This window comes from Malus domestica, chromosome 16 (genome assembly GCF_042453785.1).
Source record: "Malus domestica chromosome 16, GDT2T_hap1".
Lineage (NCBI taxonomy): Eukaryota > Viridiplantae > Streptophyta > Magnoliopsida > Rosales > Rosaceae > Malus > Malus domestica.
The window spans coordinates 22048220-22118902 of NC_091676.1; the positions used below are offsets into that span (position 1 = coordinate 22048220).

The window sequence follows — 70683 nt, forward strand, 5'->3', positions numbered from 1 at the left end:
AAGAAGAAAAAAAGAAGAAGAAGAAGCAAGATTGGAAATACTCTAAAGCGATATAAAATGTATGTCTGTAAGAAATGTTCTCTCATTAGTAGCCCAATATTGCTAAATTGTCAATTAGAATTATAGATTTAATTAAGAGTAAACAAGAATTTACATGATTAATAATCCAAATTCATAGATTTAGTAAATGTGTACGATAATAGTGTGCATCTTCATAAAAGCAATATTCTCGTTTCTTGGTTATGCTATCATGTTGCTGAATTGTTACTATGATATATACATAGTAAATAATAGTAAGAATGCTCTTGACATTTTATTAATAACAATAGATAGCATGTTGCTAAATTGTCAACCCAAAACAAGAATTCAAATAGTTAAAGATTCAAATTGGCAGTCTAGCAATATTATAAGACAAGTCTTTCATAACCGAGTGCACCTAGATACGAGTAATGTTAAATAAACTGTTATTTGTCGTATGAGCAATTCCACATGTTGGAGGAGGGCCAGGCAAAAGCAAGGGCAATGACATGTAATTGCCACTTTGAAAAGTAATTGTTTTTTTTACAACTCCATTCATTGGGCAATGACGATTATTGTTCACAAATATTATTTTTTAATTTTTTTTAACCTTGTAAGTGTGTTTAAGTGTGAACATTGTAAGTTTGTTATTTGAAAATAAAACTCTATGTTTTACTCCAATAATTTAATTTCAAATATAAAGCAAAGCATAGCATTACAACAAGCATAATTAACTAAAAATAAAAGGCAAATGAAGAAGATGATTGGGTATTTATAGAATAAAAAAATTCCTATTATTTTTTTTCTTCCATTTTTAACAATTGGACTTTCCTTATTATTGAATCCGACACACCATAACGTGCCACAATAATGCCTTTTTAATTTTTTTTACCACTGGAAATCCGCCGGTCTAGATCCTTAGGCTCTTGGAAATCCAACAGCTATAATTACGCCACATCATAAAGTCATTGGGCTATTCTGTTAAGAGTTTTTGCAGTGAGCCCTGCAACAGCAGAAGTTGTCGGCCTACTCTCATTCCTTGCACGTGTAATACACACAACAGACCCAAAAAATGTGACTGATGTCCCCGTGGTTGTTAGCGCAAGGCTGGACTTAAATTGCATAGGCAGTTGGGCGAGCATGGTTTGGCCTACCACTTGTCTTCTTGGATTTGGACCACTGGAGCCCGATTTTGAAGTTGAAGGGCAAAAAAGAAGCCGTTGCCTCTGCCCAAAGGCAACTCATGGAGTTCGCCAAAAAAAAAAAAGGCAACTCATGGAAGTGCTCTAACATGTTGCTAAATGTCAACATGTTCGATACATGCACATAAGAATCCATTTGATAAAGGATTTAAATTCACAGTGTGGATCATAGAATTCTAAATTGTCTTGTATATATACAATAATAATATGATGTGTTATGTCGTTGGATTAACAATTAAGGGTAAACATTATGAGATTACTTGCTAGTTAGAGCTATCATTTTCTCTTTCTTTCTTCTCTCTTGTTTTTCTTCTTTACATCAGACTTTATCACTTTGTTAATTGGAGAAATGATGAAAAGATTTCCCAAGTTGTGAGTGTGCAGTGGGTTCTGATTGGGTTGAAGCTATTGGTTTCATTTATTGTCAAGGAACCTGCCTCAGCCCCGAGAATGAAGTTATGGACCATGGGGCTATTTATTTAAACCAATCCCTGGCCGCTCCTCTGAGTGTGGTTGGGAATAACTTGCATTTGGTAGCGTCATTATTCCCTCGGCCCTCAAAAGCGTAGATAAATCCTTCTAGGTGGTCGTATGGATCCGTGAGCCTTTTGTAGCTTTGCATCTTGAGTACTTGGGTATCTCCACTTGTCGGCTTGTCGAACAATTCCTTGGAGAATGGCAAGGGAACTTCCTCATCGGAATAGTCAGGGTTCTTGGGCTTGGACGCCCACTGTATGTCTCTCATCTCCTCGCCCATGACTTCCCTCAGGGTGTTTTTTAAGTCGGTGCGGTTAGGTAGATTCTCGACTGAAGCCTTGGTTGCCGGTGGCCAGTGCTCTTTTTCCCCAAGCGCCCTCCTCTGCTCGAATTCTACTCTTGATGAGTTTGCGGGCGTCCTCACCTCTACTTCCTTCGTCCACCATGGAGGAGAAAGAGGAAGATTAACCCCCATCTAGGATGTGTTTTTAATATTATCGTTGGTTTGGTTGATTTGTTCCAGAAGGTCATCATGTTCTTCTTAGAGCAAAGGTGATGTAGAGCGTAGCGGGTAGAAACGAAATAAAATGAAATAGACCGACAAATAGGATTAAAAAGAAAAGGATAAGTAAGGTCTACCATATCCAAGTGCAAGGAGAGACTTTAAAACCGTATAAACTTTAGTTCTAGTACCAACCTATGACATAGACACTAGAAAAAACAAACTTACATACTTTTAAACAAAAGAAAGGCACAAATATGAGATAGAAATCTCTTGAATATTTCATTTAGCAACAAAAAAGGTCCAAGTCCTCCATATTACAGAAGAAGTGGTATTTAAAGCTTTTTGTAACTACATTTAGAAATTGAAAGGCAATAGTATTAAATTGACATAAAACTGAAAACTACCTAACTAAAGTAATGAAATCTGCCATAAAACATCTTGGAAGTATAATTGATCAGCCAATTTGTATTAGAACACCCGCTTTATTCCAGCACATAAATTCATCTTCAAATAATTTATTGTGTTGCAACCATTGTGCCTAGCCATGCCTTGTTTTATTCTTCAAACTTACAAACGGATTCTTTGCATAGAATATACAGAGGTGGACCATCTCTTCTACTCGAACAATAGCATTAGGGTATGGACATAATGCACCAATATTTAAGACTTTTACCAAATCAATCATTTCACTCAACGCTTGTTGATGAAATCATTTATAAAATCTCGCCAAATTGGATCATAGAATTGAAACTTAGCAAAAGTTTCTACCACATCTGTCAAAACGCTTCAACAACAACAACAACAACAAAGCCTTTTCCCACTAAGTGGGGTCGGCTATATAAATCCTAGAACGCCATTGCGCTCGGTTTTATGTCATGTCCTCCGTTAGATCTAAGTACTCTAAGTCTTTTCTTAGGGTCTCTTTCAAAGTTTTCCTAGGTCTTCCTCTACCCCTTCAGCCCTGAACCTCTATTCCGTAGTCACATCTTCGAACCGGAGCGTCAGTAGGCCTTCTTTGCACATGTCCAAACCATTTTGTGTACGTGTTGATGCTTCACTGCCCAACATTCTGTGCCATACAGCATCGCCGGCCTTATTGCCGTCTTATAAAATTTTCCCTTGAGCTTTAGTGGCCTACGACGGTCACACAACACGCCGGATGCACGCTTCCACTTCATCCATCCAACTTGTATTCTATGGTTGAGATCTCCATCTAATTCTCCGTTCTTTTGTAAGATAGATCCTAGGTAGCAAAAACGGTCGCTCTTTGGTATTTCCTGATCTCCGATCCTCACCCCTAACTCATTTTGGCTTCCATTTGCACTGAACTTGCACTCCATATATTCTGTCTTTGATCGGCTTAGGCGAATACCTTTAGATTCCAACACTTCTCTCCAAAGGTTAAGCTTCGCATTTACCCCTCCTAAGTTTCATCTATCAACACTATATCGTTTGCGAAAAGCATACACCAAGGAATATCATCTTGAATATGTCATGTTAACTCATCCATTACCAACGCAAAAAGGTAAGGACTTAAGGATTGTTGATGCACAAAATCAGTGAGGACTTTGGTACAACAGAAAGTATTAAGTTTGTGATCTTCGCTAGATTGCTCTGGTCATTAGTGTGGATAAGTATGTAAATGGATAGAGACAGGAAAGCAAACACAAGATGTACGTGGTTCACCCAGATTGGCTACGTCCACGGAGTAGAGGAGTTCTCATTAATTGTGAAGGGTTTACACAAGTACATAGGTTCAAGCTCTCCTTTAGTAAGTACAAGTGAATGATTTAGTACAAATGACATAGGTTCGAGCTCTCGTCTTCACTTGCCTTATCTGTCTTATAGGTAGATGTGGCATCTTCTCTGGAAGTACTCTTCCTCCATCCATGGGTGGTATCTTTAACTGGTGGAGATGCACAAGGTAATGTATCAATTTCACTTGAAGCTTACTTGTAGTTTCAGGCTTGGTTAAGCGCGATACAAACCATGTAGTAGGAGTCCCCCAAGTCGCCGAGCTAGGGGATCTGCTGAAAGAGGCGACATACAAGGTAAGCAATCAGAGCTCCAAGCAATCAGTCCCAGATCAGAAGTTTGATTTCGAGTTCCGGCTGATTGTTCTCATTCTTCCTATCTTGCAGGCAGCATGAAGGATAAAGAGAAGAAAATGAGAATAGATGATATGAGATACTTTTGCTTTTGAAGAAGTAACTTTCCATAGGCTTATTCTTGAACTGGGCTGGAGGATTTTCTGGTTTCCTCCAGAGTATAAGGCCGACTGAAGAATTTGAGGGTCAAAACAAGTTCATCAAATCTAGAGTACATTCGACCCTGCTGATATGGGATACTTTTGCTGTTGACAAAGTAGTGGATGTATCGGCACGTGTTCTATTACGCTTGTCTCCACATGTTTTCTTGTATCCTTCTCACTTTCCCTATCTGTTCCTCAGGCAGATGTGGTATCTTCTCTGGAAGCATAAGATGTTGAAGATGAGTACTCGAGAGCAATGTCAGGTAAGTAATCAGGTAAGGGGTTCCAGGCAGTCAGTTCCTGACTAGAAGCTTGATTCCAAGTGCTGACTGATTGCTCTCTTTCTCCTTGTCTTGCAGGTAAGAACAAGGCCAAAGGAAAAGACAAGGAAAAAGCATGATATGGGATACTCTTGCTTTTAACCCTGATGATATGAGATATTCTTGCTCTGGTGTAGCTTGTTTACAAAGAGATTATCGGGGGGAAAGAAAGCTGAGTATTTCGAGAGGCTTCGGTGGGAGTGCCCTCTCAGATATGAGGAAGGGTTGAGCATTTTTGCAGGTCTGCCTGTCCGTTGAGGATAAAGGTCGACATATATAGAAGTTTCCCTAACAACAAGTAGTAATGCTATTCCTTTACCCTACTTGGTCATAGCACGGTAGTGGCAGCTGCCAGCTTCACGTGTGTCAGAGCACTTTGAAAAAGTGGTATGTGGTATCTGGAAAGCTGATGTTGCGTGTGAAGATTACAGACAAGCTTTATCTAAGGAGATCTGGCTCTCGAAGTTGAGAAAGCAGTGCCTCTTCGATTTTCGAACAAGCAATCCTGTCGGGGATCTGGCTCTCGAGATTCGGATAATAGTGCCTCTTCGATTTTTGAGAGAGCAATCCTGCTGGGAGTCTGGCTCTTGAGATTCGGAGAGCGGTGTCTCTTCGATTTTTAAGAAAGTAATCATGTTGGGAGTCTGGCTCTCGAGATTCGGAGGCCTTTTCGATTTTGGAGCAAGCAATCTTGTTGGGAGTGTTTTCTTGAATGTGAGTAAAGGTTGGGCATGTTTTCTAGTCTACCTTGCCACGAAGCACAGAGGTTAACACATAGGGACTTTCTAATTATCCAGCAGTGGTGCTGTTCCTTTACCCTTGTGGGTAATAATATGGTAGCTAGACCTTCAAAATTTATGTGTCTAAACTTTGTTAGTGCTGTTTCTTTGCTATTCTTTTACCCTTCTTGGTCATAGCAATGTAGTGGGAGCTGCAAGCTTCACGTGTCTAAACTTTGTCAGAGATCTTTAGCAAAGTTATCTGTGGTACCCATGAGCTGATGGTGCATGTGGAAAGTGGATGATTGAACAGTAAGATTCACGTGCTTTCTACTTCACCAGAAATCTTCAACAGAATGCCCGTAATTTCATCAAAACTAAGTGTGCATGTGACAGGTACTGACAAGGCTGAGAAAAGCAGGTGCCTCTTCGATTTCTGAAATCGGCCCTCGTGGTCTCTGAGTAGCCTAGCTTTTGAGAAAGCAAGCACCTCTTCGATTTCTGAGATCGGCCTTCGTGGTCTTTAAGCAGCCCAGCTTTTGAGAAAGCAAACGCCTCTTCGATTTCTGAGATCAGCCCTCGTGGTCTCTGAGCAGCCCAGCTTTTGAGAAAGCAAACGCCTCTTCGATTTCTGGGCAGGCGCCTCTTCGATTTCTGAAGCTCCGTCGAGTACAGATTTTTATAAAGGCTGGCATTAAGTTCCAAAGCACACTTGAATCTTCACCAATAGAAGCTCCCTTCTTGCACTTCTAAGATCTTGATTTGTCCAACCTTTTCTCTCTTCAACACCTTTGAAAATGTCTGGCCCCTCCGACCGTCGTTTTGACTTGAACCTTGTTGAAGAGGTAGCCACGCCTTCTCCAGACAACATATGGTGCCCATCCTTCTTATCCCCTACTGGTCCTCTTACCGTTGGGGATTCCATGATGAAGAATGATATGACTGCTGCGGTGGTGGCCAGGAACCTTTTCACTCCCAAAGATAACAGACTACTTTCCAAACGGTCTGATGAGTTGGATGTTAAGGATTCTCTGGCTCTAAGTGTTCAGTGTGCAGGTTCTGTGTCTAATATGGCCCAACGCCTATTTGCTCGAACCCGCCAAGTTGAATTATTGGCGGCTGAAGTGATGAGTCTCAAACAGGAGATTAGAGGGCTCAAGCATGAGAATAAACAGTTACACCGGCTCGCACATGACTATGCTACAAACATGAAGAGGAAGCTTGACCAGATGAAGGAATCTGATAGTCAGGTTTTACTTGATCATCAGCGGTTTGTGGGTTTGTTCCAAAGGCATTTATTGCCTTTGTCTTCTGGGGCTGTATCGCGTAATGAAGCTCCAAATGATCAACCTCCGATGCCTCATCCTTCTAGGGTTCTGTCCAGTACTGAGGCTTCGAATGATCCCCCTTCGGTGCCTTCTCTTTCTGGGGCTCTACCGACTGTTGAGACTTCTCCTAAGCAACCTTTGTGAAGGCTCCCTCTTGTTTGTTTATTTTGACTCATGTATATGTACATATTTGTAACTTATCGGAGATATCAATAAATAAGCTTTGCTTCATTTCAACGCATTGTGTTAAATACACCAAAATCTTCTTCACTGAGTGGGGTCGGCTATATGAATCTTAGAACGCCATTGTGCACGGTCATGTGTCATGTCCTCCGTTAGATCCAAATACTCTAAGTCTTTTCTTAGACTCTCTTCCAAAGTTTTCCTAGGTCTTCTTCTACCCCTTCGGCCCTGAACCTCTGTCCCGTAGTCGCATCTTCTAACCGAAGCGTCAGTAGGCCTTCTTTGCACATGTCCAATCCACCGTAACCGATTTTCTCTCAATTTTCCTACAATTTTGGTTACTCCTACTTTACCTCAGATATCCTCATTCCTAATCTTATCCTTTCTCGTGTGCCCACACATCCAACGAAGCATCCTCATCTCCGCTACACCCAATTTGTGTATGTGTTGATGCTTCACCGCCTACCATTCTGTGCCATACAACATCCCTGGCCTTATTGCCGTCCTATAAAATTTTCTCTTGAGCTTCAGTGGCATACGGTGGTCACACAACACGTCGGATGCACTCTTCCACTTCATCCATCCAGCTTGTATTCTATGGTTAAGATCTCCATCTAATTCTCCGTTCTTTTCCAAGATAGATCCTAAGTAGCGAAAACGATCGCTCTTTGGTATTTCCTGATCTCCGATCCTCACCTCTAACTCATTTTGGCCTCCATTTGCACTGAACTTGCACTCCATATATTCTGTCTTTGATCGGCTTAGGCGAAGACCTTTAGATTCCAACACTTCTCTCCAAAGGTTAAGCTTCGCATTTACCCCTTCCTGAGTTTCATCTATCAACACTATATCGTCTGCGAAAAGCATACACCAAGGAATATCATCTTGAATATGTCATGTTAACTCATCCATTACCAACGCAAAAAGGTAAGGACTTAAGGATGAGCCTTGATGTAATCCTACAGTTATGGGGAAGCTTTCGGTTTGTCCTTCATGAGTTCTTACGGCAGTCTTTGCTTCTTCATACATATCCTTTATAGCTTGGATATATGCTACTCGTACTCCTTTCTTCTCTAAAATCCTCCAAAGAATGTCTCTTGGGACCCTATCATACGCTTTTTCCAAATCTATAAAGATCATGTGTAAATCTTTTTTCCCATCTCTATATCTTTCCATCAATCTTCGTAAGAGATAGATTGCCTCCATGGTTGAGCGCCCTGGCATGAACCCGAATTGGTTGTCCGAAATCCGTGTCTCTTGCCTCAATCTATGCTCAATGACTCTCTCCTAGAGCTTCATTGTATGACTCATTAGCTTAATACCCCTATAGTTCATGCAATTTTGTATGTCGCCCTTATTCTTGTAGATAGGCACCAAAGTGCTCTTTCGCCACTCATTTGGCATCTTCTTCGTTTTCAAAATCCTATTGAAAAGGTCAGTGAGCCATGTTATACCTGTCTCTCCCAAGACTTTCCACACTTCGATCGGTATATCGTCTGGGCCCACTGCTTTTCTATGCTTCATCTTCTTCAAAGCTACAACCATTTCTTCCTTCCTGATTCGAAAATTAAAATGAGTAGTTTCTACACTCTTCTGAGTTACTCAACTCCCCTAAAGAAGTACTCATTTCATGTCCTTCATTGAAAAGATTATGAAAATAACCTCTCCATCTGTCTTTGACCGCATTCTCTGTAGCAAGAACCTTTCCATCCTCATCCTTGATGCACCTCACTTGGTTTATGTATCTTCTCTTCTTTTCCCTTGCTCTAGCTAGTTTATAGATATCCAACTCTCCTTCTTTGGTATCTAGTCGCTTATACATGTCGTCATAAGCCGCTAACTTAGCTTCTCTCACAGCTTTCTTCGCCTATAAATAACTTCTCCGTCTGGGCAATTCCTTGCACCAAGTCTCCAAGGTCTTCCCAAAATTTCTCCTTCAAACTCGTATCCAACCCTACTTGAGGTGCGTACACACTAATCACATTGATGAGTTCTTGTCCTATTACAATCTTGATTGCCATGATTCTATCTCCTACCCTCTTGACATCTACAACATCTTGTGTCAAGGTCTTGTCCACGATGATGCCAACACCGTTTCTCGTTTTATTTGTGCCAGAATACCAAAGTTTAAACCCTGAGTTTTCTAGATCCTTTGCCTTAAGACCAACCCACTTAGTTTCTTGTAGGCACATAATATTTATCCTTCTCCTCACCATAACTTCCACTACTTCCATAGATTTTCCCGTTAAGGTTCCTATATTCCACGTTCCTAAACGCATTCTACTCTGTTGAACTCTACCCTTTTGTCCTAGCTTATTCACCCTCCCTCGTCCAATAAGATCAAAGTATTTCTTTTGTGTGTCCTGTGTAAAGTTGATAGGAGCATATGCTCCCAAACAACTTTGAGTTGAGTCGTTCGAAAAGAAGTTTCTATGGCCCCCTTGCTCATTTAACACTGCATCCGGGTGCCGATGGAGATACAGCGACCCTTGCTCACTTATCACTGTGCTCGGGCCACACAACGCGCCACTTACGGGTGACGCCCTAGCTTTAGCGCAATTTCGTTCTGGATTCATTTTCATAAGGATTCGACGTAACTGAGGAGTGGCGGCTGTCGACTACCTGACGCCCCCTCCTCCTTTACCCGGGCTTGGGACCGGCAATGTAAGATAAACTTACACAGGCGGAGTTATCTGTCAAAACGCTTGTGTTCATCTATTTTCTTTTGTGTCCAATTTTGAATTCAAATACCAGATTGTTATCATCATGAATATCCTTGATAGAATTCAAATACATCTCTTGATTAACCACTCTAGCCTACCGAGAAAACTCTTGATCATCAGTACCCTCGTCAATTGTAGGATCATTAATAACATCACAAAATACATAAAATTATAATAACATATACCACGACAAATTCACATGAACTATGTAAACAATGAACAAATATTGCAAGAAGATCTAGATTTAGATCTTCAGGTACTGGCATCTATGACATGTTAGTGTTGTTACCTTTGATATAGCGTCACCCTTGGATCGAACTACGCTCTGATACTAACTAATGCAGGGCGCAGTGGATAGAAACAAAATAAGATGAAATGGACTGATAAATATTAAAAAGGAAACTATAGGTAGGGTTCACTATCTCCAAGTGTAAGGAGAGACTTGAAAACCCTATAAACTTTGGTTCTAGTACCAGCCTACGACATAGACACTAGAAAGAACAAACTTACATACTCTTAAACAAGAGAAAGGCACAAATACGAGATAAAAATCTCTCTAAATATTTCATTCATCAACAAAAAACGTCCAAGTCCTCTATCTTACAGAAGAAGTGGTATTTAAAAAGTTTTTGTAACCTACATTCAGAAATTGAAAGTCAAAAGTATTAAATTGACATAAAACTAAATTAAAATGACATAAAACTAAAAATTACATAACTAAAGTAAAGAAAGTTGCCATAAAACGTCTTGGAAGTAAAACTGATAAGCCAATTTGTATAAAACACCCATTTTATTCTAGCACATAAATTCATCTTCGAATAATTTATTGTGCTCCATGCCAAATGCATCTTTTATTTCTCGTCCTGCATCAGAAGGCTTTGGGCATGGAGGAGGTTTCTTACCTCATTCATCTCTCCAACATTGGAAGTATATTGTTCATTTTTTCCTTCAAGTTGGCGAGCCTGGCCTTCCCTTCTCGTCTTCTCCTGCGGAAAGGCTTCTCAAGCTTGCCAGAAAGGGCCTGTCTCTCATCCTCCTGCTGGTCATTCTGCTCAGCTGAGTGAGATCACTGAAAATGCCTAAGACAACTAGTTATAAAACACAGGAAATCATATGCGTTTCCCACAGTCAGCGCCAAATTGTTAACGCTCAAAACTTGCATGTTAACAAATTAAAACAATAAGCCTTTGTTGGGCTTAGGATAAAAATTAAAATGAACCGGACTCAAGATATAAGTGGTTCACCCCTCAAAACTAGGTTCATCGACTATGTTGCTTGGATTGTATTGATTTCAAGACTACAAATAACTCTTAGCTTAATGTAAGAATTCTTTATTACATCAGTTGTCCGACCCCTTTACAACATGTTCCCACCTCTTTATATAGGTACCCAAAGAACCCAAACAACTCTCTCATTTTTCTAGCATTTATTACGCCACTTGCCTCGACTAGCGCATTGACAACTTTTTACCCACCAGCTAGACATTCGATGGTGAAGTGAAATTTGCTCAGTCATGATTGCACTCCTTTTCTAGACGAGGCATGCCAAGTGACCTGCTCGACCTTGGTTATCCAACCTAGTCCCTCCGATTAGCATCCCCAACCAGCTTTACGTCCCATTCTAGGCCTTTATTTTTGATATGGTTGCCACATGGCCTGATTGACGACCGAGGAGAACTGCTCTTGAAACCTTGTGCCATAAAGTTGTCAGCCTGCCCATGTGCCTTTGGCAGTCGTAAAATACTTTATGTAACCTAGTCAGGTTGAGTTCGTAGGCGGTCAACTTTAGCGCTCGGGAACATCTTTCTCTAAACCCTTTAGGCCTTGAGGTTTTTAATCTTCCTTTGTCTTGGACTTTGGCCATTTCGTGACCTCTTTCCCAACCTGCACCATTTCTTGGGCCTAAAAATGCCCAGTTAACAAAAGGTTTTTAAGAGTTATAAATCCGTGGAGTTTGATGGAGTTCGAGTGGAGTTTCATATACTCCATGTGAATTCATTCAAAATCTTAAGGGAGATGCCTGATTTCTTAAAGTCTAAAGTACACTATAAAATCCTAGTAAATCCATCAAAATTCTTAACTTTTTAAAATATTTTAAAATCAATTCCTAAATGAATACATATGGAGTTTTATGGACTAGTTTTCTTATTTTTGGTTGGAAGATTTATGGACTACTTCAAAATCCTGATTGAACACGTCCAAATTTCAAGTTTTATGAACTCCCTTAAAATTTTGTTTAAATACCCATAAACTTCCATAAATTCATTTAATATCTTAATTATATACTCTCTAATTCATAAACTCTTCTAAAATTTTTTAAACTTCCAATTGAATACAACCCTCTAAAAACCCAAGCACTAAACAAATCACAAAAATTCAAACTGTAACCTTTCTAAAGAATTTTTTTCTTTCAAAAAAGGTAAAATAGGAATTTCCTCCTCATCATATAAGAAAGAGGACTAGGCAAATATATCACAAGCGCAGGTTAGCAAAGAGGTATCAAAAGGAAAGGTCCGTTTGATGCAATTCCATATTAAAGTGCGCCCGCGTGGGCTGAGGGTCACCAATTTCTGTGGTGACGGCTTCCAACAAAAGCCGCAAAACCCAGTCAGTGAAGAAGATCGACCCCTCTCTCTCCCTCCCTCCCCCAAATCTGTCTCAAGGTCTCCTTCTCTCTAAAGACCAAAGCCTCCAACTTTAATGAGACCCCTCTCTCTCTCTCTAAATATCTGTGTGTTTATGCCATTTGTGTCTAAAGCTTATCTTTTGGGGTTTTGGTACAGATTTGTGGGGGCGTTCGCAGATCCAGAGTTTTTGATTTCGCGGTTTTAGGGTTTAAGAGGTCTCAAAATATGGCCACCCCCTATGCATTTCCCGTCACAGCTGCTCAGGTTCTCTCTTTCTCTCTCTATATCCTCTCTCTCTGTTATTCTCTTGCTCTGCCGCCGCTGAGGGTGAAATCGCCGTCGTGCTTGTGGTGGTTTAGGTGGGGACGTACTTTGTGACGCAGTACTACCAAGTGCTTCAGCAGCAGCCGGACTTTGTGCACCAGTTCTACTCCGAGGCCAGCACAATGGTTCGTGCCGACGGCAATTCCAGAGCCACCGCAGTTGCAATGCAGGTATTCTTTCTACAATTTCGTCACCAAGTGCTTCTTCATAAGTTTTATGTTTAAGTTCCTATTAAAGTTTTCAACTTTTTCTGCAAATTAACATCAAAATATCTGCTTTATGTCTTTTGGAGTAAGTCGAGTAAGTAGTTTAATGGGTTTTTGTAATTTTAGTTACCTTTATGTACTACGTCGGCTAAATAAGTTCCTGAGTTTGATCCCACTAGTTGCAGATTGTGACATTTGTGTATCTAGTTGTGAGATACCTCATTTTATTGCTGTGTGAGAGGCAGCATTTTCTCTTCTTTTCTTTGTTACTCCTAGTTGAAAAAAGAAGTATGCCTATTGGGTTCATTGCTTCTAAATTCACTTGAATTTGCAGTTTTATGGGTGGCCTTTTAATTAATCATGTTGATAACCGTTTCCTTTTTACAGCTATAAAAATGTTAAAATTGAAACTAACATGTTGATGTAATAGGCCTAGACATGCATCTATCATCATTTTCTGTACTCTCGCACCCACGGTCCATCAGACAATTATTGCTTGACATGTTCAGTCATTATTTTCTAGTTACAAGCAATTAATTGATTCCACATGTCAGCATAGTTTATATATTTTGATGCCGGTATATTTGATACTCAAGTTTATTCTTTCTTTCTTTGTATGCAACAGCAAATCCATGATCTTGTTATGTCACTCAATCTGACTGGATTCGAAATCAACAAAGCAAATTCCTTGGAATCTTGGAATGGAGGTGTTCTTGTTCTGGTTGAAGGCTACCTTGAAATGAAAACTTTCACTGGGAGGAGGAAATTTGCGCAAACATTTTTCCTTGCACCTCAGGAGAGAGGTTATTTTGTGCTGAACGATATATTTCACTTCGTTGATGAGGAACCGATTCATCATCATCCAGCAGTCTTATTAGCCCAAAACAATCTTGACGCCAAGCTAAGTGCTCCTGCTACAATTTCGCAGCCAGGTATTTTAATTCTTCATGATTTACGTTGATTTGAAGGATTCCTTTGTCAGTAGGCATTATAAAATCTGCTAATTTTGGAGAAAGCATGTGGCTATTACTAGAAAAGTGATGTGGAGTTTGTTGATTTTTTATTTTTTATTTTTTGCATTTGTGTACAAGAGTTTGGTATTTGAAAACAAAGAATTTTATGTAGGACAACAAAACCAATTCTATAATTAGCAATAGAAAGTGTGCTGGTTGAATGGCAATGTTTACTTCATCTGAAACCATATTTATGCATGATTATGGCTCATCCTTCAGTGCCATTTCAAAAAAAAAAGTTCTTTTAAAATTCTTGGAGTTGAAAATACCTTTCTGAAAATTTTAGTAATTTGTTTTGATTGGGTGGTATTATAAGTTTCATTTCAACGTATAAAAGAACCATCTTTTTTAGTAATTAGCTGTTGGAACTGGTGATTTTGCAGTGGCTAACTATTATGTGGGTGGAGAGATTCAGACAAGAGACTTTGTCGCTCCTGCTGTCAAAGAAAATGGTCCAGTTGAAAGTTATGGCTTTGCAGAGCAACAGTTGCAGCAAGTTGTTGAAACTGAGAACTTGTTGGATGATGGTGCTGTAGAGCAATCAAATGGTGCACTTCAAAGCATGCCGAATACCATACAAGATCACCTGCATGCATCTGTTGAGGAATCTATTGGAGAGCCTCAAAAGCAGACCTATGCTTCTATAGTATGCACTGAATCTGTAACTAATTTTTTTTTTTCACCTAAACACATACATATATATGTATGGAAGGTTATGCTCATTATGTGTGACCAATCTTGTCTGCTTGATTTTTTTGGTAGTTACGCGTTGCCAAGGGGCAACCTGTGCCTTCTGTAGCTCCCCAGCATTCATCTAATAAGAGTGCACCAATGGCTTCAGACTGGAATCACTATCCTCAGTCCACTGCTCATCAATCCATTTCATCATCTAATACATTTGAAAGGCCAGTAGCAGAGACAGCAGATGAGGTTGCCGCCCTAGAAGATGAAGGTGAACATCTGGGCTTATTTTAATGAGTTATTTGAGAATTGTTGCTTACAATTTTCAGTTGTAAAAAATTATCGTCTAGTTAAATTTTTTTTCTTAGTTTCGCTCTCTTGTCCAGTCTAATAAATCAACATATCGGCAGTTTAATATGTACTTCAACAGTTTTATTTAATTGATCTTTTTATTTCTTTTTGTCTTCTATGAATGCTTTTAGGTGAAATAAAGTCTGTTTATGTAAGAAACTTGCCGACTACTGTGTCCCCATCTGAAGTGGAGGAGGAATTTGTCAATTTTGGAAAACTCAAGCAGCCTGAAGGAGTGGTCATTAGGAGTCGCAAGGTTCATGCTCTTAGATTTTTGCATTCTTTTATTCCCTTAAGTTCCTCTCCAGATGTATCATTTATACCAGTTTTTAGGCTTTTTAGCCAAAATGGTCCCTGAGATTGGCATAACTTCTCACTTTGGTTCCTGATATTTAAAATCAATAGAGTTGTCTCCTGAGTTTGTCCACCGTCAATCATTTTGGTCAGTCCGTAAAAAATATCTGTTAAATAAGGATAAAATGACAAAAATACCCTCAATTTTTGTCAAATCATTTTGCCCTGCCCATTGTTTATTAAATTGAGGGTATTTTTATCATTCTAGTCCTTATTTAACAGAGATTTTTCACAGAATGACCAAAATGATTGACGGTGGACAAACTTAGGGACCACTTCTTTCGATTTCAAATCTCAGGGACCAAAGTGTGGAGTTATGCCAATCTCAGGGACTATTTTGGCCAAAATGCCTTGAAATTATTAAGCTAAAATATTCCATTGTTGTGCAGGATGTTGGTGTTTGCTATGCGTTTGTTGAATTTGAAGATATTACCGGTGTTCAGAATGCCGTCAAGGTCCACTCATGAAACCATTACTAAATGAGTGCTATTTGCGAAATTTGAATTTTAATAGAAGATTCTACCAAAGTTTCCTTTCAGTACCAATTGAATTTAATGTTGGAGATGGAGGCAAACTTTTTAGTTACTTTCCTCCCACAAGTCCGGTTCCCGAGTCTTTTATTGATTTTTTCTTTTTATTTTACGTAGGCTGGTAGTGTTCAAATTGCTGGACGACAGGTATACATTGAAGAACGGAGACCAAACAGCAAGATCCCGTCTCGAGTGGGAAGTATGTTTCTTATATATCTTATTAAAATTCTGTCATCTGTTCTCGCTTACTATCTGGACGATTGCATTGAAAATACTGCAACATGTATTCCGATGATTGCCTAATCCTGTTTCTTATGGCCATGGATGTGATATGGTGACATCATTATATTGTGTGGCAATTTTTAATGACTTCATAATGGTCTCATTTCACCATCTATGGCTGCTGTATTTAATAATTGGCAATTAGCAACTTTGTTAGTGTCATCCACTTTCCTGTGCTAGTTATCTGGCGAAAGAAACTCTGATACAATTCGTTGTTAAACCCTTGTCAATTTTGACTGCTTAGTGTGATACCTTTATGAGATATTTGAGCGTCGTTTCTGATCAAATTGTTCTGGCATAACAAGCTCTTACGCTCCAAGCTTCACATTAAGATATGCTCTTAATGTAATCTTATTGCTATTGCATTGTTGTCTGAACAGGAAGGGGAAGAGGAAGTGGCAGCTACCAAGCAGAGGCACCGAGGGGTCGTTTTGGTTCTCGGAGTTTTGGGAGGGGAGGTGGCTATGACGGAGGTGACCAGGACTACAGCCGACCAAGGGGAAATGGCTACTATAGGCCAAGCCCTCGACAAGACAGAGGGAACTCGGGTTATCAATCATCAAGAAGCGGACAAAATTCATCGGAGTTCACTAATTAAGATTATTCTACAGCGAGAGAAGGAAATTTTTGGGTCAGCAGATATAACTCTAATTGGTTGCAAAAACTACTGGTATTCCTTGCTGTCGGTTTAGCTTTAGATGTATTGGGCATGTCCATCATATTTTTCTGAGTAGGAGTTGCTTGGCATTGGATTTCATAAATTTAATAGGTTTTGCAATTTTGACCCCATATTTTCTTTGGAAAATCCTCCATGGTCTCTCTTATTGATGCAACAACAACAACAACAACAAAGCCTTTTCCCACTAAGTGGGGTCGGCTATATGAATCCTAGGACGCCATTGCGCTCGGTTTTGTGTCATGTCCTCCGTTAGATCCAAGTACTCTAAGTCTTTTCTTAGAGTCTCTTCCAAAGTTTTCCTAGGTCTTCCTCTACCCCTTCGGCCCTGAACCTCTGTCCCGTAGTCACATCTTCGAACCGGAGCGTCATTCGGCCTTCTTTGCACATGTCCAAATCACCGGAGCCGATTTTCTCTCATCTTTCCTACAATTTCGGCTACTCCTACTTTACCTCGGATATCCTCATTCCCAATCTTATCCTTTCTCGTGTGCCCACACATCCCACGAAGCATCCTCATCTCCGCTACACCCATTTTGTGTACGTGTTGATGCTTCACCGCCCAACATTCTGTGTCATACAACATCGCTGGCCTTATTGCCGTCCTATAAAATTTTCCCTTGAGCTTCAGTGGCCTACGACGGTCACACAACACGCCGGATGCATTCTAACACTTCATCCATCCAGCTCGTATTCTATGGTTGAGATCTCCATCTAATTCTCCGTTCTCTTGCAAGATAGATCCTAGGTAGCGAAAACGGTCGCTTTTTGTGATCTTCGCTAGATTGCTCCGGTCATTAGTGTGGATAAGTATATAAATGGATAGAGATAGGAAAGCAAACACAAGATGTACGTGGTTCACCCATATTGGCTACGTCCACGGAATAGAAGAGTTCTTATTAATTGTGAAGGGTTTACACAAGTACATAGGTTCAAGCTCTCCTTTAGTGAGTACAAGTGAATGATTTAGTACAAATGACATTAAGAAATATTGTGGGAGAATGATCTCGTAATCACGAAACTTCTAAGTATCGGAGTGTGGAGTCGTCTTGACTTGCCTTATCTGTCTCATAGGTAGATGTGGCATCTTCTCTGGAAGTACTCTTCCTCCATCCAGGGGTGGTATCTTTAACTGGTGGAGATGCACAAGGTAATGTATCAATTTCACTTGAAGCTTACTTGTAGTTTCAGGCTTGGTCAAGCGCGATACAAACCATGTAGTAGGAGTCCCCCAAGTCGCCGAGCTAGGGGGTCTGCTGAAAGAGGTGACAGACAAGGTAAGCAATCAGAGCTCCGACTGATTGTTCACCTTCTCCCCATCTTGCAGCAGCATGAAGGATAAAGAGAAGAAAAATGAGAAGAGATGATATGAGATACTTTTGCTTTTGAAGAAGTAACTTTCCACAGGCTTATTCTTGAACTGAGCTGGAGGGTTTTCTGGTTTCCTCCAGAGTATAAGGCCGACTGAAGAATTTGAGGGTCAAAACAAGTCCATCAAATCTAGAGTACGTTCCACCCTGCTGATATGGGATACTTTTGCTTTTGACAGAGTAATGGATGTATCGGCACGTGTGCTGTTACGCTTGTCTCCACATGCTTCCTTGTATCCTTCGCACTTGCCCTAGCTGTTCCTCAAGCAGATGCAGAATCTTCCCTGGAAACATAAGATGTTGAAGATGAGTACTCGAGAGCAATGCCAGGTAAGTAATCAGGTAAGGGGTTCCAGGCAGTCAGTTCTTGGCTGGAAGCTTGATTCCAAGTGCTGACTGATTGCTCTCTTTCTCCTTGTCTTGCAGGTAAAAACAAGGCCAAAGGAAAAGACAGGGAAAAAGCATGATATGGGATACTCTTGCTTTTAACCCTGATGATATGAGATATTCTTGCTCTAGTATAGCTTGTTTGCAGAGGTATTATCGGGGGGAAAGAAAGCTGAATATTTCGAAAGGCTTCGTTGGGAGTGCCCTCTCAGATATGATGAAGGGTTGAGCATTTTTGCAGGTCTGCCTGTCCGTTGGGGATGGAGGTTGACATATATAGGAGTCTCCCTAACAAGTAGTAATGCTATTCCTTTACCCTGCTTGGTCATAGCACGGTAGTGGGAGCTGTCAGTTTCACATGTTTTAACTCTGTCAGAGCACTTTGAAAAAGTGGTCTGTGGTATCTGGCTCTCGAGATTCGGAGAACGATGCCTCTTCGATTTTTGAGAAAGCAATCATGCTGGGGGTCTGGCTCTCGAGATTCGGAGAGCAGTGTCTCTTCGATTTTTGAGGAAGTAATCATGTTGGGAGTCTGGCTCTCGAGATTCGGAGGGCGGTGCCTCTTCGATTTTGGAGCAAGTAATCTTGTTGGGAGTGTTGTCTCGAATGTGAGTAAAGGTTGGGCATGTTTGCTAGTCTACCTTGCCACGAAGCACAAAGGTTGATACACAGGGACTTTCCAATTATCCAGCAATGGTACTGTTCCTTTACCCTCTCTTCGATTTTGAGAAAGTAGTCATGTTGGGAGTCTGGCTCTCGAGATTCGGAGGACGGTGCCTCTTCGATTTTGGAGCAAGCAATCTTGTTGGGAGTGTTTTCTCGAATGTGAGTAAAGGTTGGGCATGTTTGCTAGTCTACCTTGCCACGAAGCACAGAGGTTGACACACAGGGAGTTTCCAATTATCCAGCAGTGGTACTGTTCCTTTACCCTTGTGGGTAATAATATGGTAGCTAGACCTTCAAAATTTATGTGTCTAAACTTTGTTAGTGTTGTTTCTTTGCTATTCTTTTACCTTTCTTGGTCAGAGCGATGTAGTGGGAGCTGCAAGCTTCACGTGCTCAACTTTGGCAGAGAACTTTGGCAAAGTTATCTGTGGTACCCATGAGCTATTGTTGCGTGTGGGAAGTGGGTGATTGAACAGTAAGATTCATGTGCTTTCTACTTCACCAGAAGTCTTCGACAGAATGCCCATAATTTCTGCAAAGCTGAGTGTGCGTGTGACAGGTGCTGACAAGGCTAGAAAAGTAGGTGCCTCTTCGATTTCTGAGATCGGCCCTCGTGGTCTCTGAGCAGCCCAGCTTTTGAGAAAGCGAGCGCCTCTTCGATTGATTCGAAGAACGATGCCTCATCGATTTTTGAGAAAGCAGTCACGCTGGGGGTCTGGCTCTCGAAGATTCGGGGAGCAGTGTCTCTTCGATTTTTTAGAAAGTAATCATGTTGGGAGTCTGGCTCTCGAGATTCGGAGGGCGGTGCCTCTTCGATTTTGGGGCAAGCAATCTTGTTGGGAGTGTTTTCTCGAATGTGAGTAAAGGTTGGGCATGTTTGCTAGTCTACCTTGCCACGAAGCACAGAGGTTGACACACAGGGACTTTCCAATTATCCAGCAATGGTACTGTTCCTTTACCCTCTCTTCGATTTTTAAGAAAGTAGTCATGTTGGGAGTCTGGCTCTCGAGATTCGGAGGACGGTGCCTCTTCGATTTTGGAGCAAGCAATCTTATTGGGAGTGTTTTCTCGAATGTGAGTAAAGGTTGGGCATGTTTGCTAGTCTACCTTGCCACGAAGCACAGAGGTTGACACACAGGGACTGTCCAATTATCCAGCAGTGGTACTGTTCCTTTACCCTTGTGGGTAATAATATGGTAGCTAGACCTTCAAAATTTATGGGTCTAAACTTTGTTAGTGCTGTTTCTTTGCTATTCTTTTACCCTTCTTGGTCAGAGCGATGTAGTGGGAGCTGCAAGCTTCACGTGCTCGACTTTGGCAGAGAACTTTGGCAAAGTTTTCTGTGGTACCCATGAGCTATTGTTGCGTGTGGGAAGTGGGTGATTGAACAGTAAGATTCATGTGTTTTCTACTTCCCCAGAAGTCTTCGACAGAATGCCCATAATTTCCGCAAAGCTGAGTGTGCGCGTGACAGGTGCTGACAAGGCTGGAAAAGTAGGTGCCTCTTCGATTTCTGAGATCGGCCCTCGTGGTCTCTGGGGAGCCCAGCTTTTGAGAAAGCGAGCGCCTCTTCAATTTCTGAGACCAGCCTTCGTGGTCTTTGAGCAGCCCAACTTTTGAGAAAGCAAACGCCTCTTAGATTTCTGAGATCAACCCTCGTGATCTCTAAGCAGCCCAGCTTTTGAGAAAGCAAACGCCTCTTCGATTTCTGAGCAGGCGCCTCTTCGATTTCTGAAGCTCCGTCGAGTGCAGATTTTTATAAGGGCTGACATTAAGTTCCAAAGCACACTTGAATCTCCACCAGTAGAAGCTTCATTCTTGCACTTCTAAGATCTTGATTTGTCCGACCTCTTCTCTCTTCAACACCTTTGAAAATGTCTGGCCCCTCCGACCGTCGTTTTGACTTGAACCTTGTTGAAGAGGCAGCCCCGCCTTCTCCAGACAACATATGGCGCCCATCCTTCGTCTCCCCTACTGGTCCTCTTACCGTTGGGGATTCCGTGATGAAGAATGATATGACCGCTGCGGTGGTGGCCAGGAACCTTCTCACTCCCAAAGATAACAGACTACTTTCCAAACGGTCTGATGAGTTAGCTGTTAAGGATTCGCTGGCTCTCAGTGTTCAGTGTGCAGGTTCTGTGTCTAATATGGCCCAACGCCTATTTGCTCGAACCCGCCAAGTTGAATCATTGGCGGCTGAAGTGATGAGTCTCAAACAGGAGATTAGAGGGCTCAAGCATGAGAATAAACAGTTGCACCGGCTCGCACATGACTATGCTACAAACATGAAGAGGAAGCTTGACCAGATGAAGGAAACTGATGGTCAGGTTTTACTTGATCATCAGAGATTTGTAGGTTTGTTCCAAAGGCATTTATTGCCTTCGTCTTCTGGGGCTGTACCGCGTAATGAAGCTCCAAATGATCAACCTCTGATGCCTCCTCCTTCTAGGGTTCTGTCCAGTACTGAGGCTCCAAATGATCCCCCTCCGGTGCCTTCTCTTTCTGGGGCTCTACCGACTGCTGAGACTTCTCCTAAGCAACCTTTGTGAAGGCTCCCTCTTGTGTGTTTATTTTGACTCATGTATATGTACATATTTGTAGCTTATCGGGGATATCAATAAATAAGCTTTCCTTCATTTCAACGTATTGTGTTAAATACACCAAAGCCTTCTTCGCTAAGTTCTTTGAATTTTCTTTTGTTGAAGCTTGTATGTTGAAGCTTTCTGAGTGGAGCATGTAGGTTGGGGTAGTGTTCCCTTAATTTTCCGAGTGAGGAAAACTTCTCGGTTGGAGACTTGGAAAATCCAAGTCACTGAGTGGGATCGGCTATATGAATCTTAGAACGCCATTGTGCTCGATCCTGTGTCATGTCCTTCGTTAGATCCAAGTACTCTAAGTCTTTTCTTAGAGTCTCTTCCAAAGTTTTCCTAGGTCTTCCTCTACCCCTTCGGCCCTGAACCTCTGTCCCATCGTCGCATCTTCTAATCGGAGCGTCAGTAGGCCTTCTTTGCACATGTCCAAACCACCGTAACCGATTTTCTCTCATCTTTCCTTCAATTTCGGCTACTCCTACTTTACCCCGGATATCCTCATTCCTAATCTTATCCTTTCTTGTGTGCCCACACATCCAACGAAGCATCCTCATCTCCGCTACACCCATTTTGTGTACGTGTTGATGTTTCACCGCCCAACATTCTGTGCCATACAGCATCGCCGGCCTTATTGCCGTCCTATAAAATTTTCCCTTAAGCTTCAGTGGCATACGGCGGTCACATAACACGCCGGATGCACTCTTCCACTTCATCCATCCAGCTTGTATTCTATGGTTGAGATCTCCATCTAATTCTCCGTTCTTTTGCAAGATAGATCCTAGGTAACGAAAACGGTCGCTCTTTGGTATTTCTTGATCTCCGATTCTCACCCCTAACTCGTTTTGGCCTCCATTTGCACTGAACTTGCACTCCATATATTCTGTCTTTGATCGGCTTAGGCGAAGACCTTTAGATTCCAACACTTCTCTCCAAAGGTTAAGCTTTGCATTTACCCCTTCCTGAGTTTCATCTATCAACACTATATCGTCTGCGAAAAGCATACACCAAGGAATATCATCTTGAATATGTCTTGTTAACTCATCCATTACCAACGCAAAAAGGTAAGGACTTAAGGATGAGCCTTGATGTAATCCTACAGTTATGGGAAAGCTTTCGGTTTGTCCTTCATGAGTTCTTACGGCAGTCTTTGCTCCTTCATACATATCCTTTATAGCTTGGATATATGCTACTCGTACTCCTTTCTTCTCTAAAATCCTCCAAAGAATGTCTCTTGGGACCCTATCATACGCTTTTTCCAAATCTATAAAGACCATGTGTAAATCCTTTTTCCCATCTCTATATCTTTCCATCAATCTTCGTAAGAGATAGATTGCCTCCATGGTTGAGCGCCCTGGCATGAACCCGAATTGGTTGTCCGAAACCCGTGTCTCTTGCCTCAATCTATGCTCAATGACTCTCTCCCAGAGCTTCATTGTATGACTCATTAGCTTAATACCCCTATAGTTCATGCAATTTTGTACGTCGCCCTTATTCTTGTAGATAGGCACCAAAGTGCTCGTTCGCCACTCATTTGGCATCTTCTTCGTTTTCAAAATCCTATTGAAAAGGTCAGTGAGCCATGTTATACCTGTCTCTCCCAAAAGTTTCCACACTTCGATTGGTATATCGTCTGGGCCTATTGCTTTTTTATGCTTCATCTTCTTCAAAGCTACAACCACTTCTTCCTTCCGGATTCGACGATAAAAAGAGTAGTTTCTACACTCTTCTGAGTTACTCAACTCCCCTAAAGAAGCACTCATTTCATGTCCTTCATTGAAAAGATTATGAAAATAACCTCTCCATCTGTCTTTAACCGCGTTCTCTGTAGCAAGAACCTTTCCATCCTCATCCTTGATGCACCTCACTTGGTTTAGGTCCCTTGTCTTCTTTTCCCTTGCTCTAGATAGTTTATAGATATCCAACTCTCCTTCTTTGGTATCTAGTCGTTTATACATATCGTCGTAAGCCGCTAACTTAGCTTCTCTGACAGCTTTCTTCGCCTCTTGCTTCGCTTTTCTATACCTTTCACCATTTTCATCGGTCCTCTCCTTGTATAAGGCTTTACAACATTCCTTCTTAGCCTTCACCTTTGTTTGTACCTCCTCATTCCACCACCAAGATTCCTTTTGGTGTGGGGCAAAGCCCTTGGACTCTCCTAATACCTCTTTTGCTACTTTTCGGATACAACTAGCCATGGAATCCCACATTTGGCTAGCTTCCCCCTCTCTATCCCACACACATTGGGTGATTACCTTCTCTTTGAAAATGACTTGTTTTTCTTCTTTTAGATTCCACCATCTAGTCCTTGGGCACTTCCAAGTCTTGTTCTTTTGTCTTACTCTTTTGATATGTACATCCATCACCAACAAGCGATGTTGATTAGCCACGCTCTCTCCTGGTATAACTTTGCAATCCTTACAAGTTATACGATCCCCTTTCCTCATTAGAAGAAAATCTATTTGTGTTTTTGACGACCCACTCTTGTAGGTGATCACATGTTCTTCTCTCTTCTTAAAGAAGGTGTTGGCTAAGAAGAGATCATATGCCATTGCAAAATCCAAGATAGCTTCCCCATCCTCGTTTCTCTCCCCAAAACCATGGCCACCATGAAAACCTCCATAGTTGCCTGTCTCCCTGCCCACGTGTCCATTTAAATCTCCTCCTATAAATAACTTCTCCGTCTGAGCAATTCCTTGCACCAAGTCTCCAAGATCTTCCCAAAATTTCTCCTTCGAACTCGTATCCAACCCTACTTGAGGTGCGTACGCACTAATCACATTGATAAGTTCTTGTCCTATTACAATCTTGATTGCCATGATTCTATCTCCTACCCTCTTGACATCTACAACATCTTGTACCAAGGTCTTGTCCACGATGATGCCAACACCGTTTCTCGTTCTATTTGTGCCCGAATACCAAAGTTTAAACCCTGAGTTTTCTAGATCCTTTGCCTTACTACCAACCCACTTAGTTTCTTGTAGGCACATAATATTTATCCTTCTCCTCACCATAACTTCCACTACTTCCATAGATTTTCCCGTTAAGGTTCCTATATTCCACGTTCCTAAACGCATTTTGCTCTCTTGAACTCTACCCTTCTGTCCTAGCTTCTTCACCCTCCCCCGTCTAATAGGATCAAAGTACTTCTTTTGTGTGTCCCGGGTAAAGTTGATAGGAGCATATGCTCCCAAACAACTTTGAGTGGAGTCGTTCGAAAAGAAGTTTCTATGGCCCCCTTGCTCATTTAACACTGCATCCGGGTGCCGATGGAGATACAGCGACCCTTGCTCACTTATCACTGTGCTCGGGCCACACAGCGCGCCACTTACGGGTGACGCCCTAGCTTTAGCGTGATTTTGTTCTGGATTCATTTTCATAAGGATTCGACGTGATCATGGAGTGCCGGCTGTCGACTACCTGACGCCCTCCCCCTCCTCCTTTATCCGGGCTTGGGACCGGCCATGTAAGACATAGGCGGAGTTGGTCTCTCTTATTGATGCAGTTAATTAAAATTCATTTGGTTGATATATTTTTCTCTAATTTTGCCTTTTATTTTCTTTATCAACGGGACGGGAATTCAAACTTGGACAGTACTTGGGTCCTAAGTAAGGATTCTGTTTCCTTACCTAATGATAACAAAACGCAGTAAGGTGCCACTTGCACGCGAATAGAGTCACACACGGCGGAGCGCCAGTCGAGACCAGCAACTATTAGTTAGTCGTTATGTGGGTGTTGATGCCTTCTTATTAGTTGTATGCAATGACTAAAATATCAATAATATCGGCGAAATATCGTCGATATTATCGTTTTTCAGAGAGACCGATATTTTCCTACGTATCCTCCTAATTGTCGTCAAAATATCGCGATATTATCAATAATATCGATAATATCGCGATATATTCGATATTATCGAAACAATCGTCGTGGCTCCGTCGTTGAAAAGGTAGCCGAGGCTGCGTCGTCGCAGCTGCCTAGATCTCTCTCTGCAATCCAGGCTCAGACCCAAGATCTGCACCTCCGTCATCGAAAATGAAAAATCCATTTTCTTCGGATCCCAAAACCCGCTCGGGTTTGAATCAAACCGTTTGATGGATCCCCTTGCTTGATGGTGCTCGCCGGGAGGTGATAAAGGGAGGAGGAACGGTCCACAGGTGGTGATGGTGCTCGCCGGAGTGTGCGCCACTGTGATGGAGGTCACGGCAGGGTGTGGGTGTGGTGTGTCTATGCTTCGGGAAGGAGAGTTGCAGAGAGATAGCCATGGTTACTTTGCTAGAGGTCTCTGGAGAGAGAGAGAGAGAGAGAGAGAGAGAGAGAGAGAGAGAGAGAGAGAGAGAGAGAGAGAGAGAGAGAGAGGGAGAAAGATTTCTGGGATTGTGTTTCACGTGCTGATAGGAATTAGGAGTTGCTTTGCTAAAGGTTTCTAGAGAGAGAGAGAGAGAGATTTTCTCGGATTGTGTTTCACGGGTTGATAGGAATTAGGAAATAAGAGAGAGAGAGAGAGAGAGAGACTTATGGGATACGAAAAAGAAGAAAATAAAGTAGAGGAAGAAGAAGTGAGAGAGGAGGAACAAGATCGAAAAAGAAAATGTCAAATATAGGATTGGGAGTCTCAATTTGGGACCTTGGGTTATGTGAGGGAGGTGTGGTGGAGGGGTCACCATGTGGTTTAAAGAAAATGTTAAACACTAATTTCATTCAAAATATCTTATATTTATTATTTTATTTTTTAAAATTAAATTGTTTTATTTGGGAAATCCATCTTTAAGACCTTGAAAGTCTCTTTGAAGATCAGATCATGCAATATACTTGAAACTCTAACGTCACATATACTATTTTTTTGTAAAAAAAATAACATATTTTTCATGTCTTTCTTATATTGTACTAATTCATTACATATAAATGATTATGGTGTGTTTAAACTTCTTTCATTAATTACTACATATTTTCTACACTCACAATGTTTACCAGTTTGCTATATAATCAATTTAAATCAGTTAAATCTATCATGCAATGCATTTTCTTCCATTTTTTTGTGATAAACTAATAGATAATTGACTAAATAAACATTCTGCAAAGTTTCAATAAAAATTTTCAAGTTTTTCTTATAATTTCCGTGATTTTTATTCAATTTTTATCGATATCGATAATATCCCAATATTTCCATCGAAATTTCCGTGTTTTTGGACTACTGACATTTCTGATATCATCGATATTTAATACCTTGGTTGTATGTAATGTTAGCTTCTGTTACGCGAATTGATATATAGATTCTGAACGAAATTGAAACTTTATTCCAAAAATTACTTCGATTTTTTATTTTTATGGTTACAAAAAGCACAATTTCACCATAAAATGTTCACTCAACTGTTCTGAAAGTGAAATGCATCTACGTACAGCATTAGAACTTATTCACCAATCCAGCAATCTGTGTTAGCAATTCAGGCGTTTCCAACGCTCAATGCTCCTCCTTGTACAGGAGGCACTTGGACATGAGCTTGCGTTACGCTGTCCTCCTCATCTTCTTCATGTTCCCAGAGGAAATTAGCGTAGGCCGCAAGAATATAGCTAAAAAAGATGGAACAAAATGTTAAAAGGTCATTTAATCCGATCACGCAAGCTATATTATCTTGTATATGATTAGAGATTTACTGGCAATCAAAAAATATTTTGAGACAAATCCAATCTAAATGGCGATCTAGAGGATCGGGAGACCGAACATATTCAAGAACCTATTCTCTGCCAATTATATTACTATACATTTGCAGAAGACGTTTCTGCAAGATCATTCATTAGAATCTCTGAGATCAGGAAAAAATATGTACCTATCTTCAGGATTAGCTTGAACAGCTCGCTCAAAGTACGACAGTGCCTTCTTACTGTCATGATGAAGTTCCCATACCAGTGTAGCATATTGTGCCATGATCTCACCGTCCCCAAGATCAGTTAGTATTGCCCGCAAATAGTGCTCCTCTGCTCCTTGAAGATCTCCTTTGGACTGTAACCAGTCACGATAATGTCAGACAAGTATGAAAGAAAGCAATGAGATCATGTCCAAACGATCAATCACAAAACAAAATATGAAATAAATCGATAATGATAGGGAAAGCATATCTGCAGTAGCTTCATATTTTTGGTAAGTAGAGGTTGTATAAAAAAGCCGAATGATAGAGAGCAGAATGAACGTTTCTCACCTGCCACAAGAACTGAGCATAATTTCTTAGCAACAAAGCATTGTCAGGGTTCTCTTCAATCATCATCTTGTAATTCTCCTCGGGGTCGTCACTCCTTGAGCCAGCCGCTGCCGTATCAGGCACACTATCGCCCATGACATCCTGCATCTGTTCCACGGGGCATTATATCATTTACAGTAATGTAAGCATTCTCAAATGCCATCATATCTTCAACCAGAAAATAAAAGACCAATAAAGCACCTCAATCTCATCACGACATGCTTCATTGTCTTCCGAGTCATCCTCTATTTCCCAAAGAAAACTAGCATATGCTGCAAGAACATTGCTGCAATCCAGAAACAAATTATTACCTTTCAGTTGTGCTAAATTGCAATCTGATCATGATGTTTTTACTTTGCATCACTTCGATGAACTGTTCTCGAATTTGTACAAAACCCAACCAATTCAAAGTATAAATCCAGATTTTTTGGTGTGAAAGTAGATTTCTGTTTTTCTTTGGAGAAGGATTTAATCAAGACTCATCTTTAAGTCCCAAGAGACAAACCGAAAGCTTCCCCATAACTGTAGGGTCCTAAGAGATATTCTTTGGGATTTTAGAGAAGAAAGAAGTACGAGTAGCATATATCCAAGCTGTAAAGGATATGTATGATGGAGCAAGGACTGCCGTAAGAACTCATGAAGGACAAACCGAAAGCTTCCCCATAATTGTAGGGTTACACTAAGGCTCATCTTTAAGTCCTTACATTTTTGCATTGGTAATGAATGAGTTAACAGGACATATTCAAGATGATATTTCTTGGTGTATGCTTTTTGCAAATGATATAGTGTTGATAGATGGAACTCAGGAAAAAGTAAATGCGAAGCTTAACCTTTGGAGAGAAGTGTTGGAATCTAAAGATCTTCGCCTAAGTCGATCAAAGACAGAGTATATGGAGTGCAAGTTCAGTGCAAACGGAGGTTCAAATGAGTTAGAGATGAGAATTGGAGATCAAGAAGTACCAAAGAGTGACTGCTTTCGCTACCTAGGATCTATCTTGCAAAAGAACGGAGAGTTGGATGCAGACCTCAACCATAGAATGCAAGCTGGACGGATGAAGTGGAAGAGTGCATCCGGCGTTTTGTGTGACCGTCGTATGCCACTGAAGCTCAAGGGAAATTTTTATAGGACGGCAATAAGGCCAACAATGCTTTATGGCACGGAATGTTGGGCAGTGAAGCATCAACACATACATAAAATGGGTGTATAGAGATGAGAATGCTTCGCTGGATGTGTGGGCACACAAGAAAGGATAAGATTAGGAATGAGGATATCCGAGGTAAAGGAGTAACTGAAATTGAAGGAAAGATGAGAGAAAATCAGTTCCAGTGGTTTGGACATGTGAAACGAAGGCCTACTGACGCTCCGGTTAGAAGATGCGATTACAGGACATAGGTTCGGGGCCGAAGGGGTAGAGGAAGATCTAGGATGACTTTGGAAAAGACTCTAAGAAAAGACTTAGAGTACTTGGATCTAACGGAAGACGTGGCATAGAACTGAGCGCAATGGCGTTCTAGGATTCATACAGCCGACGTTGTTGTTGTTGTAATCAAGAAAACGATACCTGTCGTGAGGACTAGCTTGAGCTGCACGTTCAAAGTAACTCAAGGCTTTATCTTGGTCATGACGGAGTTGCCAAACCAGCTCAGCATACTGACATAAAGCCTCACCATCCGAAGGATTTGCTAGTGTAGCACGAAAATAGAACTCTTCAGCTCCATCAAAATCTCCCTTAGCCTGCCATGAAAGGGTTCAGCACATTGCACAAGAATTAGAAATCAAGCTTTGTTCTGTAAACATAAACAAAGGCTTAGACGTTGCCTGCGACAACCACAATCGTACACAGATTTGAACACACATATTTAGCTATTGACACTGTAATTGGAAAAAGACCCAAAATTTGTTGGGATTGCTTTGATCAGTGGATCAGAAACATAACATCAGTATATAGCACAATCGAGAATGGAAAATTGGATATATCTCTCAGTTCTACCATTTCTTAATTCTAAATAGAGCCCTAATCACAAATTTAAGCACAACCAAGAAGGGGCGAAGAAAGAAGAAAATAATAACAAAAAGAAGACATCTTTGAACAAAGAAATCTTTACCTCTAAAGCTTGACCATACTTCCTAAGGAACAAAGGGTGGCAGGGATATTCATCAACCATCCGCTTATAATACTCTTCCGGGTTGCCGTTCTCGTCGACATTTTCCATAGATAAATCATTATCCCAAGCATCACAACCAAAACCAGCACCACCAACCCCAAGCCCTGTTGCAAGATACATGGGAGGACTGGCAGGTCTTCCTACTTCTTCGTCAACGCGCAAAGTTCGGATCGCCTTCAAACCTTCCACTTTCACCTCCTCTTCACCCTTCTCTTCAATCCATCGCATCTTCTTCTCAAAGCTGAAGCCTCCAAGCCCTGCCACGTCTAAGCTATCTCCTATTGTAATACTCCTCTCTAGTGGTTCTTGTTTCAAATCTTGCCTCTGAATCATTTCATCACGAAACTCACTTGCTTTGTTAAATATATTAAAAGAAGGAGCTGTTTCCAGCATTGAGTTGTGATCATGTGTATATGAAGACTTTAATGGTGCAACTGAATTCCTAAACTCTTCCATGTCACAAAAACTAAAGACTAGCCCTCCTTCTAAGTTTCCATCAGACAGAACTCGCCGGATGCCTTCCAAGCTTAAACTTTCGGATTCTTGATTAAATTCTGGAGAAGAAGAGTTGCATGAAAAAGATGTTTCAGTGACTGGGGTTGATGAGCTTCTGAGGTGCATTTCAACAAGCTTTATAGAACTAGTATTCTTTTACTAGTTTGAGGTTTACAATTTCTGGGCCTCTGACCTGTAAATTGAAACAAATATTGAAATTAATCAGAGCCATTCATTTAAGTACCAGATCATGTTCAGTCGCCTTTGCTAATAACCAAGGGAACATGTAGTCTTTTCTTTATTCCAGCAACACTCTAATTAACTAATCTAAAAACCGGGGAGAAGGATTCGATCGTGAGTACACGAGAGAGTACACTGCTCTAACCAAAGAAAGAAATCGTATCATATGCATCTGAAATTGTGACTCCCCATTTGTTTATGCAGTATTCGATAATTTGTATACCTTCATTTCTTGTTCATCCAAAGAAAGAAAGAAGAAGATGTGATGTTTCTCCTTGTGCACACCCTTGTTTAAAAATGTCTCTTGGTTCTTGTGTACTTATTCGATCCAAAAACCATAACTTAACACGAGTCCGCACCATGAAAATCACATCCCTAATACCAAAACCCAACATGCAACAAGATGCACGTGATTCCATGAATGCAGATCGTAAAATTGGATGTCTCCAAACGAATCGAAAACATGAAATTCACCAGAAATTTGGGGAAGCTTGTGAACAAATCCGCCTACCCTTATCTTTTCTGGTAAATTTATTTCTGGGTTATGGGCCTTGAGTTCTAATTAAGTCATTGAATCAAATAATAGTCGTTTAAATCAATTTATTCATCCACTATATCTTGTATTTAAAAAGTAGTTTCAAAGGCATACCTGTCTCTGTATCTCCCTCCAATTTTGCTGTCTGCAAAACTTCCTTGATGAAATGAGAGGGAGAGGGTGATTGGGGTGGGGTTTAAGTATCTATTGCAGTCGCAGATATTGTTTTCCCTTTGTTTTCTTTTTTTTCTGGTATAACAAGTTGAATTTGTCATTGAAGGATGTGGACAGGTGAGATAAACTTAAGGTGGGCCATAAACTAATATTTTACTGTAAGCTTTTGTTTATTGGTTTGGGAGGAGAGATTTTTCAATGTGTTTGAAACACGATGTGGCACGCCACATGTTATATAAGCAATAAGATTTTTGTATTAAAAAAAATTAATAATATAAAACAAAAAATTTCCCACCAATTATAACAACACGAGATATACTATTTGTGTTACTGATAAAAAGAAAATTTCTTTGCTCAAAAAGACAGCAAGCTGTGCCACGTGTACTTCCACGGTTTCCTAAGCAAAACGCCAAACATGAGCACTTATTTCTTCCTTCATAAATCTTCACTGGGGTGGGAATTTGGACAAAGTTCCAAGGATTCGAACAAAATACCTCATTCCTTATTTAAGGGTCCTTTTACATTATTTTGTTCACGTGTAAAAGGTTAAATCTATTAATTGTTGACAAGCGGAAAAAACAAATGTGCAGGTCAGCAAAACTCTTCACTTGAAACATGGTATAAAAATGTTATGTCTGGGCTTTTGGTGTGTTTGTTGGGGCTTTGTATTAGTTGGGTTATGTTGCAGATCCATTGTCTTCTTGTTTAACGAAAAGGATCAGGATAAGTTGTTCATTTGGTAATTAATTTATAATACTAATAGTTTTGATACAGATATATAGCATATTGTACTAAACGTACAAGTTGATCATGTACATATCATGATATATATACCTTGGAGGTATTAATATTATACATTGTAGGTATGGATTTTGATGGTAATTCATATTATGCAGTGGGGTACGAGGCTTCCATAGCAATGCCACAAAGACCTTCCTTTGCCTCAACATCTCTTTGCATTCTTATGTACCCTTCTTCACCCCATTCTGCGCCCCATGAGTTCTTCACCAACCAATACTTGGTCCCATCAGCACTTACTCCAAAACCAACTGCGGTAACCCCGTGATCAAGACTTGTTCCACAAGTTCCTGTAAAGACACCACTTGAATAGAATTGAAAGTCGGAACCACCAGCATCAATGGCAACAGAAATTGGTTGATTAGCAACAGCCTTCAAAAGGGCAGCTTCACTGTTTGCAGGCACATCTTCGTGGCCAGTTATCGTGGCTGCATGACTGGCCTCCTTCTTGGTGTTGCAAGTACCATCAACACCCGTGTAAGGGTAATTAGTTTCGGTACTAAGCCCATGGTTTTGAGTGATGAACTGAAATGCATCATCCATTAGACCACCCTCACAACCTTGGTCCACACCGCTTGTGTCACAATCAACTAGCTCCTGCTCAGACAAAGATATCAATTTACCAGTTGTAAGCTTAGTAATCCCTTCCATAGCTGCCACAGCTGAAAAAGCCCAGCAACATCCTGCAAGTATTTCATTGAAATTAAGTATTTTGTTGTTTTTGCTGGATGAATTAAATAATGGTTAGATACAGACATAGAGTTTTAATTTGCAATTCAATCCTAGTTAGAACATAAGAAACTATCTGACCAAGTTCCAAATTTGTTTCTAAATAAAATTGATTACCACATTGGCCTTGGTCCTTGATGGGTGTTACAGCTCCTTTCTTTCTCCAATCTACAGTAGCTGGTGCTGTAACATTTTCATATTTGAAAGAAGTCGTCTTTGTGGAACATTCATGCCCCATGAATCTATTTCTAGATGCTTTGAATTCTTCATTTGTAAGGTCTGCAAATTGATTGACCTTCAATTTGTATGGTTTATTTGCATCGTTGTTGGAAGATTCTATAAAATCCACATTTGCTTTGAATATATTGAAACGCTTCTCCTTCTCGTTAATGTTGGTATAGACACGTCCATAATGAGCCATCCATTGCTCGTATTTCCCATACATTGATGGATCTTGAAGAGTGCGAGAAGTGGCGTGAGAAGACAAGGCTCCCAACATGAAGATCAAGGCAAAACACATGCACTTGCAGTAGTACTCCATGGTAAGCTAGTAAGGGAAGCAACTAGGGATTTGATGGAGTAAATGAATTCAAGAGAAGGTATACTGAAATGGTAGACTCTTCACGGTTTATATAGATAAGAGACGACTTTCTATCTCCGTGCCCTAAAAGTTGGTCTGTAAACTTCGTGCCCTATAAAATGTTCTGATATAAACCTGCAAGGTTTTGCTTCTATGACTATTGTTTTAATTTAAAGTCACGATAAACTACTAGCAAAACTTATGTCCTTATGTGCATACTGGTTCATATTGGGCTTATTATGTGCTCATTGACAGTAAACTACGTGAGACTATACAAATACCTTTGTTTTATATGCAGAAGTTCTCATGCATACTGCTACTTTTTAGTGGATGTCAACCGATGGACGCCATGCATGACTTCATCAAGGACTTCGTTGAATGATGTTCTTAAGAGCATCTCACCGCTAAATGTTGTGGATTCAACATTTTAAATTTTGATTCCCAGAAAGTTCTTCAATGTCGTATACAAAATGAGAACTGTTATTGGCAATTCAAAAATCTCATTCTACATTCCTTACAAGTGTATTTTTCTTTCTAATTATAGAAAGTTTGGAGTGCAAAAATCTCATTTTAGTAATTTATTAATTTTTGGTAGGCCGGAATATTTTAATAATAGTTTATTAATTTTTATATTTTAATATTAATTTACAATTTTTTAGTCATGTTTTTATATTTTTAATATTTACTTTTAAATAGACGCATTAATACGTACATTTTGTGTTTAACAAAAGAGAGCAAACGTAAACAAGATCAACCGGTCAAAAAAAAAACTTCTCCATCGGTCTGGTTCGAGGTCCTTCTATAGGTTTGAGCAGCGACGTAAGGTAAAAGTATACTAATTTTAAATTCTAATAAATATTAATTTCTATTAGGATTACTAACATTTTTCTTAACTTTTTTTTTTTGTTTCAGGACGGTTAAGTTTTCAGAAATCGACATGTTCAAGGATGTTTATGTTTGACCCGACGATGAGACCATTGAGCAGCTCGATGTAAATTTATGTAACTGTTATATTTTACATTCATTAAAAGTATAAATTTTAATTAAATATGAATATGCGGGTCTTCAGATCTTGACTAAGACCCTGGATAAGACCCTCGATTATAGGTTTGATAAGATTTACCAAAAGATAGGGGATGCGCCACATCGTGACACTACTGTCTCTTATTCCAGAGATAGCACGAAACATGTCACCACTTTGATGTAGGAAGTTGAGGACTTGGATCAGAAGCTTACGGCCCAAGATGCTCAGCTTGCGACCTGGGTGATAAGATGAGTCAGATCTTACACGCCCTTCAGTTCTTTGGCTTTCGAATTCCCGATGCCACCAATTGCTCCTCAGCCATCTTTGAGCTCCCAGCCGCTCCACCCAGCAGATATCCAGCAGTCCGACCTAGCTGACCTTGACAACCTTCTTTTATAGTTTGTATTTTTATTTTTTATTTATATATATTCATATACAACAACAACAACAACAAAGCCTTTTCCCACTAAGTGGGGTCGGCTATATGAATCCTAGAACGCCATTGCGCTCATTTGTGTCATGTCCTCCGTTAAATCCAAGTACTCAAGTCTTTTCTTAGGGTCTCTTCCAAAGTTTTCCTAGGTCTTCCTCTACTCCTTCGGCCCCGAACCTCTGTCCCGTAGTCACATTTTCGAACCGGAGCGTCAGTAGGCCTTCTTTGCACATGTCCAAACCACCGGAGCCGATTTTCTCTCATATTTCCTTCAATTTTGGCTACTCCTACTTTACCTCGGATATCCTAATTCCCAATCTTATCCTTTCTCGTGTGCCCATACATCCCACGAAGCATCCTCATCTCCGCTACACCCATTTTGTGTACGTTGATGCTTCACCGCCCAACATTCTGTGCCATACAACATCGCTGGCCTTATTGCCGTCCTATAAAATTTTCCCTTGAGCTTCAGTGGCCTACGACGGTCACACAACACGCCGGATGCACTCTTACACTTCATCCATCCAGCTTGTATTCTATGGTTGAGATCTCCATCTAATTCTCCGTTCTCTTTCAAGATAGATCCTAGGTAGCGAAAACGATCACTTTTTGTGATCTTCGCTAGATTGCTCCGGTCATTAGTGTGGATATAAATGGATAGAGATAGGAAAGCAAACACAAGATGTACGTGGTTCACCCAGATTGGCTACGTCCACGGAATAGAGGAGTTCTCATTAATTGTGAAGGGTTTACACAAGTACATAGGTTCAAGCTCTCCTTTAGTGAGTACAAGTGAATGATTTAGTACAAATGACATTAGGAAATATTGTGGGAGAATGATCTCGTAGCCACGAAACTTCTAAGTACCGGAGTGTGGTATCGTCTTGACTTGCCTTATCTGTCTCATAGGTAGATGTGGCATCTTCTCTGGAAGTACTCTTCCTCCATCCAGGGGTGGTATCTGTAACTGGTGGAGATGCACAAGGTAATGTATCAATTTCACTTGAAGCTTACTTGTAGTTTCATGCTTGGTCAAGCGAGATACAAACCATATAGTAGGAGTCCCCCAAGTCGCCGAGCTGGGGGATCTGCTGAAAGAGGTGACAGACAAGGTAAGCAATCAGAGCTCCGACTGATTGTTCACATTCTCCCTATCTTGCAGGCAGCATGAAGGATAAAGAGAAGAAAAATGAGGAGAGATGATATGGGATACTTTTGCTTTTGAAGAAGTAACTTTCCACAGGCTTATTCTTGAACTGGGCTGGAGGGTTTTCTGGTTTCCTCCAGAGTATAAGGCCGACTGAAGAATTTGAGGGTCAAAACAAGTCCATCAAATCTAGAGTACGTTCGACCTTGCTGATATGGGATACTTTTGCTTTTGATAGAGTAGTGGATGTATCGGCACGTGTGCTGTTACACTTGTCTCCACATGCTTCCTTGTATCCTTCTCACTTGCCCTATCTGTTCCTCAGGCAGATGCGGTATCTTCCCTGGAAGCATAAGATGTTGAAGATGAGTACTCGAGAGCAATGCCAGGTAAGTAATCAGGTAAGGGGTTCCAGGCAGTCAGTTCCTGGCTGGAAGCTTGATTCCAAGTGTTGACTGATTGCTCTCTTTCTCCTTGTCTTGCAGGTAAGAACAAGGCCAAAGGAAAAGACAGGGAAAAAGCATGATATGGGATACTCTTGCTTTTAACCCTGATGATATGAGATATTCTTGCTCTAGTATAGCTTGTTTACAGAGGTATTATCGGGGGGAAAGAAAGCTGAATATTTCGAAAGGCTTTGTTGGGAGTGCCCTCTCAGATAAGAGAAAGGGTTGAGCATTTTTGCAGGTCTGCCTGTCTGTTAGGGATGGAAGTCGACATATATAGGAGTCTCCCTAACATCAAGTAATAATGCTATTCCTTTACCCTGCTTGGTTATAGCACGGTAGTGGGAGCTGCCAGCTTCACATGTTTTAACTCATGTTTTAACTCTGTCAGAGCACTTTGAAAAAGTGGTTTGTGGTATCTGGAAAGCTGATGTTGCGTGTGAAGATTACAGACCTGTCGGGGGTCTGGCTCTCAAGATTCGGAGAACGATGCCTCTTCGATTTTTGAGAAAGCAATCCTGCTGGGGGTCTGGCTCTCGAGATTCGGAGAGCGGTGTCTCTTCGATTTTTGAGAAAGTAATCATGTTGGGAGTCTGGCTCTCGAGATTCGGAGGGCCGTGCCTCTTCGATTTTGGAGCAAGCAATCTTGTTGGGAGTGTTTTCTCGAATGTGAGTAAAGGTTGGGCATGTTTGCTAGTCTACCTTGCCACGAAGCACAGAGGTTGACACACAGGGACTTTCCAATTATCCAGCAGTGGTACTGTTCCTTTACCCTCTCTTCGATTTTGAGAAAGTAATCATGTTGGGAGTCTGGCTCTCGAGATTCGGAGGGCGGTGCCTCTTCGATTTTGGAGCAAGCAATCTTGTTGGGAGTGTTTTCTTGAATGTGAGTAAAGGTTGGGCATGTTTGCTAGTCTACCTTGCCACGAAGCACAAAGGTTGACACACAGTGACTTTCCAATTATCCAGCAGTGGTATTGTTCCTTTACCCTCTCTTCGATTTTTGAGAAAGTAATCATGTTGGGAGTCTGGCTCTCGAGACTCGGAAGGCGGTGCCTCTTCGATTTTGGAGCAAGCAATCTTGTTAGGAGTGTTTTCTCGAATGTGAGTAAAGGTTGGGCATGTTTGCTAGTCTACCTTGCCACGAAGCACAGAGGTTGACACACCGGGACTTTCCAATTATCCAGCAATGGTACTGTTCCTTTACCCTTGTGGGTAATAATATGGTAGCTAGACCTTCAAAATTTATGTGTCTAAACTTTGTTAGTGTTGTTTCTTTGCAATTCTTTTACCCTTCTTGGTCAGAGCGATGTAGTGGGAGCTGCAAGCTTCACGTGTCTCAACTTTGTCAGAGAACTTTGGCAAAGTTATCTGTGGTACCCATGAGCTACTGTTGCGTGTGGGAAGTGGGTGATTGAACAGTACGATTCATGTGCTTTCTACTTCGCCAGAAATCTTCGACAGAATGCCCATAATTTCCGCAAAGCTGAGTGTGCGTGTGACAGGTGCTGACAAGGCTGGAAAAGTAGGTGCCTCTTCGATTTCTGAAATCGGCCCTCGTGGTCTCTGAGCAGCCCAGCTTTTGAGAAAGCAAGCCTCTTCGATTTCTGAGATCGGCATTTGTGGTCTTTGAGCAGCCCTGCTTTTGAGAAAGCAAACACCTCTTCGATTTCTGAGATCGACCCTCGTGGTCTCTGAGCAGCCCAGCTTTTGAGAAAGCAAACGCCTCTTCGATTTCTGAGCAGGCGCCTCTGAAATTTGTACGTACATTTTCATATATATGTTTATTAATTATTAATTATTTTAATTTAATTAAAATAATTACACAAAAAAATAATTAAAATATGTCATTTAGTAAAACAATTATAAGAAAGAAGAATAAATATTATGTTTCGGCAATGAAAGATCTTTGTTGCATAAGATTAAAAGCAAGGAAGGCTATCTTCGTGCAACATCTTGAACGACGGAAATTTCATAATTCAAAAATATTAAAATTACTCTAAAATAAAATATTATGAGACAAATTTTGTTGCATCATTGTTTACTCGACGAAAGTATTCATCGTGCAGAGGCTTACCTAACGACTAGTTGTCATCGCCATAAACTCAACGACAAATTGTCATACCCTTTACTTTGGCGCGACGATAGACTTCGTTCCCCTATCTTTGAGGCGACAAACGAATTATCATCGCGAAAGCTGTTTAAACAGTAACAAATTATGCACGTACTAAATTAATGTGAATTATGCTTGCATTCATCATCGCTACTCTTTGCTTTCTCTGCCAGCTAAAGTCAAAGCATCAGAATCGCAGTGTGATTCTCTATCCAAATATAGCTTTAGTTAATAGACTTAAGGTTATGCTGGTAAAAATTACTGTTAGCTTTTAACCAAAAACAAAAAAAAATGAAAAAAAACAAAACCAAATTACTGTTAGCTGAAGACGATCACACATGATTCAAGGGACCATAAAATGCCACACTTAATTAGAGTCTAAATTTGGATTAGGGAGTGTACATACATGTAACCAAACAAAAATTAACAACTTCCACCTCCCCTCCAAAATTAAACCTTTTCAATAACAAAACGCGTGGGGTCAAACTCTCTATAAACATTCATCGTCGTCATTTGTCTTTCCCAAATAACGGACCCTCCTTGTTTAATGCTGTTTTTACACAATTCCACCTTGCAGCTGCCCTCTTTCTCTCTCCCTATCCCTCTTTTTTTCCAAACATATTTTCCTTCTCCTTAGATGGCTCCCCTCACCTCTCGTCGTCCATCTGCCTCTTTTCGGACGACGAGCGGAGCTATCTCCGTCCTCTCCATCAGCATCACCACTTTCTCAACAACACAACGTCTGTCTCTTTGATTTCTTATCAATTGCCACAACAAAATACAATAGAAAATACCTAAATTCTAGACTCTAAGCTTAGCTTCTATATATTAAATTTTCTTTTTAAAAGATTTGGCTGCGATTTGAATAATTTCGTTCAATCGCGACCATGTCACAATCGATCTTAGCCCCATTCCAACTTTTGGAACTCAACGTGATATCGGCGCAGGACCTTGCACCTATATCACGGTCCATGCGCACTTACGCCATTGCATGGGTACATCCTGATCGTAAACTCTCAACCCGAGTGGACACCTCAGGCCACAACAATCCTACATGGAACGACAAGTTCGTGTTCCGGGTTGATGAGGACTTCTTGCATGACGACACATCCGCTGTCATGATCGAGATCTACGTCCTACATTGGTTTAAGGACGTTCACGTAGGAACTGTCCGTGTGCTGGTTGGGAACCTCATCCAAACCTCGACGCGACCCTACCACCACCACCCTCAAGTGGGCATGCGTTTTGTGGCACTCCAGGTGCGTCGTCCCTCGGGCCGGCCGCAAGGGATTCTAAACATCGGCGTGGCGTTGCTTCACAGCTCCATGCGTAGCATGCCGTTGTATTCCCAACTCAGCACCTCAGCCGTTGGATATAAAACTTTAATGGGCGAGGATGACGCAACACGCAGCACCAAGACCCACCATACCAGAAGCCAAATGACGACCAATTCGAAGCCTCAGCTACGGCGCACCAAGAGTGACTCTAGTTCCATGTTAGGGTCGGAGCTAAGAGACAAAGAATTCAAGCACAAGGGTAAAAAGGGAAAAGCGAGTTCGATGGTTAACTCGTCAGACATCAGCACGAGAAAAAAGAAGAAGGGTCGCGGTTCCAAAGCGAGCTCCTTGGTTGGCGGCGCATCAGATATAATTTATAGGAAGGGCAAAAAGGGAAAAGCAAGTTCTATAGTTAGTGCGTCAGACGTTAGCTACCGAAAAGGGAAGGCGAGCTCCATGCTCAGCGCCACGAATGTGGGCCCACCAAAGAGCTGGAAAGACAAAAAAGGAAAGCCAAGCTCTATACTCAGCGCCTCTGATGTCAGTGCGCAGGACCCACCGAAGAATGATAGCAGTAACAATGAGAAACCGGTCAGCTCTATCCTCAGTGCCAACGAAGCAAAAGAACCAACGAGAAAGATGCGCGGCAGTCACAAGCCCTCCCCGAAATTCCATCTAGTGGACAATTACGGTGCCACCCCCGCACGGAAGTCGGCTCTGCCAGCTGGCAAGTCATCGTTGCAGAGGCTGCAGTCGCCCTACGACACGTATGCGACACCAAGGAAGTCGAACCTCATGCCCGTGCCGTTTATAACAGAGTCAGAGCTGGGGCCATCGCCGTCGGAAGTGGCTGCGGCGATCGCGAAGGAGCGAGTGGACCAGGACAACGAAAGCTCAGTGGTGGTGGGCGCGTGGAACGAGGACGACAGTGTGGAAGGGTTGCAATCGAAGTTGGAGCGGTGGCTAACGGAGCTCCCACCAGTGTACGAGAGGGGAGAATTTTTTAGCTTTAAATCCAGCGAAATGCGCCATACACGGCGACACAGCGAAGGGAGCAATGGGTTGTTCTCTTGTTTTAGTAACATATGTGGAATAGAGTGCTCCGTCGTATGCGGGTCAGGCGATAAAGAAAAACCTCGAAAGAAGAATGGGAGTAAGAATGGCGGGCGGGTCCATCGGAGCCCCTCAGCAGGAAATCTAAACTACATCTAATCAACCTGGATGTTATGGGTTTACAGGTCGGACCTTCAGCAGGAAACATTCGGGGAGATGAGAGTAACAGCTTTGCTGGTGCTAATTGCGCTGAGATGTACTGTTAGGAAATATAACAGTTTATGGGGTGCGGGATAAGGCTGTTCACACTGGGGGTTGATGTTAGTGAGTTGAGTTGAGCTCGGTTAGGTCACATTGTTCCCATTTCCCACATTTTTAATTTTGTTTCTATCAAATTTATGTTGTCTAATCTATATTTATATCTATTAATAGAACTCTCTTTATTAACAAGAAAAAAATATATATCATTATTATCGATGCAAATTTCCACCGTCTCTAACTTTGACGAAAATGCACCTACAAAACAATCAACATCTTTGATCAAGGACCTAAGCCTCACGCGCCCACGAGGTTTTGGGGGGGGGGGTTAGGCCAATGGATTTCCGATGCTAAGTCAGTTTCTCTGAGAAGAGTAAAGTGTTTAGGGTAGCAAAAGCTCTTGAAATTTGGTAGAATATGGGGTATATATAGGGGTAGAGGGCCAACCATAGTGTTAGGGTTTTACCCTACACATGGCGACATCCTATTGGTCAAGGTTTTATGGAGAAATATTATCAAGATATTAAATAGGAAATAATATATTGAGATAATTAAGTAATTATCCCTAATTGAATTAAATAGGGGTTACTTACTTGAATGAAGTCAATATTCAATTGGGAATGTATTAAAGATTTGGGTAACTAATCCTTATCTTTAATGATTTGACTTTTCCTTGCCAAGGGCAGGTGAGCAGTAAACAATCGTATTCAGTAGTTGGGACTTTCAAGGGTGTGAGTTGCGCGTGGGAGTATCTGAGGAGCCTGCTCATTTTTTTAGGGCAATATTGTCTTTCTTAAGCAAAAGTCCACGTGTCACCTTTAGAATTTTTAGAATTATTTTAGGCTCCACAAATGCCCCCACACCTGCTGGGCTCCACGTAGGAAAAGGGCAGTAGGTGTAGAAATCCCAAGCTGCATGAGCTTGTAGAATTGTTTCCCAATTTGAACTTGATCTCCTTCCTTGATTTGAAGATAGACTTCTTCTAGGAAAAGGAAACCAATTGCTCCCAATACTTATTTAATTCTGCCTTAAGTAGGGGATTAAATAAAATTGGAGAACAATCATCATTCCAACAAGGAAAAGAGAAACCAAAGGAAAAAATTTTCCCCATCCCCTAGCTTTCTTCTTCTCTTGCCCTTGCAATGAGTCTTCTCTCGTTGTTGTTCTTCTTGTCTGTGCCGCACCAAGGTAGGAAAAATTGAATTTTCTTATTCTTGATTTGTTGGGAGTCTTGGGACTTGAAAAATTGGCTCAGCGAGGGTCGGGGAGGCGTGAGTGACGTGGATGGCACGAGGTTGCTGTGTTGCGATGGTGCGGCGACGGAGTTCGGCTGGCTTGGGCCAGGTGCTCGGCTCAGCTTGAGCCGAGGTGACAGGTGCGCTGAACGCGAAGAAGCCAGCTTAGGCTGAGCCTCCATGGCTACTGGGCACGGGCCTGTGCAGGCGAGAGGGGAAAGAGTAGGAGAGACCGACTTAGGTCGGCTCTCAAGTCCTGGTGGTTTGGGCCGAGAGGCCTGGGCCTTGTTGGAGCACGAATGAGAAGAGATGAATGAGGCACGGGCCTCCTCTCCTGCTAAGCTGAGTGGCGTGGGTCGCATGCATGAGTGACCAAGGGTCTTTGGGCCATGCTATGCGAGAGAGAAAGATAGTCGGGTTTGGGCTGTGGGGCCTGGCTTGCTGTTGGGCTCCTGTGATTTGGACCCATGCTGAATGAGAGAAAGTGAGGGCGACCTGGACCATGGGGCTCGGCGTTGGGATCTTTGGTGTGCGTTTGTTTCTTTTCTTGCGAGCTGCCTTCTAAATATTTTTCTTCGTACTTTTTGTAGAGATTTTGAAATGTCTTCCTCCGATTGCAAAAGTGATAAATATCATTCACCTTTGTACCGTCAAGGTGGTTTTTTCGACAAAGTGGGCTACTTCAAGGTTGCACATGTCAAGATCAATTCCGTGAGTTATTTTGGGATTTCCTTGAGACGTATAAGCATGCGATTTCGTTAGGGGTTTGCGTTAAACGGGTGAAAGACGATAGCGGCCATGAACCTTGCGGCGAAGGTGCCACTGTTAGGAAGAGGGCTATCAAATTCCATATATATTACTTCGTGTTGAGATTTGCTTTTCCCATGCTGTGTCTTTTCCAAAAGGTGATCTGCTCCATGAAATAAGCGTCTCCTCAGTGTTCCCCGAATGCAGTTCGTGCGATGGTGGGGTTCTCGAACTTAAACAGGTTCTTTGATATTGGCTTAACCATAAATGAGTTCAAGTACTTCTTTGAAATCGGCCACAAGGAAGGATTGGGGCAGCTGAGATCTCGCCATAGGCTACTTGATGTTTCCTGTAAAGGTGATCATGAATGGGCGAGAGATATCTTGGAGGTAAGTGGAGAGTGGGAGGCTAACTCCTCTCCCGAGTTGCGTGTTTCGACTGTCTTTATTAGTGGTAAGTGAACTGCTTCATTCCTGGCCTACTTGAATTTTTGTTGAGCTACTCCATGGCTTTAGTTTTTTTATCGTCCTTCTTACTTTGTGTAGATTCGGAATTTGGCTCAACTCCAAGAACTGTTGAAAATGTGCCCTAAAGCAAATCATATGATGATACTTCATGGACATTTCACATGTTAAACTAATCTACTTTAATATAAAGGGCAAAAATTATTGTTTAAAGGCGTCTTATATAAATGTTATATGCTTAAACGATAAGTCCAAGGAATATGTAATTAGGAGAATGTGATCTAAAGAAGTTAGATTCATGAGACCATTCTCTTTCGTATACATATCCTAAACGTTCCTGATCATAGGGTTGCCAATTGAGCATTGACAGTCTTTTAAGATCAGTACACACTATGTTTTCTCTTACAGAGAGTGACTGGTTTCAAGTCATTAGTGTGACTAACACCAAGACAAGCATGTAGGTGCTCAATAGAGAATGAGTCCACTGAACGCAATCAACAAGGAGTTCTCATACTCATGTCACATGAGAACTCATGGTTGGGATAATGCAAAATAGTCATTTGACCTAAGGCATCATAGTTGTCTTATGGTTAGGTCATTGATCTTTAACTATGTCAAAGTCACTCCGTCAAAGGGTGTCCACAACATAGTTGGGGTTAAGAACGATGTGTGTTATTTTGAATTTTGGGTCTCCCACTACCGCAAAAAGAAAAGAACGAACAAACAAAATGAAAGTCGTTCATCATCAAACATAAAAATTCTTATTCATAAGAGAATGATGACTTTGATAGGGCACCTACAAATTTCTGAGAAGGAGAATCAAATCACTGGTATAGTTCATTTAAAGATGATACAATGTGAATTTTTCATTAGGGATCATCTTTGATGAGAAGCCCATGAAGGAAATGTTTGTGAAAACAAGCTCATTTGAGCAACATCTACAACATGCAATTAACAAATATAGGCGGAATCATGCTTGTATGCACTCAAAAGAAAAACTTTACCCATGAAATTCAAAGCCTAGTAGTTATGGTGAACCAATATTCAACTCAAGAAAAAAGTAAGTTGAGAAATATTATACTCTTGTTGATTCCTCTTTGCATAAGCAAAGGCTAATCACCCAAGAGATAGGGCTTTCATTCCTTACTTCTTAGCTCCATGGATTTCTTGGATGAGGATGGTAGAATGGATTCTCCAAGTTCACAAAATAGAGAACCTATAAGTCTCCACACCAAGGAGAGCATTGATGAGGAGATGAGTGACCTATGAAGATTTAGATGCTAGTAAAACCTTCCTAGGGTGGCTGGCCTCTTAGAGAGAAAATGGAGTTTGTGTTCTTATCTTTTCTCCAAATGAAACCCTAAGGATGAAATGGCTATAAAGTTGCCTATATACCACCTCACAATGGAGTGGCAAACTTGCAATTAAGCCAAGTTCACTACCCCCTCTCTATATGGTTGGCCATTAAGGGTTCATTGGGCTTTCAAGCCCTTTGTGTTTTCAAGTTGTCATACAACTTGAGTTAATGGGCTTGACATTCAAATCTCATTAGACCTTGCGGCCCAAAACTAACCCGAGGTTTATAACGAACATATTTGTTTGATTAATTAACATATTAATTAATCCTAGCCATAAATAATTAAACCATTTAATTATCCTTACTCATCTTCGTTGTTTCTTCAATCTCTACCTTACTCGGTGTACGATCCATTAGGTTCCTTTTAGCGAGGCAATGTTCTGTCTTTTGGTGGTCGAAGTTCCATCCATGCGCTCCAAGTTGTAAATTCTTTTGCCTCCTACTCTAACGACTTTGTAAAGTCTTCCCAGTTTGCTTTGAGTTTGCCTTCTCTAAGTATCTTCGTTTTCTCGAAGTCTTCCCTCAAGACCGGGTCTCAAACTTGAATGCTTGGAGGCTTAACGCCTTTGTTGTAGTACAAAGCAAATCTGCAATTGGCAGGCGACAAGTAGAACTTGGGCACATTCTCGAAGTTTCTCAGCAAAGTCAAGGTTTGACTTCAGGATTTCGGCCTTCTCCAAAGTGATATGTTCCTCAGTGTGCAAGTTTGGCGTTGCAGTCTTTGATAAGTAACCCATGGTGAGGCGATAAGGAGATGAGTTCTTCAGGGACTTGTCTACGTGTAGACGGCGACATTCAAGCATAGTATCACCTAAGCTTTGCGATGTTCCATCTCTTAGTGATTGGAACTCCATCCCTACACTTCAAATTATAAGTTCCTTTGCCCCTTACTCCAACGACTTTGTAGGGCCCTCCTACCTTAATGTTTTCGAAAACGTCTCTTAGGAACAGGTTCCGACTTGAGGCTTCAAGGCTTGACACCTTTGTTCTAGTAGGACCAAATCTGCTATTAATAGGCTGCAAGTTAGCCTTGAGCGCATTCTCGGGGGTCTTCGGTAAAGTCGAGGTTAGACTCCAAGATTATAGTGTTCTCCAAAGTGGTATGTTCCTTAGTGTGCAAGTTTGGCATTGTAATGACTTGGACCGAGATGACAGCTTATGTCCCGTAAGACATAGAGAATGGAGTTTCTCTGGTTGCAATTCGAGATGGTACAAATGATGGTTCAAATATGTTGTAAGAGTATTATTTTTCATATTTAAGAGATTGATCTGATAACTATTTTCTTTTCCAATTTTAATTTTTTTTTATGCTTGAGATATGAGAAAAGGACATGGGTGAATGAAGGGATGGAGAAGAGTGGAGGAAGGATGATATGTTAGATGATGTACAAGAAAACGTTCTTAAATGAAAACTAAAAGCTAAAAACTATTTTAAGTTGTTTTTATTTTGAAGATTTTATGATTTCATGTCATAATAAAAGCACAAAAGACAATTATTTGTGCCCTAATTTTTTAGCACGAACTTACAAATCGTGCTTTATAGCAATGGCCACTCCCTAGAGATAACTGACCCACTAATGTATCTACATCGTGCCTATCCATTAAGGGCATATGAGTATCTATGCCCTATTGGAGCAAAGAGCACAAATGACATTTGTGTCTTTCCCCTAGGGCTGGAAATTTTTCCTGAAGATCCCAAATCAAACCAAAAAAATCCCGATCCCACACCAAAAAATTCCCAAACCAATAATATCGAAATTTTCGAGATCCATACCGAACCGATCCCGAACCTTTCAGTATGGGAATTAGGACTACATATTCAATGGTTCGGGAATCCCGAACCAAACTGAAGATATATATATTTATTTTGGTCGCATATATGCATGTTGAATGTTGAATTTAAGTAGTTTGATAGTAGATTATATTAGAAATAGAAGTATAAAATTAAGTTGTTTGGAACTTTGGAACGTCAATTTGACTTGGTATGAATGAATTGGTATTTTAATTGGTATGAAATTTCAAATTGGTATGAGGTAAAAAGCCTAAATTTCAATTTATATGAAATTGGGCAACAAAATTTCAAGCGAAAAGCCCAAATTTTAGTCCACAACCCAAAAATCTCAAATTTCAACCTGAAAGCCCAAAACTCAAAATCCAGTCCCGATGCATCTTGAAATACCAAAAATATTTTGAAAATCCCGAAATTTGTCCTGAAAATTTTTGGTCTGGAATTCAGGATTCTATTTTCGATTTGGGATCTCATACCGAACCACCACTACTTTCCCCCAGTACTCATGTAGTGGAAGCATCGATTGTGCCTTCCTAGCTATCAACAAAAAAGAAAGAATATAGAAAAGGGATTCGAAGGGCTTTGTATTCAAATATTTCCAATAAAGTTGTATACCATCATGTTCTTGTTCACAACATTCTTGATGAAAATAGTTAGATCAACTTAGATGAAACTGTAAGGTGATCACACAAGAGTACAAAGATGTAGTTTGGTTCTTCCAAAGTTGGATTGCGTTCATACCGAGTAGTTTTCATTTCACTATGATAATGCAGGATACATTTTCTTTAAAGAAACATGGATGGTAAGAGGTGAAATTTATAAAAATAAAAAACATACACTTAGTCATGAAGTTATAAGCCTTATCCGTTACACATACACATGGATGCACGACAGTTTTTTGAGATAATCAAATGTCCAACAGTTAGCATCTTAAATAAGGGTTTTATCTTCTATGAGGCTACTACATTTCAAGCCTTGGTGAGAAATTTCATTCCTGATGAGCCGAAAAATAGGACTAGACATACCACTTGGGCTAGCAACTTTCTTTCTTGGGTAGCATAGAATTTGGTTACATCTATCCCCAAAAAACAGTTGGTCCCACAAAAAAGTAGCAACTCATGTGACCACAATTCTATCACTCTCCCTCTACTTGCGAATACACTTATACTCTCCTTTTATTCCTTTTTTTTTATTTTTTTTTTTACATATTTTGCTTGCAATTTGGCTAATTAATGATTGTTTTAAATTCCATAAGAATTAAAATTTCAAATTGATTTTTTCAAAGTTGTATGATATTAATTTACCAATTGGTGTTAGGTAAATTATTGTGTTGTACATGAAAATCAAATTATTTCAGAGATCGAAGTAGAAGTTTGTATTTTTCAACGGATGGGATTGAGATAAGAGAATATATTCCAACGAACGATTCATAAGTGATGACATCTAACTATGTCAGAATTTGAACTATTTTAGGTTGAAAGGTATAAAAAAAAATATAAGATAACATGTCTAAAAATCAATTTAAAAAAAAAGTTAACACAAAAAAAAGAGCGTATAATCAAATTACTACATAAATAAATATATATAGCCCCATATAAAGCCCAAAAGAAATAGGTCCTCATCAAAAGAGATTCTTTTATAAAACTCTAAATATTCTTCGAGACTCTAAAATGGGCTATATCCACAATTTTTCCAGCCTCATACAGTACTCTCATTAGAGAGGGTGAGGGTCATTATATAAGAAACATATTGGGCTCTCCTATTTTGGGCTTGTTAAGAAGAAAAAAAAAATCAACTCAAAATATACATATATGTCTGCACCTAGATTTTAAAAATGGCGAAATCTTATTGAATTTTTGATGAAAATATTACTCTTACCACATATTGGTACCATCATTTATATCATCTATCTAACAGTCATGTGACCACATACATTGACGAATCTTATTTCTATAAAAAAGATGATAAAATAATAGTACAAATAGATAATAAATGTAATATTTCTTATTTTTTACTGATAGTAAACCATCATTCGATATGGAGAAATGATAAAATGATAATACAATATCAGTAAATTCCTTTAAGAAAAGAGGGTGTAGCGCGTGGGGTAAAGGTAAGCGATTCACAGAAGGTGCATAGCTGTCTCGGACTAAAATGTAAAATGAAAAGTATAAGAGCTGGGGGTTTTATTGTCTACTGGTTCCTACAGCTATAGGTCCCTGGGTCAGCCATGTACTCTGTCGGCTTACGTGGCGTTGAGGTGAATGCAGTATGGTAGAAGAAGAGGCACGTGACATGACTCCCACTTTGTCGACTTGTCCCACAATCCTTGACCTTGGGATACTAATCCCACTGCTTTTCTTATATTTGTTTACATATCTTTTTATAGGATCTAGATCCTCTCCGGATCTAAGGATCCTGAGCCTTAGGATTAATTGATCCTTGATATAACGGTTACAAACAGATAATCCTACTAAAATTATAATAATTGTAACTGTTTGATTAAATTTCAACGAACCGAATCAATTTATCCCTAGGCTCAGAATCCTTAGATCCGGAGAGGATCTGGATCCCTTTTTATAAGTAAAACTCGAGTTTTAACTCAAAATTTATTTTAGGATTCTCTTTAGTTAGTGGACCTGACTTACCATATATGTGTATTTTTTATTTATATTTATAAATTCATTGAATTCAACCGCTAAGATCTAATATAATTAAATTTAATAGTAAAAAAAAATTAACGGTTCAAATTTAAATCCAACAGCTAAAGTAATTAAAAATATATATTTATGTGTTTCATATTCTTTCATAATTTTTATTTTTGTCAAATATTATTTCATAGTATTTCACGAGTTTCATGATGTCAGTTTAATAATTTTTCTATATATAGCGAAATCTAAATATTTTTAAATTAAAATGTTCATAAAATTAAATAAGATAGTTTACATAAAAAAAATTCTTTTAGAAAAGTTACTTTAAGAAAAAAATTATCCTAAATTCATTCTATAATAATTTCAAACTAAAAATTTAACCCATAAGGGTTGGATGAGAAAAACTCTTTCTAGGTTCAAACCTAAATTTTATGGGTTAAAAATTTTAGATTTTAACCCAATGGTTGGAGATGATCTTAGAAAGACAAATTTTAAACTACAATTATAAACCATATAATGTGTTATCAATAATAATTTAATTATCAACAACCACGTTATATGATTTATAAAATATGATTTAAAAGGAGATGGTCTTAGAAAGACGAATTTTTTAAACTACAATTATAAACCATATAATGTGTTATCAATAATAATTTATTTATCAACAACAACGTTATATGATTTACAAAATATGATTTAAAAGTGAGACTTTCCATTGACTTTCTATCATCTCTTTTTTTTTTACACAATGTTTTATAATCTTGGCATGACATTGATATTAAACTGTGAGGTGACAGAAATTCTATAGAGAATCTCACTTTCAGAAAGTCTTTTTATCATTTCTCAATATTGTATTCAATTATGTTGACAAATCCACTTTTCTCACTCTGCTGCTCTGCCTTCTGGTCGAAAACGCAAAAACTGTTTATGTTTATTCTCACAGCATAGTAGAATCAATTTTTTTTTAAAGTACAGTAATACCAAATTAGCCCGTAGGTTTACATCCATAAGCAGATATAGAAGTTCAGTTGTCTTGTGTACACTTACCTAAATCTAGGAGTTCATTTTTGCTATTATATATAGGTACTGTTTAATAAGTGAGGTAATGAGAAATGAATAGAGAAGCATTTGGAGAAAGTCCAAACCTGTGCTTAGGTGAGGTAATTAGGAAAGAGATTTGCGGTTAAGTGGGATTTAAAAGCATATGGTTCAAAATAAGATTTTCAATTAAATTACACAGATGAGTTGTCTATAATAATTAAATATCAAACTCGTTATGTAAGTAAGTCGAACCTAAAATTTTCATTTATAATTAGAGATAAATATTATTAACAGGGGTTGGAAAATGACAAGGAACTTGGTCTTTAAATTTTCTTTATTTTTCTGCTAGCTACTTGGCCTCCAATTACAATGATGTGCACCTTACATGAATGAAGACTACTGCTACTGCGAGACCATTATTAGGCCGATTTATATTGAATTAAATATCATACTCTTCTTCAAAATCTAAACAGGGCACAGAAAGAAATTGATTTTTGGTGCTCTAAAGAATTGATTTTGAACTTTAAGTTTTTATCTTCCTTCTTCTCTATTTACTTCTTAAAATTTTCAGTTAGAATCACTGAAAAATGTGGAGCATACCATGTAACCGATGATAACATCGTATAAAGACAATGATAAACAATAGGTCACTCGAGATTTCGCCTGTAAAAAAATGTCATACTTCATTGTCATTGTCAAAATGATGGAAACGAGAATTACACATGGGGCTGGTTTCGGTTTGGTAGCCAAACCAAAAATCAGTTACCAAAAACCGAAATCAAATTATTAGAAATAAGAAATAAAAACCGAAATCCAAAATTTTTGGTTTATCAAATATTCGTAAAACCAAAATTGAAGTTGCAGGGAGAAGCTTGTATGGCGTTAGAGTGATGTGGTGTGGGCGGAGAAGTTGCAAACTAAGTCGAGATAGGGAGAGAGTGCATCGGAGTTGAGAAAAATGGAAGTGACAGTATGAAACTAATTAAAGACCTAAGACAGAGTTGATTTAAAATGGAGGGCTGAGATTCAATCTCTATGAAATCAAACAGGTAATATTAATTAATTTAATAAATAAATAAAAAACCATTGGTGGTTTGATTCGATTTTACCGAACAAAACCTTCATAAAAATCGAAAATTTCGATTACCGAAGGGTTCAAGATTATTAGGTTCGATTTTTTTTTTTGTCGAACTAGATCTTTTTGGGTATTTTGTCCAAGGAAACTGTTATAACACTTCAAAATTTTCATATTACACTCTTTGTAAGTATATTTTTCTATCTAAAATTTAAAATACAAAATAAATTCTTAAAGTGATAATAACAAATCTCATTTACAATCCTGATTACACATATAAAGGTAAACTTATTCAACATTGACATTTTTTTTGGGGTAAATTACATAGTAGCCCATCAGGCTTGAGGTCTATTTGCAATCTTATACAACATCTTTAAAACATTTCACTTTCATACCTCAAATACTATTTTATTTCAATTTCATACAACCGTTACATTTTTCATCCATGGATCTGTTAAATGCTGACGTGGCTGCCACATATATGCCATGTGGCTGCCAAATGTCTGCCACGTGGCAAATAAAATAAATTTTTTTTTAAAAAAAACCTGAAATTGGAAAAAAAAAAGAAAAAAAAAAAAGGGACCGAACCCTTGCAACCCAGAAGAAGAAGGAGGAAGAAGAAGAAGAGAAGAAGAAAGAGGAGGAGGAGGAAGAAGAAGAAGAAGAAGAAAAAAAAAGAAAAAAGAAAGGGACCGAACCTAGAAGAGAAGAAGAAAGAGGAGGAGGAGGAGGAAGGAGAAAAAGAAGAAGAAAAAAAGAAAAAAGAAAGGGACCGAACCAAGAAGAAAGAGGAGGAGGAAGAGGATGAAGAAGAAGAAGAAGAAAAAAAAAAAAAAGAATGATCGAACCCCCTGCAACCTAGAAGAAGGAGGAAGAAGAAGAAAAAAAGGAGGAGGACGAGAAGGAGGAAGAAGAAGAAGAAGAAAAAAAAAAAATAAAGGATCGATCCCAGAAAGAGAAGAAGAAAGAAAGAAAAAAAAAAAGTGGCAGACAGGTTTTTTTTAAAAAAATTAAAAAATTATTTTATTTGCCACGTGGCAGACATTTAACAGTCACGTGACATATATGTGGCAGCCACGTCAGTATTTAACAAATTCATGGATGGAGAATGTAACGGTTGTATGAAATTGAAATAAAATAGTACTTGAGGTATGAAAGTGAAATGTTTTAAATATGTTGTATAAGATTGCAATAGATCTCAAACCTGAGGAGCTACTATGTAATTTACTTTTTATTTTTATTTTTATTTTTACCTTTCTTTCATAAACAAATCAATTGATTAGACTATCTCTACCCCCAACAAATTCTTGAGAAGTGGTCCCGAATTCCATAATTTTAAATGATAAATAACTAAATAAGTTGGTTTTATTGATAATGAATCTGTTATTTTCTCAGCTTTACTGGAAGGCCCACCATCCGCTGTCAGTGCATCACTCTTTGGGTCCCAACTTTCCAAAACAAGGTTTTGTGCCCTTTGTCTTCCCAATAGTAGACAGCACCCAGGGAGAAATATAAAGGGTGCACAGATAAATAAGAACAGAATAATGCTTTTTCTTGTAAAAAGACTCACCCTTTAGACTTTAACCCTAATGCTTTAATTATTAATTAAAGCAAAGCTAAGAGACACCTAAGATCAAATTAATAGTGAATTAGTGATGGTCCTCCATTGTTGACTAGTATAATTGTCATTTAGGTCTAGCATTAATGGATACTTTATGCAGTAACTTCATTCAATCTATTAAACTGCTTTTAGTATTCATAAATGTTAAGGAGACTCTTCTAAAAAATACACTTTTTATGGACTTTTCATCATCCTATGTTTTTAGCACAATTACGTGCTAATATCATAAAATATTATGCTAAAAACATAAGATGACGGAGAATTCATGAAAATCTCACTTTGAGATAATCTCTTTAGCATTCATTTGTGGTATTATTATAGGTGGTTTTGGGGTGTAGAGGTATTTGGTATCCACATATTTGAATGTTTGCCCATTATCCAAACAGTCACTCTCACTGCATTTGTAAGTGTTTCCTCTTGATCGATAAGAGAAACCTACAAAGAAATGTGACATTAACAACCATAGACAATGATTCGTATCTTAAGTAGTTAAAAGTGTTTATCTCTACATTTAAGATTTTGTGTTTGAATCTGACAAAAGAAAAAAAATTACATGAAACCTTAGACACCCACAATGAGTTGAGAAAAATTATCCTTGTCTATTAACTGAAAAATGGAAATTCAAACTTTGAGACCTTCTATAACACTAAAGGAGAAAGATTAATTCATAAAGAGCTAGTTACAAAGAATTTACTTAATTACAACTGGTCTGGTGATAATTGTCTTTAGTTACTTAGAAGAAGTATTATATTCGATTCACATGAATGTAAATATAATATCTTCTATGATGAATATGATCTTTAGTATTGACGTAACTTTGTCGTGTATTCGTAAGTTTTCTAGTTGTAAAACTATTTTGAAAATAACTTCTAGTTGGTCAAAACGAAAAATATTATTTGATTGAAAATTTTCTTTTTTTTTTAAAAGAAAAATGGTTCCCACTTTAGAGGCTTATGTTGCTAATAAAAATAAATTAAGAAAAGCATATGTGACATCACAAGAACTAGCACTATTACCTGCATGATTTTGCTGTATACACAACTAAAATCCCAATTTTCCTCATTGTCCAAGTTAAAAAGTCCGACAAGCCAAAGTTTAATATTATCATTAACCATCATACCAAGACCAAAAAGTTGAAAATACCATCATACTTGCTAGGAACATGTATCATATCCAACCTTTTCATCATACCATACCACCACACTTATTTTAATTATCTTCATTAATCAATTTTTTTCTTCTTCTAAACTTTATCATGTCACACAAATGAGCATGAAAGCAAACGATAATCTTTGTAATTAGAGAAACACAAAGAACCCTACATGAAATTTTAGAATATGATTCTCTATCTCAACCCTACTTTATTGCAAAAATTAAGAGCAAATTAAAACAATCAATTTTATGACAAACCAATGTTTTATCTTCGGATTATTCTTAAAATGGATTACGAAGTTTCAGTTTATTATATTGCATCACAAAGTATTAAAATTAGATTAATTTATACATTTTATCTATGGACTGACTACAATACTTACATGTGAATTTAATACAATCATCATCTGACGGATTTATATAATTCACCTGATATATGTATTTAATACAATCACCTCCTGACCGTTGGGATGATGATTGTACTAAATACATATAAGTATTGTAGCCAAATTCTTCTATCTATTCAAACATCTAATCCTCAATTAAATTAATTTTTGTCAACATGGTATGAGTTTCATGCTCACCATGATATCACTGTAATAGGCTCAAATAGTCTATTAGACTGAAGACATAAATCAATACAAGTTCAATATCTTATTGTGTAATATAAAAAAAAATTGAACTTTCGTGAAAAATCATCTCAAACCTAAAGTGTGTGAAATTTGGTTAGCAATTAATTATCCAAACTACTTAGTTTATACACAAGTATATTCAAATTTGAGGGGATATAGTAATTTTTTGATGCACTTGAAAAACTGCTACATAATATTAGTATTCTAATTAAATCATCATATGTATATTTGTTTTTTTTTTCTGTTTGTTTTTGCTCCTTAAAAAAGGAACCAGCTAGTAACTTCGCATTGATAGTCCATCATTTCAGGGATTGGGAAGACTCACAGAGACATTTCAGCCTCTTCTGGCCACCATCGTGCCCTAATGAAGTGTAAAGAATCAAACTCAAGACGTGTCATGTGGAATATCAGCATATAAAAAAAATTGTTTTCATTAATATATTATAAATGTACGACAAGTCAATTTTATGCTATGAAAAAATTTCAAACACAAACGAGAGAAAAAAAAATGTCATGATGAATTGGCCTAACGCAACCTGCAAAACCCAGAAAACAAATCAATTTTGTTTCTTTTGGTACAACACCAAAGACCCAACAGAGAGAAACAGATTCTTGAAAGATATGAATCATGTCTAAGAAAAACGGAGGGTGGGTGGTGAGAGTGCTTGGCGCACTAGCAGACATATGGGCCCCATCATCATCACTGTCTCCACCACCTCTTCAACCTAACACCTCCCTCCTTCCCTCCTTCCCTCCCTCCTCCCCCCTCTCTCTCTCAAACCCCTTCCGTTTCTCTCTCTCTCTCTCTCTCTCTAAAACCCACACATTCTTCAACCCTCTTTCTCTTGATCAGTTTCATGGAAGGCACACTTGGGTTGCTTGGTGGTGGAGGTGGGTCTTCTGGGGTCTCATCAAACGAGTCGACAATGTCAAAGGCGGAGGTGGTGGCGGTGGAGCAAGACTATGTGGGGATGTCCTCTGAGGCAACCTCTTACCCGGCTGAGGCAGAGCTTGAGCTGGGCCTCAGCCTTGGTGGTGGTGGTGGAGGGAAGCTCGGCAAGCCGTGTGCATGGGGTGAGCGTGGTAGAATCTTGACTGCCAAGGACTTCCCTTCTACGGTGGTTTCTCACGGAGGCTCTTCAGCTGCGTCTAGGTTCTCTCACAGACCCAATGCATCTGCTGCTGTTGCTGTTTCTGGGACTAAGAGAGCAGCTGACTCTGTTCCCCAAGAGGGTGGCTCTCCCACTGCTGTAAGGTAAGAGAATATTCATACAAAGTAAGCTGTCCTCAGCATGCATTTTTACTCTACCTCGTGTTTGGTTGCTGAGCAAACTGAGGGAAAATGAGAAATTGAATTCCTGAGTCTATTTCGTGCATGATTTGTGTTCAGTCCAGTAAAACAGAAAAGTTTAGAAAAACCCAAGTAGTGGTTTATGTTATGCCCCCTTCTCAAAAGATTAAATAATTGTTCATGTAATTTCTGTTTCTTTTTATTTAACTTTTTTCTTGGCTAATGATTTATTATTATCAGTCTGATATTTGTTTTGATACTAAATTTTTCCTGTTTAAGTTGTGCGTATTAGTCATATTTCATACAGTTTTTAATCTACTAATGAGTATTCACTTTTTATCAAGTCCTAAATATTTATTTAATTTATTGTATACTTTTTTTTTTGTTTTGTGAAAATTTTTATGTGTTTTTTTTTTTTACAAGCGATAGCGGTTAAATGTTAAGGGGTGTGAGAAGGTGTGAGAAAATTTACGTCCGTTGATCTGATCTGACGGTCGAAAGTTAAGAAGATGAGTGAGAAGGAAAATAGGATGCGTTGATATTACATCCCAAATGTTAAATGTTAGGTGAGAGAGGGATAGGTGGGGATTGAACCGCACCAGGGTGCATAGGCATCATCGCCACTATCGTAGATCGTAATACTATGTTGAATACTTGTACTTGAATGTATTGTAACGATGAGAAATAATAACATGAATACTCTGTTTCTCTGTTTTTGCAATTACCCTAATGTTGTTTTCGGATCATTGATTTTTGTATATTGTACTGTGAAAGCAGTCAGGTTGTGGGATGGCCACCTATAAGTGCTGCAAGGATGAACAGCTTGGTTAACCAAGCAAAGACTGCAAGGGCTGAAGATGACAAGGCAGTCGGGGACAAATCTAAGGACACATCGAAGAAGAAGATCAACATGGGTAGTAAGACAACTGCGAAAGAGAAAGGGCATCTTGGATTTGTTAAGGTGAACATGGATGGAATTCCTATTGGGAGGAAAGTGGATTTGAATGCTCACTCTTGCTACGAGACTTTGGCTCAAACACTCGAGGAAATGTTTATCAGCCCCACTCCAATTATTGGTTAGTTCTGTTCCCTTGCCTTGAGAAAAATTGGATAGAGGACCTTATGTGTTGCTCAATCAATTACTTTGTATGCTTATGACTTCCAATTTGTATGTTTAGTCAAATATAAAATGAAGATGATGCATCATGAATCCTTCTGTGGTACCTAACCATGGCCAGTTTGACTTGGCGATATGCTCCCTGTGGTTATGTTATGAAACAAAAAGATGAATGCTCGTGGTTCTGGTCCACCTTTGAATAGCATATGATATTGTGTATGACATTCATGTTGCGGTCATGCCAGGTGGAGACATGGAACAAGCGAAAAAACCCTCAAAGCTTCTGGATGAATCCTCTGAATTTGTGCTCACATATGAAGATAAAGAGGGAGATTGGATGCTTGTTGGAGATGTTCCTTGGGGGTATGCCGCTACTACCACCAAGTATTAGTATTGTTAAAAAGAAAAGTACGCAAGTGTTAGTATTGTTAAAAAGAAAAGTACGCAAGTATTAGTATTGTTAAAAAGAAAAGTAGGGTAAACTAACAACATAAAATATAGGGATTATGATTGCCTGGGAAACAATTTAGTTAGTCACTTATATAATTGATATTTTGCCTGAGTTCTTGTTAATAAGTATGTTTGCGATTTTTATGGTATTTCAGAATGTTCCTCAGCTCAGTGAAAAGGCTTCGTATCATGAGGACATCTGAGGCTAATGGTCTTGGTATGTAAATTTGAAGCCATTAAGATTACATTTTGATCTCCGAGTTTCATTTTTGCCGGTTCTGATACCGATTAATCATTCATTCGCAGCTCCAAGATTTCACGAAAGGAGCGAGAGACAAAGAAACAAACCCATCTAGAATACAAGTGCTGCTTCCCCTTTATTTTTACGTCTGGTCAGATGAATGAACCTACGGTTTGACAACAGAAGGAAGTAGAAATTCGACGAGACAAAACGTGCGAAGATCGGCTTCCGCTGGGATTTGCTTGCTAAAACCATTCTCTGGTTCTTGCTGGTTTTTATTTTTCTTTCTTGGGTAGGGGTTTTATAGGTTTTTACAGGCTCTTACGTAACGCTAGCATACAGGCCTGCATACTCGGCTACGTGCTGCTGCTGCTGCTGCTGCTTTCTCATACTGTAAATATGGGAGCACTTCACTTCATATCTAAGAGAGTGTTGAGTTTTGCTGCAAAAGAAGCTTGTGTGGTTTTCTTTTTTATTAATTATTTATTTTGGTTGTTTTGCTTACTTAACATTTTTTCACTTTCTTTCTATTTACTGTACTTTTACCCCAAGCTTCAACTTGAAATTTTTTTTTTTTTTTTAACAAACGATATTATCTACACGAATGTGATTTAAATTCGTTTTTAACAAGAATAGAATCTAAAACTTTTCGTTTACAAGTAAAGATAAATATTTTTAAGTGACAATTTTAACTTGAATTTTGAAACATGGTAAAAAACTCAATTACCTGCTTTACAACTGCAAACTGTTACTACTGGCATCAAAGGAGGGGACCCCAATCTTCTGATTGTCATAATTAATTTATGTATTTTTTATGGGGTGAGTACTGTCATACTCCTAACTGGTCTAGCCTTTGTAGTAGGCTGTAGTAATTGTACAAACTCTCTGATTTGGTCTTTAGACCTATGTTTGGAGGGACCAGTGCCCCTTCCGCAAGTCTTTTTCAAATCTTTGCAGGGCACTTCCTGACTCGGGCAATCTGTTGCTTGGGACACAATTCAATTCAGTTCCAAAAGAAAATGAAAACGATGAACAATAATACATAAAGTAAAAACCAAATATCTAATAACTGCACGGATAATGAATGATTGAGAATGATACTAGAATATTTTATAGGTGTTAAAATTAAATTTAACAGTTAAAACATTCGTAGCATTAAAGCTGCATCCTAAATATGTTGAAAATCCAAAGTTACAATAAATTACCCAATTGAAGAAAGCTGAAACTGCAAATTATCAAAAAGTTTGGTTTTGTTTAGGTTAAGCCCCATTATCGATTCGAACCAGTGAAGTCGTTGCTGTAGGTGTACATAACCATTGGGGATGCTACCGACCTTTTCAATCTGAAATTTCATTTTACCTTTTCGTCTCTGCTTCTCATCCTACAATTTTACATAATTATAGGGAACTCTACTTTCCAGTTAACTCTTTAAAGATTAACTATAGAAAGAAAAAAGATCATTCAAATTAGAATTCATTTAACTAATCGATGAGCATTGTCAAAATTTTATTGTTTAACTAAAAAACATGACTTCTATATATTGGATAACGGTTGGATGACTAAAGGAATTCGGATTTATTTGAATTTTTAATTGAATTAATCTTTGCAAGGTGACCTAGAAAATAGACAACTCAAATTATCATGCAACATTGCAAGATAAGAAAGAGAATCAAAGAGTTGAAATGAGAAAATTGCTAGCATCATTCTAACCATTTGCACTAGTCGGTCAATCAAAATTGTTACTTTTGTATTACTTAGAAACAAACCAAGTTTTTCTCCGTTTGCAGCAAATGCTCAATGAGTTGGACAGACTAGAGGGTAATATTATGCAATCATATTTCTTTTGACTGCAGATTACTAATTTATTACCCCAATCCCAATTGATGAACTGTGGGACTCTGGTGGTGGGTGCCCTCACCATAATTACCTTCTTTTAATTAATATGTGGGACCACTGTATCTTAATTATTTATGCTCACGGTGGCAGAAAAACACTTACAGCTCAAATTGGCTTATTTTTCTCTGCCATTTTTAACTTCTTTTAAACAATTTGGCCTTGTAATTTAATGACTGAGTCATCATTAAAATCGCTTATTTTTATTATTTATTATTTATTTATCTGTTTGGTCTGAATTGTAAAGTTATGCTTCAATTTTTCAGAGAGAAATAAAAAATAAAAAAAACATATTGAGCATGCATCCTTAAGAAAAAGGAGTTATAATTGCATTGGAACCCAACAGCTGTAAAAGAAGTGATTAACTGTTACTGTACTAATGGGTGGAATAAAAAATTTCACATCTCTGTGTCTAACCATGTGTATGCGAGCTTCATTCTGTAACATTTGGAATACCTCAAGGTACTTATACGTGTTAGTACCTTTCAATTACTTCAATGCATTTCAAGAGAAAATCAGAATATAGAGACGCTATCTTGTTGAAAACATTGGCATTGTTATGAATATCCACACACACATTGTCAATACCCTAGCAAATTGAAATAGACTTTGGAAACAAAATGATTGTTTTCAAAACATGCGATGTAAATTTCAAACTGTAAGAACCTGTTTGTATAGAGCCGCTCTATAAATAGAGCGCTCCGACTACAGTTAAAGGATATAGAGAATATACAGAGAAGATAGAAAAACTTCAGTATCTATTCCTCCCTCTTTTATTTGTCATCCTCTTGTGCTATAGTTTCAATATGATATTTTACACCTACTTCACTCATGTCACTAGTAAAGGTTATCTATCTAACTTTTACATATTTATAACATGTTATCAGCACGAGTCTCTAAAACCTAACCATTTACTCATTTCTTTTTGCCGAACGACAGAAAGAAAAAATGTTTCCACTAAGGATTTTACTGTTCATCATCTTCCTCTGCCTCAACTGCGCGATATACCCTCGCGACGAACTGTTTGCTCCATGCCTGCTTTTAGTTCTCAACCTAACAATTACATACATCTTTGATTTCTTGTTTGGTGTAGATCTTGATTACTAACTCAGTATTTATTTATGTTGATTTTACTGCAATCCAAGATGGTGCGGTACAATCGCCCATCTTGAACTGCAAATTTAATCTTACTGCAATCCAAGATGGTGCGGTATCATCACCTATCTTGGACTGCAGATCTAATTTTACTGCAAATTTTAAGTGGTGCAGTATAATCGTCAACCTTGCTATGCGTATTTAAATTTTCCTGCTACTGGAGTGGTGCGGAATAATTGCTCATCCTATGTTATATTATTTCAATGAGAATGGTGCGGTACAATCGCTCTCCTCATTCATCTTGAAAATCTCGAGCCAGAAGTTTCTAGTGCTTATCATTTTAGTCCGAAGATCAAAATGAAAAATTTGTAAGAACTAGAAGTTCTAACACTACATACCTCCAGAATACATATTATTACAAGTTCTTACACATATCATTTTCTTTTATAAAAGAAAATGGCGAACTTGGCAAATCTTAATTTTGCTGCCCTGGACATTAATGGGAAGAATTACCTTACCTGGGTATTGGATACCAAGATCCATCTGAAAGCAGGAAATCTTGGAGATACCATTAAGGAAGAAGCTATCTCATCCTCTCAAGATCGGGCGAAGGCCATGATCTTTATTTGTCGCCATCTTGATGAGGGACTAAAGAGTGAGTACTTAACGGTTGAAGATCGTTAGCCCTCTAGAAGGCATTGAGAAACAGATACAATCACCAGACAATGGTGATTCTTCCAAAGGTTAGCTATGAATGGACTTACCTAAGGATCCAGGATTTCAAGTCGATGGTTAAGTACAATTCTGCGTTGTTCAGAATTACCTCTCAGATGAAGCTTTGTGGGGATACCATTACTGAGGAAGATATGCTGGAAAAGACTTTCAGCACATTTCATGCCTCTAACTTGCTCCTACAGCAACAGTATGGAGCACGAGGCTTCACTGAATACAACCAGCTGATATATGTGCTTTTGGTAGCTGAACAAAACAATGAGCTCCTGATGAAAAATCATCAGTCCTGACCTACTGGATCTGCACCATTTCCATAAGCGAATGTTGCTTCCCTCGAAGTGAATGTCACGTCCTCTGGTGGCGATAATCATAAACGAGGATGTGGCCACAAGCAAGGTCGGTGGAACAGGAAAGGTAAGAACCATGATGATCAGTTTTACAATCAGGTTCCAAGGTAAAATTTAGGCCCGAACTTTAAAAATGTGAATCGTTACAAAGACAAAACTCATATGAATAATGCTCCCAGGAATTCTGAAGGAGCCTGCCATAGGTGTGGTGGTCATGGGCATTAGGTGCGTACTTGTCGTACCCCAAAATATTTGGTAGATCTATATCAAGCCTCTCTCAATGAGAAGGGTGTTGAGACTAATTTTCTCGACCAGGCTAAACCAATAGATATACTTAATCCAGTGTGCGACTTATTAGGGCAGTTGAACACAACTCACCTAGATGTTTCGAACTTCATTGTGGAAAGGGGGAATGAAGTGTATCGGTCCGACTGAATCATGTATGTTTGATGTACTTTTATTATGTTGAACTTGTAGTTTAAAACTAGCATTTCAGATTCAATAAAAGTGGCATGTAAATTTCTTGTTATAACTTGCCTTTAACTCTGATTCCCTTACTTAGAAAGCATGGATAAAAACAATGGTTATTCTCAGAACATGAGAAATGGCAAAGATATTTGTCTTGCAGACAGCGCAACCACACATATAATACTTCGTGATGGAAAGTATTTCTTAAGCTTGATGCTTACAAGAGTAAGGGTAACAACAATATCAGGCAAATCAGATGTAATTGAAGGCTCAAGGAAAGCCCATATTGTGTTACCAAATGGAACAATATTGTCCATACAAAATGCATTGTATGCTACTTGATCTACTCGAAATTTGTTGAGTTTCAAAGACATACGTTTAAATGGATACCACATTGAAACGAAAAGTGCAGAAAATGTGGAGTATCTATGCATTACCTCCAATGATAACCAGAAGCGTATATTGGAGAAGTTGCATGGTTTGTTGAGTGGATTGTATTATATATACATAAAAACAGTTGAATTACATACTGTCATGAACCAGAAGTTTATTGATTCAAAAGTTTACATGCTTTGGCATAACCGTCTGGGTCATCCAGGATCTACCATGATGCATAGGATCATTACCAACTCTAATGGACATCTATTATTGAGCAGACACATTGCTATCTCAAATGATAACCCTTGCAAGGCTTGTTCTCAAGGGAAGTTGGTAATTAGATCATCACAACTAAAGGTTAATGCTGAATCCCCATGACTTCTGCAAAGAATTCAAGGGGATATTTGTGGGCCTATTCAACCATCCTATGGACCATTTCGATATTTTATGGTTTTGGTTGACGCATCTACCCGATGGTCACATGTTTGTCTCTTGTTTACTCGAAATGTAGCTTTTGCGAAACTTCTTGCTCAGATAATTAAGTTACAAGCACAGTTCCCAGATTACCCCATTAAGTCAATTCGACTTGATAATGCTGATGAATTTATGTCTCAAACCTTTGATGATTACTGCATGACATTGGGCATGATGTTGAACACCATGTTCCTTATGTCCATACTCAAATTGGTTTAGCAGAAACATTGATCAAGCGACTTCAGTTAATAGCTCGCACTCTGCTCATGAAAACAAAATTGCCAGTTTCTGCATGGGGACATGCCATCTTACATGCTGCATTATTGGTTTGATTGAGACCTATAGCCAACCACCAATATTCCTCAGTACAACTTGTGTTTGGGCATCAGCCAAGCATTTCACATTTACGAGTTTTTGGTTGTGTTGTTTATGTGCGTATTGCACCCTCGCAACGCACTAAAATGGGACTTCATCGTAGACTAGGGATTTATGTGGGTTTTGATTCACCATCTATCATTAGATATTTGGAACCCTTGACAGGTGATATGTTTACAGATCGTTTTGCTGATTGTCACTTTGATGAGACAGTCTTCCCATCATTAGGGGATAAAATACCGTTCCAAAGAACGGAAAGAGCTGACATGGGTTGTTCCCACCTTGTCTCATTTTGATCCACGTAGCACTCAATGTGAAAATGAAGTGAAAATGATTGTTCATCTTCAAAGCATTGCCAATCAAATGCCAGATGCATTTAATGATGCTATGAAAGTGACAAAATCACATATACCAGCTGCAAATGCACCTGCAAGAATTAATGTCCCTGTTGGACAAAATAAAGTGGCAACGAATGATTCATCTGGTGCACGCCTGAAGCGTGGTAGACCCCCAGGTTCAAAAGATTCAGCCTCTTGAAAGAGAAAGACAAGGGCACAACTGTATCCAAATGAAGTCCTTCAGGAAGAGAGAATGAATGACAAATCTACAATTTATGATTTTGGACTTCCAGAAAAAAGAAAATGTCCTTTATGAGACATATGTCCCTGAAGAGACAGCAGTACATCAGAGCAAAGAAATCTCCATAAATTATGCATGTACTAATGAATTGTAGGATCAGAATGAAATAATCATCGACGATATGTTCGCATTCGCAGTAGCCACTGAAATCATATTAAGTGATGATATTGAGCCCTACTCTGTTAATGAATGTGAACAGAGACAAGATTGGCCTAAATGGAAAAATGCAATCCAGGCAGAATTAAATTCCTTGGAAAGACGAAATGTTTTTGGACCAGTAGTCCAAACCCCACCTGGTGTAAACCTCGTGGGTTACAAATGGGTATTCACAAGGAAACACAATGAGAAAAACGAGATTGCAAGATATAAAGCACGACTCGTTGCACAAGGTTTTTCGCAAAGATTTGGAATTGATTATGAATAGACATACTCTCCTGTAATGGACGTAATTACGTTCCGTTACTTAATAAGTTTAGTGGTTTAAAAAAAACTTGACATGCGACTTATGGATGTCATCACCGCATATCTATATGGAGAATTAGATATTGAAATATATATGAAAGTCACAGAAGGACTTAAGTCACCTGAAACAACTAACAAATCACGAGGTATGCTCTCAATCAAATTAAGGCGATCATTGTATGGGCTAAAACAATCTGGACGAATGTGGTATAATCGTCTCAGTGAGTATTTGATCAAAGAAAGGTATATCAACAATGTCATTTGCCCTTGTGTGTTCATTAAGAAATCCAACTTTGGATTTGCTATAGTGGCAGTATATGTCGATGATATGAATCTAGTTAGAACCCCTGAAGAGGCCAATAAAACTGCTGAATATCTGAAAAGCGAATTTGAAATGAAAGACCTTGGAAAAACGAAATTTTGTCTCGGCTTGTAGATCGAGCATTGTGCTAGTGGAATTTGGTCCACCAATCAGCTTACATTGAAAAAAATCTTGAAGCGATTTGGCATGGACAAGGCTTATCCACTCAGCACGCCAATAGTCGTTCGTTCTCAAAACATTAAGAAAGATCCATTCCGTCCAAAAGAAGATGATGAAATAGTCCTTGGTCTAGAAATACCATATTTGAGTGCAATAGGTGCTTTGTTGTATTTAGCACAATGTACTAGACCAGATATAGCTTTTTCAGTAAACTTGTTTGCAATGTATAGCTCTGTTCCAACAATTCGTCATTGGAAGGGTATCAAAGATGTATTGTGATACCTTCGTGGGACAACAGACATGGGTCTCTTCTACTCAAAGAACTCCACAAATGACCAGGTCCTTGTTAGATATGCAGATGCTGGTTTTCTCTCTGATCCGCATAAAGCCCGCTCACAAACTGGATATGTGTTCAAGAATGGAGATACAGTAATCTCATGGCGCTTAACAAAGCAAACATTAGTTGCTACATCTTCAAATCACTCAGAAATACTTGCTTTACATGAAGCAAGCCGTGAATGTTCTTGGTTAAGATCAATGATCCATCATATCCGGAATTCATGTGGTTTAACTTCGAAGACAGACAATCCAACTATCATTCATGAAGATACTACAGCTTGTGTTGCCCAAATGAAGGAAGAATTCATTAAGAGTGATAAAAATAAACACATATCTCCAAAGTTTTTCAATGCACATGAGCTTCAGAAGGCTAAATTTATTGAAGTTAAACAAATCCGTTCTAATGAAAATCTGGCAAATTTGTTCACCAAATCTCTACCAAAATGGATGTTTCAGAAGTTAGTGCAAAGTATCGGATTACGTCGACTTACCAAACAGCTAAATTTGGAGAATGCGGAATCAGGGGGAGCATCCATGATACATGGTTGTTGTACTCTTTTTCCTTCGATTAGGATTTTTCCCACTGGGTTTTTTCTATCAAGGTTTTAACGAGGCAACATAAGCATATTTAACACTGTTGATGCACAAAACTGGAGGGATCTTGGAACAACGTAAATCCGACCATGAATCTGCAAGAAAGTAAATAACACAAGATGTATCGTGGTTCACCCCAATGTTTGGGCTACGTCCACATTGATTATTGTATTTCTCTAAGATGTTGAAGAGGGAGAGAGGGAGAAAGAGCTTCCTTATGTGAGGATGAGCTTATCTGCATACGAGAGGGGATGTGAGGCCTCGAGAGAGTGATGGGTTAGGCTTAAGAATTGGCCTCTCTTAATTGTGAGGATGAGAAGTCCTTTTATAAAATAAGGGCTCATCACTTATTACATATTTGCCATTTCCTTTATTGCATAATTACATTTAAGTCCCTCGAGTATTTGTACGAGATCTAAATACGGAGGCCCTAAGTATGGTACAAACAGTAGTCCTCAAAGTCTTCAATCAAGAGAGTCTTTTGGCTGGAGACTTGAAATTAAGTCCATGTGTGGGCGGAAGTAACTAGATGTTGTCTAGGACTGATACTCGATATGAGGCGGTGCTCAATCTGAAATGATGCTTAACTAGAAGTAGCACATATTTGGAGGCTGCTTGGCTTGTGGCTTTATGTTGCCTTGGTTGGCTCGGCTTGTGGCGTTAAAGGTGAGGGAGTCCCTTTTATAGAATAAGGGCTCGCTCCTCAATACATAAATGATGGGCTAGAGTTGATGCTCACGGCGAGCCGGTTGCTCCGTAGGCGGCGATGCTTCTCTAATGATGGTGAAGGAGTCCCTTTTATAGAATAAGGGCTCGCTCCTCAGTACATGAAGAATGGGTGCTCTCTAATGAAAGTGAGGGAGTCACTTTTATAGAATAAGGGCTCGCTTCTCAATACATAAGTGATGGGTACTCTCTAATGAAAGTGAGGGAGTCCCTTTTATAGAATAAGGGATCGCTCCTCAGTACATAAATAATGGGCTAAGTCCCCCAAGTCTTCGGTCAGTAGAGTCTGTTGGCTGGAGACTTCAAATTGAATCCATGTATGGGTCGAAGTGGCGGTTGTTCAGAGGCGGTATTTGTATACCCTGCATTGAAGCTTTGCAAGTGAAGCTTTGAAGCTGGAGCTCTGTAAATGAAGCTTTTGAAGCTAGAGTTTTTGTAAATGAAGTTTTTGAAGCTTGAGCTCTATAAATGAAGCTTCTGAAGCTGGAGCTCTGTAAATGAAGTTTTTTAAGCTAGAGCTTTTGTAAATGAAGTTTTTGAAGCTAGAGCTCTATAAATGAAGCTTTTGAAGCTAGAACTTTTGTAAATGAAGCTTTCGAAGCTAGATTGACATGAGTGATGCTCATGAATGTTTATGTTGATTGACATGAGTGATGCTCATGGATGTTGACATGAGTGATGCTCATGAATGTTGACATGAGTGATGCTCATGAAATGTTTATGTATGATTAACATGAGTAATGCTCATGTATAATTTTGGAATATTGGGCGAACTTTTGATCACCTGGTTGGTGATAATAGTGGCAGGCTGCTGAATAATTTGGAGTACTGGGCGTACTTTTGATCACTTGGTTGGCGATAATAGCGGTAGGGTGCTAAATAATTTGAAGTACTGGGCGTACTTTTGATCACCTGGTTGGCGATAATAGCGGCGGGGTGCCGAATAATTTTTTGTAGTACTGGGCGTACTTTTGGTCACCTGGTTTGTGCTATTTTGGGCTCATGGGCCTTCGCTTTCCACACAACATTCTAGCCCATTTATTTTGGGCTTTGCCGTTTTTTTTTTTAAAAAATTTATTACCCTCTGATGGGATTATACAGATATCTCCGAAAGATACGAAAAATAAATTACATCATTCAAAAATAAGGAAAGTAAACCACATCATTCTGGTGGGGTGTTTATTCCTTGCTTTTGCTTTTTGCTTTTCTTGATGCTCTTCTTGATCTCCCTGCTCTTTCTCTGTCCACCTTGTTTTGTAAGGTATCTTTTGCTTGCAAACCCACTTGCTTTGGTCGTGCCCATCCATTCTCACTTCTCTTTTTCCTTTTTTGTTTTTGCTTTTCTGTTCCCACTGCTTTTCTTTTCTCCTTTTTTTTTTTTTTTTGCTTTCTGCAATTATCTATGTCCACCCATGTTCTATGGCCTTTGGAGACCATTTGACTTTAAGCTTTTAATTGCCATTGCTTTTCTTGCTTTTCTCTAGAATGACAGCTGCTTGGACAGCCTAAAACCATATGGAATATTGTCAGCCTTGTCGAACCCCAATTTGGCACCAAAGTAAAAGGCAACAGACACTAGTCAGGCATCATTATGAACAGCAACCAAAGATAGCCCTTCTTTTTCTGCCATGCCCTCACGTGCGAAATTGATACCCACCAGTACGCCCTTCTGGTGTTTCTCCATTTTGTCTTAATCTGGTCTCTACGCCCAGCTTCTCGAGTTTAAGGTTCGTGTTGATGAATATTTTAATAAAACATAAATCTGCAGCTTCTTGAGTTCAATTTCGAGCTCCATTAGAGCAATTCCACCCCAGTGGAATTTGCCCAGGACCCAGCACAAAAACAGGGCCAGCACCCTGTCAACCAAGTCCACTCCTCAATTTGACTGGTACCCAGCCCGAGCTGGGCTCTGGACCAGCCCAAAAGAGACTGAGCAAGAAGCCGGGTTGTTGGCCTGGCGCGTGCGCTTCACGCAGGCGTGGCGCGAGTGCCCGACAAGGTTTCAGTGCGCGGGCCCGCGTCCATGCGCACTCAGTCCCCCCCCCCCCCGAGTTGGCGACGTGGCTTCCCTTATGCTGTTGGATTTCCAACGGCTAGTTTTCTAGATCGTTGGATTTCCAACGGTAAAAAAAATTTAAAATTTTACTTTTAAAATAGACTGTTGGATCAACGATCAACGGTCCAGGTTTTTTTCACAAAAAGTAAATAAATAAAAAAAAAGGCCCAACGGTCATAAATATGACCGTTGGCCACGTGGCAACTCCCTAGCTCTTGGATTTGAATATTTTTCAAATCCAACGGTCCAAATTAATTAACTATATTAAAATTCATTAAAAAATATTAAAAAATACAGAAAAATTATTAAAAAATACAGAAAATTTTAAAAAAATTGCAGAAAATTTTGAAAAATGTTAATATTTTTCCTATAAATACCTAACCCTCATCTTCTACCTTTACACCACATTTCAATATTTTCTACACTTTCTATACTATCTACATTTCAATATTTTCTACACTTTAAGAGAAAAAAATGTCTTCGTGGAAGCTCATTGAAGATGTTAAGTTGTGTGAATGTTGGGTTCACACTACTCATGATCTGATTACGGGTAATGAGATGGATAAGCAAGAAATGTGGAGTAAAATTACGAAAGCATTTTGCGATGTACATGGAGAAAACGCCAGAACTAGTCAAGGTCTTCAAGGTCGTTGGAAAAAACTCAACGCATCCTTTACTTGTTGGAAAAACGCCATCTCTCATGCTTCTGGTAACCTCCGTAGTGGGACAAGTTTAGCGGATCAGGTGACAATATTTTTATTTATTTATATGCATTCCACTCACATTAATATTTTGATTTATTTAATTTCGTATGTAATTTTTATGTAATTTTTATTTAATTTCTTATGTCATTTTTATTTAATTTCTTATGTCATTTTTATGTAATTTATATGCATTCCACCCGTATCAATATTTTGAATTTATTTATTTGTGTTACACCCGCATTTTTTAACACTATGTTATCCCACATTTTTATAGACACTACAAGCTCAAGCATTCTACAATTCAAAGAACGGGAACAAATCATTCACTAGATGGGAATGTTGGCAAATTGTCAAAGATTGCCCTAAATACAAAATTGGGGCAACTGGTCCAGAAGTTGTCATGCACGGTATGGGTCTACATAGTTCTCCAGAACCAGACATGGCCGAACAAGAAGCCGACACATTTCAAGACACGGAAGGGACGCCTGAACAAGTGCCCGAGACCCAACCGACTCGTCAGTCCCTCAGGCCCGTAGGTAAAAAGGTGTCAAAGAAAAAAGGTAGTTCTTCCAAGAA

General features: G+C 39.2%; 6 protein-coding genes across 6 annotated transcripts; 4 read left to right on the forward strand and 2 right to left on the reverse strand.

Annotated features, from left to right (window-relative positions):
• The first annotated feature begins 12096 nt into the window (after positions 1-12096).
• Positions 12097-16898, forward strand: LOC103403659 (nuclear transport factor 2-like). The gene is made up of 10 exons (XM_029096059.2): positions 12097-12388; positions 12509-12616; positions 12712-12846; positions 13508-13814; positions 14279-14541; positions 14658-14847; positions 15059-15183; positions 15671-15736; positions 15929-16010; positions 16474-16898. Exons 2-10 carry the CDS (start codon positions 12578-12580, stop codon positions 16689-16691), a joined length of 1425 nt encoding a protein of 474 aa, XP_028951892.2. The 5' UTR covers positions 12097-12388; positions 12509-12577; the 3' UTR covers positions 16692-16898.
• Positions 16899-27051: 10153 nt separating this feature from the next.
• On the reverse strand, positions 27052-31723 carry LOC103403598 (uncharacterized). The gene is made up of 7 exons (XM_008342446.4): positions 31564-31723; positions 30120-30867; positions 29576-29748; positions 28215-28299; positions 27975-28121; positions 27606-27778; positions 27052-27348 (listed from the first exon to the last, which is right to left on the reverse strand). Exons 2-7 carry the CDS (start codon positions 30798-30800, stop codon positions 27222-27224), a joined length of 1386 nt encoding a protein of 461 aa, XP_008340668.1. The 5' UTR covers positions 30801-30867; positions 31564-31723; the 3' UTR covers positions 27052-27221.
• A 788-nt stretch (positions 31724-32511) lies between these two features.
• LOC103403661 (senescence-specific cysteine protease SAG39-like) lies at positions 32512-33717 on the reverse strand. Its single transcript, XM_008342502.3, has 2 exons — positions 33268-33717; positions 32512-33104 (listed from the first exon to the last, which is right to left on the reverse strand). The coding sequence occupies exons 1-2, from the start codon at positions 33689-33691 to the stop codon at positions 32512-32514; spliced, it is 1017 nt and encodes a 338-aa protein (XP_008340724.1). The 5' UTR covers positions 33692-33717.
• Positions 33718-39470: 5753 nt separating this feature from the next.
• On the forward strand, positions 39471-41696 carry LOC103403599 (uncharacterized). The gene has a single exon (XM_008342447.4). The coding sequence runs from the start codon at positions 39781-39783 to the stop codon at positions 41380-41382; it is 1602 nt and encodes a 533-aa protein (XP_008340669.2). The 5' UTR covers positions 39471-39780; the 3' UTR covers positions 41383-41696.
• Positions 41697-55815: 14119 nt separating this feature from the next.
• On the forward strand, positions 55816-58848 carry LOC103403600 (auxin-responsive protein IAA13). Its single transcript, XM_008342448.4, has 5 exons — positions 55816-56500; positions 57314-57612; positions 57899-58016; positions 58259-58320; positions 58410-58848. The coding sequence occupies exons 1-5, from the start codon at positions 56103-56105 to the stop codon at positions 58457-58459; spliced, it is 927 nt and encodes a 308-aa protein (XP_008340670.4). The 5' UTR covers positions 55816-56102; the 3' UTR covers positions 58460-58848.
• A 2940-nt stretch (positions 58849-61788) lies between these two features.
• On the forward strand, positions 61789-62354 carry LOC139193059 (uncharacterized). Its single transcript, XM_070816016.1, has 2 exons — positions 61789-61991; positions 62150-62354. The coding sequence occupies exons 1-2, from the start codon at positions 61789-61791 to the stop codon at positions 62352-62354; spliced, it is 408 nt and encodes a 135-aa protein (XP_070672117.1).
• Positions 62355-70683: the final 8329 nt, after the last annotated feature.

What these genes read in the sequence shown, in the direction of transcription:
- LOC103403598 (XM_008342446.4), bottom strand. Translation starts at nt 30,800, where the DNA reads ATGCACCTCAGAAGCTCATCAACCCCAGTCACTGAAACATCTTTTTCA. An exon ending in AGTATGGTCAAGCTTTAGAG is followed by an intron (nt 29,749 to 30,119) that starts GTAAAGATTTCT and finishes CTTTCATGGCAG; the next exon opens with GCTAAGGGAGATTTTGATGG. An exon ending in ATGCTCAGTTCTTGTGGCAG is followed by an intron (nt 27,779 to 27,974) that starts GTGAGAAACGTT and finishes GACTGGTTACAG; the next exon opens with TCCAAAGGAGATCTTCAAGG.
- LOC139193059 (XM_070816016.1), top strand. Translation starts at nt 61,789, where the DNA reads ATGGCGAACTTGGCAAATCTTAATTTTGCTGCCCTGGACATTAATGGG. An exon ending in GATGAGGGACTAAAGAGTGA is followed by an intron (nt 61,992 to 62,149) that starts GTACTTAACGGT and finishes TGCGTTGTTCAG; the next exon opens with AATTACCTCTCAGATGAAGC.
- LOC103403661 (XM_008342502.3), bottom strand. Translation starts at nt 33,691, where the DNA reads ATGGAGTACTACTGCAAGTGCATGTGTTTTGCCTTGATCTTCATGTTG. An exon ending in CAAGGACCAAGGCCAATGTG is followed by an intron (nt 33,105 to 33,267) that starts GTAATCAATTTT and finishes AAATACTTGCAG; the next exon opens with GATGTTGCTGGGCTTTTTCA.
- LOC103403659 (XM_029096059.2), top strand. Translation starts at nt 12,578, where the DNA reads ATGGCCACCCCCTATGCATTTCCCGTCACAGCTGCTCAG. An exon ending in CCACCGCAGTTGCAATGCAG is followed by an intron (nt 12,847 to 13,507) that starts GTATTCTTTCTA and finishes TGTATGCAACAG; the next exon opens with CAAATCCATGATCTTGTTAT. An exon ending in GTGTTCAGAATGCCGTCAAG is followed by an intron (nt 15,737 to 15,928) that starts GTCCACTCATGA and finishes TATTTTACGTAG; the next exon opens with GCTGGTAGTGTTCAAATTGC.
- LOC103403599 (XM_008342447.4), top strand. Translation starts at nt 39,781, where the DNA reads ATGTCACAATCGATCTTAGCCCCATTCCAACTTTTGGAACTCAACGTG.
- LOC103403600 (XM_008342448.4), top strand. Translation starts at nt 56,103, where the DNA reads ATGGAAGGCACACTTGGGTTGCTTGGTGGTGGAGGTGGGTCTTCTGGG. An exon ending in GGCTCTCCCACTGCTGTAAG is followed by an intron (nt 56,501 to 57,313) that starts GTAAGAGAATAT and finishes CTGTGAAAGCAG; the next exon opens with TCAGGTTGTGGGATGGCCAC. An exon ending in CAGCCCCACTCCAATTATTG is followed by an intron (nt 57,613 to 57,898) that starts GTTAGTTCTGTT and finishes CGGTCATGCCAG; the next exon opens with GTGGAGACATGGAACAAGCG.